The 72,089-nt window shown below is 45.9% G+C and overlaps 1 protein-coding gene across 1 annotated transcript; it reads left to right on the top strand.

Moving 5' to 3' along the window:
- Positions 1 to 947: 947 nt before the first annotated feature.
- Positions 948 to 19,173, top strand: LOC124656184 (putative aldehyde oxidase-like protein). The gene is made up of 10 exons (XM_047194976.1): positions 948 to 1,089; positions 11,797 to 13,452; positions 13,579 to 13,838; positions 14,546 to 14,755; positions 16,144 to 16,362; positions 16,811 to 17,776; positions 17,903 to 17,998; positions 18,122 to 18,220; positions 18,401 to 18,590; positions 18,683 to 19,173. The coding sequence occupies exons 1-10, from the start codon at positions 948 to 950 to the stop codon at positions 18,895 to 18,897; spliced, it is 4,053 nt and encodes a 1,350-aa protein (XP_047050932.1). The 3' UTR covers positions 18,898 to 19,173.
- Positions 19,174 to 72,089: the final 52,916 nt, after the last annotated feature.

The raw sequence follows: 72,089 nt of genomic DNA on the forward strand, positions 1-72,089 counted from the left end.
GGCTAGCATTGATCTATTTGAAATCCCTAAAACATGGCTGGTTTGAACGAACAAAATGTGTTAGACCGCAAACGGTTAATCGTAAACTAGCAATCATTTTTATGGTGACCAAAATAAGTGGAGCGGCAAATGCCTTTAGGACATATATATACAATGGTGATATCTTAGCACTGCCACGTACGTAGGATAAATGATGGGTGGAGAAAAGAGAAAAATGAAAAAGACTTCGAATTTTTTAGCTAAGAAATAACCTCTTAGCATATTCTTTCTACCACATATTTAGTATGTCTCGTTATTAAAGATAAGACTAAAAAATAACTTATTGTATACTACCTCAATCCCAAGGCTTAAGTCTTATATTTTTTTGGAAAGTCAAAGAAAATAATATTTGACCAAACTTTTAGAAGAATATATGAATAAATATGATATTTTGTAGATACCATGTGAAAATATATTTTATTATCTATCTAATGATATTAATTTTGTACTTTTTATGTTAATAATTTTTGATAAAAACTTTGTTAAAGTTAACATAGTTTGACTTTCTGAAAAAATTATTGGCCTTAACTTTTAGGATGGAGGTAGCATTATATGTTATTATTATATCTAGATCACGTGACATATGATTAAGATAAGATAACCTTACCAACCATGTCCATGCCCTTAACTATCCGAAGACCGCCTTTGGTGTGTGATAGAATTCCTTGTGTACTGGACACTGCACACGTGCATCTACCGGATCACGCCCACCGCTCTCTCCATCGTGCCGGCCCCTACTCGCTACTGACCATCCTGTACTAGTACTACAGTACACCACTACCGCTTCCAGCCTATTTAGGCTATTGATCAACTCATCCATCCATCAAGTCATCAGCCACATTAAATAGCGATCGAGAGCTTGGGCCGGGGCTGGATCCATCTGTCGCGAGGGATCGAGGTCGAGGGAGATGAAGCTGGAAAAGGTGGTGTTCGCGCTGAACGGCCGGCGGTATGAGGTTGCCGGCGGCGAAGTCGACCCATCCACCACGCTGCTCGAGTTCATCAGAACCAGGACGCCTTTCACGGGGACGAAGCTCGGCTGCGGCGAAGGTACGTACCTATGCACGCATGCTGCATACTCGTCGGTCCACAATTCGCTAGCCTAATTCTAGATCGAGTTGCAAATTGCACTCCGGGAAGCAACAGACTGAAGTGCCTCCTTGTTGGAAAAACAAATTAATATGCTATATACGACTTGGAAAGTGTACTCCCCATCTGTTCCAAATTCTTGTTATGATTTAAAATCATGACAACAATTATGAAACCGATAGAGTACATACTTGAATTTGTGTTTACGAGCATGATACAAAGACACGTCTGCTCAGTTTGTGTTTACGATCATGATCACCAATTCACATGTCATGAGCTCCCGACAGAATCAAATGCTTTCATGTGTTTGGGGAGACGGCAGTGTGGCTACGAAAGCGGCCCTCTCTTATAATTTGCTTGCCGATGCAAAATTATGCTCCATCTGTTTCAAATTAACCAAAGCTGTAGCTTTGTCACAAGTCAACATTTTAAGTTTAAGAAGTACATATCAAATAATGCTAATATCTATGACATGAAGCATACATAGCTCACCAATATATTTATAATTAAACTAATTTGGTGTAGTACGTGTTGATATATTCTTCTATCGATTTGGACAATTTAAATAATATTTAGCCTAAAGCGAAAGGATAAAAAGTTCAGTTAATTTGATATGGAGAGAGTAATAGGGACAGCTTCGAGAGGCAAACACATTTTTTTGGGAAACCGAAAGGAGTGCTTTTGCACACCAACTTTGGTGGACGAACTGAGTAGTAGATAGGGACATGACATGACATGAAATATTTGTAGGATTATTGGCTGTAGCTTGCCCTTTGCGTGTTGATACACTGCGTGGCGATCGTGATGCTCATGTCAACGATAGCTAAGCAGATCAGTTCCGATCAGATCGACCTGCTGTCACATGTTCCTTTCACGTTTCCATGTTTCACGCCACACATCTAATTCAATCAGCGTACGGTTTGAACCAGAAGTTAGTTTTTTTCTTTGAGAATAACCAAAAGGTAGCGAAAGCTACACGTAGCCCCCGTGTAGGCTTGACTTTATGATCTGCCATCGTCGGCAGCCATAAGAGCGAGAACAGTAGTGCATCCGTAGTGCCATTAGGGTGGTACGTTGTTGTAGAGGCTGGATGTAATTGGTATCTTCTTGATATTAATATATTTCCTTTATCGAAAAAAAAGAGCGAGAACAATAGTGCACTCGAGCAGCCGGCTATAATAATTTGTCACATCATTTATAGTCAATTTATAGCTAGCATGTATAATAGTAAGCTATAAAAGTGTAGTACATACATGATCCACTTTTAGTCTCACATAGTGTCTCGTAGCACGTGCTAGAGCTGACTATTAGATAAAAACCCATATCTCTTCTCTCTCCTAATCTCCCTCCTCCAACTAAGCAAATTTATAATATTTTATCTCTTATAGTTAGGTGATTGTACCTTTCTGTACTGCTCTAACGAAAACACTGCTTCACTTGTCTCAAGGGGCTATACTAGCTATTACTAGGTGGTTCGGACGATAGCACGTCTCTTTCTTAAACTAGTTGATGCCTTGTGATCGCAAGTTTTCCGAAAAACACACATACTACTACAGCGCCACCACATGCACATTTCCAGGCAAGATTTAAACACCGGACCCATGCAACGTATGCCTTGTTTGGGCAGGCTGCGTTTGACGTACATGTTTTACTGTGTAATTTTCTGGTCCATGCTAAAACAAAAAATGGACTGTTTAGTAGGTAGGTACGGGCCGAGCTCAATCAATCTACATGTACTCATTGGGCTACTAATATCCATCTGTATTCTATATTTCAAAATATATGTAAATATTAACTAATATCTCAACTTTTTCAAGGCATTGTCATGTATGTAAATCATGGTCACCTTCGTAGGCACCCTCACGGCGTTGTGGGGGCAAATTAATTCGCCACAACGGTCATGGAATTATGACTAATTAAAAAATATGTACCTTAGTGTATCATAATACATAAAGTTGATTTCGAGTAAGTTGGTCCATATTATGTGCTACGTATCAGCCTATTTTCAAAGAGAGATTCTACAAAATATTTATCCACAACCGAACAGTATTTGCACCATATTTGGTCTACAGGGTCAACACGCACCCTCTCCCAGCCCAAAATCCCAATTGGGTCCGGCCATTGGGGGAGTAGGTAGAGGGGGAGGAGAGGAAGCGGCCGACGGCTGCGATTTGGTTTTGGCGGACGGTGCTGCCGACAATCAGAGAAGGGGTGGCGGCGGCGGCAGGAGGAAGAGGCGGAAATGGATATGGTGTGCCGCGTTGAACCCCTCACTCCCGCTTATATACGTAGTTCACAGGCCACGATGGGTTATAACCACACCGGCTTTTGTGATGTGGGTAGGTTTGCAGCATCTGATCGGGCCACATTTTGGACCAAAACGAAAAAATGAGATGCGGTGTGGGATGGGGTATCTACTAGAGATGCTCTTACAAGGAATTTCCCCATGTTGCATCTCAGGATGTGAGGGCATCTCCGGTAGGAGGATCCAAACGTACATGAAAAATGTCTTTTTTTGTTCATTTGGGTCAAGTCCCGGACATAAAAATTTGTCCGTGTCTGTTTGGGTTGGGGAGTGCCCCTAAGGGCATCCTCATTTCGGCATGACATGTCCTGTTTAATGGGTCAAATCTCGGAGAAGAAATTTGTCCGTGTTGCCCAAGCGGCATCCCCTATTTCGGCCTGGCATGTCCCTTTTAATAAGCTCTTTTGTTTTGTTTTTTATCTCTATTGAAATTCAACACCTAGTAGTGCACTATAGCTGGAACAAGTAGTACTAGTACTAGAAGATTAACTAGTAATCTCTCCGTGCATAGATATCTAACGTTTAGATATATTTAGATACAAACCTTAAACACGTGCAAGCTGGTCAGCTTGCATGGATCGGAACTACTCCCTCCATCTATAAGTATTTATAGATGGAGGGAGTAGTTCCGATCTATGCAAGCTGGCCAGCCGACGAATAGAGAACAGCAGCAGTCTCCACATAACATGTGGATAGCTTTCGTGTGTGATTGAATTCCTTCCGCACTGGACATTGCACACGTGCATCTAGCTACCACGTCGCGCCCAGCCATCGTGATCTCCATCGTGCTAGACCATACCGTACTACAGTACACCACTACCGCTTCCAGCCTTTTAAGGCTGTTGATCAACTCATCCAGCCATCAACCACATTAAATAGCGATCGAGAGCTTGGGCCGGGGCTGGATCCATCTGTCGCGAGGGATCGAGGTCGAGGGAGATGAAGCTGGAGAAGGTGGTGTTCGCGCTGAACGGCCGGCGGTATGAGGTTGCCGGCGGCGAAGTCGACCCATCCACGACGCTGCTCGAGTTCATCCGGACCGGGACGCCTTTCACGGGGACGAAGCTCGGCTGTGGCGAAGGTACGTACCTTCGGTACCTATGCATGCAAGCTGCATACTCTTCGGTCCACAAGTCTAGATCCAGTTGCCAATTGCACTCCGGGAAGCAGCAGATTCAAGTGCCTCCTTGTTGGAAAAACAAATTACTCTATTATACACGGCTTAGAAAGTACTTCAATCTTCCATATTCTTGTTATGGTTTTAATTTAAATTCAAACTAAAATTGTGACAAAAATTATGAAACCGAGAGAGTTCATACTTGAATTTGTGTTTACGAGCATGATCACCAATGAGCTCCCGTTAGAATCAAATGCTTTCATGTGCTTGGGGAGACCACAGTCTGGCTACGAAGTGGCCCTCTCTTATGGTTTGCTTGCCTAAGCAAAATTATGCTCCATCCATTTCAAATTAACCAAAGCTGTAGCTTTGTCACAAGTCAACATTTTATGTTTAAGAAGTATATATCAAATAATGCTAATATCTATGACATGAAGCATACATTGCTCACCAATATATTTATAATTAAACTAATTTGGTATAGTAGGTGTTGATATATATTCTATATTTTTCTATTGATTTGGAAAATTTAATAAGTTTAGCCTAAAGCAAAAAAAAACTTCAATTAATTTGATATGGAGAGAGTAGTTGCAGGGACATCCGGACTGCTTCGAGAGGAAAGCACATTTTCTAAGCATTTTTTAAGCAAACTGAAAGGAGGGCTTTTGCACATCAACTTCGTTGGACAAACTGAGTAGCAGATTTTTTTTATAAGGAGAATATATTAATATCAACTTATCAAGAGATATCAATTGCATCCAGCTTCTGCAATAACGTAATATTCTAATTGCAGTACAGATACACACAGCTAAGAAAGAAAAGGAAACTAAAAAACAAGAAAGTCTTGCTACGGTATTCCAACCCTGACAGCAACAATACACCTGAACTGAGTAGCAGATAAGGACATAACGTGACATATTTGTAGGATTGTAGGCTGTAGCTTGCCCTTTGCGTGTTGATACGCTGCGTGGCGATCGTGATGCTCATGTCAACGATAGCTAAGCAGATCAGTTCCGATCAGATCGACCTGCTGTCATATCTTCCTTTCACGTTTCCATGTTTGACGCCACACATCTAATTCAATCAGCGTACGTTTGAACCAAAAGTTAGTTCTTCTCTTTTAGAATAACCAAAAGGTAGCGAAAGCTACAGGTAGCCCCCATGTAGGCTTGACTTTCTGATCTGCCATCGTCGGAAGCCATAACGAAAACACTGCTTCACTTGTCGCGAGGGGCTATTACTAGGTGGTTCGGAAGATAGAACGTCTCTTTCTTAAACTAGTTGATGCCCTGTCAACCTGTCATCGTAAGTTTTTCTGAAAACACACATACTTCCTCCGTCCTAGTTTGTATAAGTCACAATTTATTAATATCTTGGTCTAAGGTACTAGCTGATTAGTCTCATTTTCTCTCTTTCATTGATGCATGCAGCCCCTTTCTCTCTCTTATTGGTGCATGCATTCTCTTTCTCTCCCTCATTGGTGCATGCAATCCCTTTCTCTCCCATATTAAATAAAATTATGCTTACAAGAGGTTATGGGACAAATAGTTTTTCGAAATATGCTTTAAAAACTAGGACGGAGGGAGTACTACTACAGCGCTACCACATGCACATTTCCACGCAAGATTTAAACACCGGACCCGTGGAACACTCATGCCTTGTTTCGACAGGCCGGGTTTGACAGGTTTTTAATGTGTAATTTTACGGTCCACGCTAAAACAAAAAATGGACTGTTCGGTGGGTAGGTACGAGTCGAGCTCAATTAAACTACATGTACTCGTTGGGCTACTAATATCCATCTGCATTCAAAGATATACCATATTTTATACTCCCTCCGTCCCAGTTCGCACCTCCGTCCCAGTTCGCAAGACAAAGTTTCAAAAAATGTTTGTCCCAAAACGCAACCTCCTAGGCACATTTGCATTTAATGTTGGAGTAAAATTGATTCATTATTGCATGCAAAAGACTCCTCCTTTCGTATCCCACCAATTAAAGGGTAGAAAAAAAAGTTCTTTTTAATTTTCCAATTAATTGCAGCGCCTATGTTAAAGTTTTTACGTGGAAATTTAGAGCCAATAAGAATTCATCTTGGACCAAGATATTTGAAAATTTTGCCTTACGAACTGGGACGGAGGGAGTAGTTATATTCAGTCAATATCTTCCAAAATATCTGGTAAGTACTAACTAATACCTCAAACTTTTTGAAGGCAGTGTCATGTCTATAAATCATGGTCACCTTCATAGGCACCCTCACGGGAAGATTAAACAGCCATGATGGTCATGGGGTTATGAGTAATTAAACGCACCTTAGAGCATCTCCAGACGCGTCCCCCAAACCGTCACACAAACGGCGCTAGATTGAGCGTTTGATGAGTGTTTTGTTCGTGCCGCGTTTGGAGGACGTCGCTCCCCAGCCGCGTCCTCCAAACGCCGCCCCAAACACTAAAATATTTTTTTGTTTTTTGTATTTTTTTTCAATGAAGAGAAGAAATATTTCACAAACTAATACATAGTTTGAACCATGATTGACACAAATATAAAAGAACTAAACCTAACTAGGCCGGGGCATCGAAAGTTTAGTGTGTTCGCTGCCAAGAAAGAACACTTCAGGGCTCACCCAGTCACCCAAACTGGAAAATCCAGCTAGTGAGGGTGCCCCTATTGGTTCTTCCGAGGAAGAACAACCAGAAACCTTCGTGCATATCTTCGTTGCGAAGAAACAACACTTCAGTCGCCGTCCTCGTCGGTGATGTCGCCATGGTAGTTCCGGCGGCAACGCGTCTCGTCGAACACCTTGACGCTCATGTCGCTGTCACCAAAGTAGGAGAACAGGAGGACAAAGCCGGCTCCGAGGCGGTGGTAGCGCGCGAACTTCCCCCAGCTGATGTGGAGGTACATCTTGCCGCGCGCGTCGTAGATCACGTCGACGATCCACTGGCAGCAGCCGCAGCCATCCTCCCGCAGATGCAGCGAGCGCGGGCGCTCGTCGCCGGTGACGTAGTCGGCGAAGGAGTCCGGCAGCCTCTGGATGCCGTGCGGGTCACCCTTGAGGACGACGATGAACTCGAACAACGCGGCCCTCTCCTCGTCCTGCATGTGCGACGATGAGGACGACGCCGGCGTCGCAGGCGACGGCGAGCGTGTAGCTCTGCCGCGGCAACGACCACAACCACGGCCGCGAGCTCGGCCTGCGCCTCTACCAGCCATGGCGTCGACTCTTGATATGGTGGCGGCTAGGGTTGGGGAGAGAGACGCTAGGGTTTGTGTGTGAGAGGGACGATGAGAGGCGGCCCTTTTAATAGGAGGGAGGGAGGTGGGGGAGCGGTGGTGCTCATTAACACCAGCACGCAGAGCTAGACGCGACGAGACGCTTCGTTGTGTTCGGCGTCCCCGGTGCGTCCCCTATGGGGCGGGGATGGCCTCGGGGCGCCGCACACCGTATTGGGGCGCGCCGGACAAAAAGAGGCTTTGGGGGACGCGACTGGGAACGTTTTTTTGTCCGGCGCGCCCCAAATCGCTTTGGGGGACGGTTTGGGGGACGCGACTGGAGATGCTCTTAGTATATCATAATACATTAAGTTGATTTCGAGTAATTTGGTCCATATTCGGTCCTACAGGAGACAGAGCTCCCAGCAAATACCCAACCGCCACCTCCCTCTGCACCTAGCCGCCGCCTCCCTCCCTCCCCACCCGACCCTTCCTGCAGCGCCGCCCCTCCACCCTCCACCACCATCCCCTCCCTTCCCACCCGATCTTCGCCCCGGGTCGTCTCGCGCGAGGCGGCTCTGGGCGATGACCCAAACCCTAGAAAAGGCAGCTGATCTTCCTCTTCCCGGCCGCTACCTCCGTCGGGGTCGGTGGTGGCGGCCGCGCCCGGCTGCTAAAGGCAGGGGCGGCGGTGGCGCGCCCATGGACTCCCCTTCGCACGAACGCGGGGTCTTTCAGGGGCGGCGACGGTGGACGGCGGGTCTGGTGGTGGTGGCCTTCGGCTACATCACCTGGATCATGGTGGGGGACGCGGTGGTGTGGCGGAACTCGGCGGGGCGGAACGGCGGAAGCGGGACCGGGCGACGGTGGAGTAAGGTATATGGTCGCGAGGTGGCGGCAATGAGGCTTGACCAGGCTATCCTGGCGAGCAGCAGCCGACCGTCTCCGCGTCATGGGCGTGCGTAGCCGCTATCCCGACGACTACCGGCCTCCACCGGCCGAGTTGGAGGAGGAAGATGGACCGTGGTTCCCAGTCATGGCGTCGGTGTGGGGGCGTCCGTTCCGGCTTTCATGGTGGTGGTCCTAGGGTTCTTCTTTCGCGAAGATGAAGACATTCTGGATGCCGATCTTTCTTCATCTAGCTGGAGTGATGAGTTCCGGAAGGCTCTGATAGCGAATGTAACAATGCATCTTTTTCCTAGAGTTCATAGGTTCGGGTGGTATTCGGTCGTGCGCACCCATGCTTTTATTCCGACCGTTTGGTTTCGAAGGGAGCGTCGTGAAGCTCTGCTCTGAGTTGACATCAAGTGACTTTTGGTCTATGGTGAAGTCATAAGCAAAGAATATCATGAAGGCGGGATTGGTGGATTAGCTAAAGAAGGTCCAAGTCTTCGCGATGTTGAAGAACTGGCTTGGCGTTTCGGGATTCACAGCAGTGGTATGAAAGTGGGGATGGCAACACAGGTGAAGTTCAGAGTTCTACCTTTCAGGGTGAAAACCCAAGGTTTGGTCTTAACTGGTTGTGTCTGGCAGTGAGTTTGTTGGAGGCATTGTTTCGAGAGCGGGGACTATCTTCAGGGTGAAAACCTAAGATATTTGATCGGGCGACGATGCACTGTTTCCTTCTTGGAGGCGTCGCTTTTGGAGAGTCTGTATTTCAGGTGTTATCTTGGTGGTGGATATATTGTTGTTGCGGCGAGACTTTTATTTCTTAGTTTTGCTTTCTCTTTTTTAGCTATGTGCATCCGTAAATCCATTAGGGTGTTGCTTTGTTGCAGATGCTGGATGTAATTGATATCTTATATTAATATATTTTCTTTATCGAAAAATATCAACCTATTTTCAATGAGAGATTCTGCGAAATATTTATCCGCAACCGAACAATGTTCTTACTGTATTCGGTCCGTAGGGTCAACGTGCACCCTAGGCCTGCCCAAGCTGGTTTCACTTCTTTAGGTTACTGGTTTTTCTGGCTTCTTCTTCTGGTCACTTTTCAGTCTTATGTTTCTTGTTCGTTTTTTCCTCCTTCTTTCTTTTATAAAAATCATTATCATTTTTTATTTTTGTGAACAGTTTTATATTCGTGCACATATTTTCAAATCAATGAACTTTTTACATATTTTTTATTTATTTTGTAAAAATATTCAAAAAAAATTAAAAGAATCTGGTACATTTTCAAAATTCACGTACATTTTTCATATTCACGGACGTTTTTTTAATTCATACATTGTTTTCTAATTCACGAACATTTCTCAGTTTCACAAAATTTCTAAATTCATTATTTCACCATATTCATGATATTTTAATAAAAAACGACGTATTTTTTTTCTAATTCATGAACAATGATGAAATATGAATAAAGAAAAAGAAAACGAAAGAGAAAACAGGAGAAAAATCGAAAAATAGCAAAAGTAAAGATGGCAGCACTCAATTTGGGCCGGCCCACGACGCGTCAGTCTTCAGGGTTCGTCCCGTAACGGACGCTTAGGACTCGTTTTGGCCGCTCGAGATCTCGCTGCTCGGGTGGTGCAGCCAGCTCGGCGGCGGCGCCGCCTCTCCTTTGCCCTGGCTCTTTCCAGCTCCTTCCCGCCACCTTCCACAACTACCTTCTCCGCACTCCGGCGGTCTCACCACGCCAGTTCTTTCGCCTCACGCCTAGCCCTACTTCACGGGCCATCCCGTCCGCCTCACCGCTGAAAGTTTTCGAATTTCATTTGTGCCTGAACCGAAACGACCCAGGAGGAGCTGCGGTCGCCAGCAGATTTCTGTTTTATTTTTATTTTATGCGCCGCTTTGTCAGCACATTGCAATAAAAAAAATAGGGTTGCGCATTTGTGTGAGCATATTATTGGACTATCCGAAAGAATGGATCTGGTTCGTTTTATTCTAGTTTTTGGGTGTTGGGGTGAAGTCTTTCTTCTAGCCACCTTCCAGTTTAGCTAGCAAGCCTCTGTTCTTGATGAGGAACAATTCTGCTGGCTCTGTTCTTGTGGTATCTTGGTTAGAGAACATGTGCACAACTGATACTTGTGGTCGGTGGATGGCAATAAAATCATGAAGTTAATTGGCCATGAAGAGTGTTAGTTGAACACCAGGTTGTGAAGATGTATGTGCGACGTCCTCTAACTCCGTCAGGGTTTAGAAATGCATCAGTACCATGGACAATTCGTGTGGGGCTGCTGGTGAGGTTTCTAAATTTTATGTGTGACAAACTGACGAAAGCACATACTAGTCAGTCTGTAGGTTTTATACTAGCAATGTATGAATTTAAAATTGCATTCCAAATTTGTAGGAGTATGAACATGGTCCTGACAGTAGAATTTTTGACATGTATATTTATTCAGATCTGCATTCTGAATCCTACAAGTTTTTCAATGCAGTAATCCCTGTTTACCAAACAACATTTCTTAACAGAGGGTTTGTTGGAGATTAGGATGGAAGAGGTTTGGAGTGGATTGGACGATGGAATTGTTTTCACCCAAAACACTAGGGATAATACTCTGGAATACTCTCTAAACCATGCCTGCCAAGCAAAGCCTTAAGATTGTCGAGGTTGCTTTCGGCACATGTCGTGTGGGTATGTTGCGAACCCCAGACAATAAATATGGAGACAATCACAATTTTAGGAACACTGATAATTCTTATTTGGATAACAGACATGGCTACAAGAGAGTAGAGAAAAAGTAAAGTTCATCGCAGTAAGTAGGGATTAGTTGTGTAGAAACGAAAGTCTCAATGGTCTTAACATGGGGCTATTTGGTGAGATTATAGACTTAGGGAGTCATATATCTCAACAATGGTGGGTAATCTTGTAAAACTTAGGAATGAATATCCGTGTATGGTACTTCCTCTGTTCCCTTTTATAAGACGTTTGAAAGGCTTAATTTGATTGCCAAAATGTTTACTTATTGCATGTTTGTTCAGTTTTCACTTAAGGTTCAGTTCTTTCAGTTCAATGAGAACAGGAAACATGATGCGTTCTTCTTATAGGAAAGAGGCGGATATTATGACTGATCTTTATTATTGTGCTCTCCTGCAGGTGGATGTGGAGCTTGTGTAGTCCTTATAGCAAAATATAATCCAACAAAAGATGAAGTGACTGAATTTTCTGCAAGTTCATGCTTGACCCTCCTGTACAATATAAATTTCTATTCAATTATCACGACTGAAGGTCTGGGAAATACACAAGATGGTCTTCATGCTATTCAGAAAAGAATGTCCGGGTTCCATGCTTCTCAATGTGGTTTCTGCACTCCTGGCATGTGCATGTCCATTTTCACTTCTCTTGCCAATGCTGACAAATCCAAGAAGCCTGAACCACCAAATGGGTTCTCAAAGTTAACTGTATCCGAAGCAGAAAGGGCCTTCTCAGGCAACTTGTGTCGATGTACTGGTTACCGACCAATAGTTGATGCCTGCAAAAGTTTCGCTTCAGATGTTGACTTGGAGGATTTGGGTCTTAATATATTCTGGAAGAAAAGCGATAAACATGCTGATGTTAGCAAATTGCCTACTTATACTCTTGGTGGCGGAGTCTGCACTTTCCCGGACTTCCTAAAATCTGAGATCAAATCATCTCTTGATCAACTAAATGATTCATTTATGTTCTCCGGGGAGGGATGGTATCATCCAAAAAGTATTGAGCAATATTATGACTTATTAAACTCTGGCATATTTAGTGACTGCTGTGTCAAAGTAGTCGTTGGAAACACAGGTTCTGGTGTATACAAGGATCAAGACCTATATAACAAGTATATTGACATAGGTGGTATTCCAGAACTGTCAGCTATTTTAAGAAAAGATAACGGCATTGAAATTGGAGCAGCTACACCAATTTCTATGGCCATCAAGATACTTGAGCAAGGAAATGAATCTATATCAGCTCCAAAGGGAAGTTTAGTTTATAGAAAACTTGCCGAACACATGAGCAAAGTTGCTACACCGTTTGTCCGTAACACAGCAAGCCTTGGTGGAAACATAATTTTGGCACAGAAATACCCATTTGCTTCAGACATAGCAACCATACTTCTTGGTGCTGCTTCCACTGTCCGTCTTCAGGTTGCTTCACAAGCGCTAGAGGTTACTTTGGAAGAGTTTCTGGAGCATCCTCCTCTTGATCCTAGTACTTTACTTCTGAGCATATTTATTCCACATTGGACTTCAGATTCTCAGACAGAAACAAGTGTTGTCTTTGAAACTTATCGAGCAGCACCACGCCCTCTTGGCAATGCTGTTTCATATATTAATTCTGCTTTCCTGGGACTTGTCTCCTTGAATGAATCATCTGGTGATCCTGTATTGAGCAACCTACACTTGGCTTTTGGTGCTTACGGGACAGAACATGCTGTTAGAGCAAAAAAAGTTGAAGAGCACCTCACTGGAAAATTGGTGACTCCATCGGTTGTGCTTGAAGCAGTTCATTTACTCAGAGAAACAATTGTACCAATGGAAGGAACATCACATCCCGAATACAGAGTTAGTGTGGCTGTTGGGTTTCTCTTCAGTTTCCTATCTTCATTTTCTGAAGGCATCAAAGGGCCTGGAAAAACCCTGAACTTCAGCTCTGCTAGTTCTGTAGACACAGATGATCTCTGTAACCTGCCATTATCTTCCCGCAGAGAAACAGTTTCCGGTGATAAATATAAACCAGTTGGTGAACCAATTAAAAAGTATGGAGTTGAGCTTCAAGCTTCTGGTATGTGGTTACTGGTTAGCTTACATCATCAGAATGTCTAATGGATCTAGAAGCTATTTTCCTCCCCATATCATCCATCTTTTAGTATTATGTATAGATTGATAGACTTTCTTTTCTTTACTGCAGGGGAGGCGGTATATGTAGATGATATTCCTGCTCCAAATAATTGCCTCTATGGAGAGTTTATTTACAGCACAAAACCTCTTGCGCATGTCAAGAGTATTAAGTTCAAGCCTTCTTTAGCATCCGAGAAGATCCTGACAGTTATTTCTGCGAAGGATATTCCAAGTGGAGGGCAAAATATTGGATCATCATACTTGTTTGGGGATGAAATACTTTTTGGTGATCCAATTGCTGAGTACGCTGGCCAAGCTCTTGGTGTTGTGGTATTTATCTTCTCTTCTTAATATTCAAATGTTAATAAATTACAGCATACCAAATAGTGATTTGTAAATGTTTGCTTCATTATTCTTTTTTGTAAAACCAATTGTGGATGTTAATTATATAGTTTTGAATAACGAGGGGCCAGTATGTACAAATTAAATACCTTAATTTCACACAGATTTTCATCTTGGGTGGTCACACTTAGTGCACCCTCCAACCCTATTTAGTTCAAAGAAGTTCATTTAATTGCACTAAATAGAGTTGGTGGGTACCCTAATGGTCATTAATGTAAACCTCTAAGTTCATGCAGAATTATAAGCATATATCTGTATCCAGAGTCTTATGTGTACAATACCCTAAGGAAAGCCCAATCAGTTAAACACATGCGAAGATTTTCTGTGGTAGCACTACTATGCGCTTATTTCTGTTTCTTTCATGATATTTTTTTATGGAAATTAGGTACACAAAGAACAGCACAAGTGCCTATGCAAAAATATACTGAACTGATGGCACGTTTTAATATAAAAAGATTGTTTCAACTTTAAACAGAGTAATCTTGTGAAATTAAACTATTAATGGTTAGCGAAGAACTGAATATGTGCCCCTAATTACATTGCCTTTTTATTTAAAGATCATAAACTTATTACATAGTGTTGGAATTCTTTATTTCTTAAACATTACTGTTACTGAAATTTGGACATTACCTCAGGTTGCAGAAACTCAGAGATATGCCAACTTGGCACGAAAACAGGTTATTATTGAATATGACACAAAAGATTTGAAGCCACCAATCTTAACTGTAGAACAAGCAGTACAAAACAACAGCTATTTCAATGTTCCCCCAGAGAGGTATCCAAAACAAGTCGGTGATTTTTCCAAGGGCATGGCCGAAGCTGATCACAAGATCCTGTCGACAGAAGTATGCTCATTTCACTTTCTCTGGGATATTTTCGTAATGACATCTCACGTGCATTGCTGAAAATTTATACGAAGTATTTATACTTTTTTGAAGTAGGAACTTATAACAGTTTTTCCTTCGAGAAAACGCAAAAGCTCTGCGCCTTGAGTTTATGTACAAGCCAAAGAAAGGGTGACACACACGGTATTACAACTCGACGCCCCTACAAACTAGGCCCACAGGGAGCAGCTCCACCAACATCTTTACCTGTGAAAAGAACAATACTAGGCCCCGCAGGGAGCAGCTCCTATTAAACAACTCTTTTAATGGTATAGTATTGTAGCGACGGAGGTTGCTGGGTACCATGCGGTTTCTGGAGTTGGAGTCCGAGCTGCAGGATCTTGTTCGATTGGGAGATGGAAGATGAGGTCCGTGCGGGGTGTCAGGAGTACCATGATGCGATGGCTACAGGAACGAGGAGCTGCAGCAGCGGTGGTGTGATACAACATGGACAATGTTGCCCCATCCTGGTGGGTAGAGGGTCGGAGGTGTGCGACATTACGGCTCAAAATCCTGCCCGTCTTTGGTCGGTGCCGGTGGCGACGGCGCCTGCGGGTGTCGTTTCCCTCCTTGGAGGCGTCGCCATGGTGTGTCAGCATCTCCTTCGCTCTCATCGGTGGTTGGTAGTTGTCTCCGGGTGAAAGCCTAGATTTGGACTCAGATCAGCGCGATGGCGGCGTCCTTGACGTCGTTACTCTGTTGGGAACATCGTGTTTGGAGACACGCCTTGGAGGTTCTTTGTTGCACTCCTCTGGTCCTCTCCGGTGTCCGAGGTTGAGTGCAGGGGCACTATGCACTCCATAGCTGGCGAGTCCAAGACTATTCCTTCTCGGGACCGACCGAGTTCGGCCATCTTCTCTTTGATGGTGCGTCGATAAGGAGAGTCCTTTTGAAATTGTTGTTCTTCGGAGGCGTCTAGCATCGGTCAAGACGCGGTTTTGTTGCTTAGCTTAGGATAGACCCTTTCGTGTTGTTGTTGTTTTGTCGGGGTGGCTGTATTCGGACTAGCTGGTGTGGAGTTCATGCCACGTGTGGTAGCCTTCTTAACTCAAACCTCTGCCTTCTATAAAGATAAGGTGCGCTGTTGGCGTACTCTAAAAAAAAGGTATAGTATTGTGAATGTAGTCAATCCTACTCTTTCTACCAAAACGTCTTACAGTTTGAAACACAGGTAGTACCATTTAATTTGCACATGAACATAGCAGCTGTATGAAAGTTTGATTTTTTTTTTTTGTGACGAAAGTTTGCCGATGTTATATGTTAAGTTTTGCTCCCTGCATGTGACTTCATGGAACCCCACAGACAAGACAATATGGCACATGTTAATTAACTAACTCTTGTGATTGCAGGTAAAACTTGCCTCTCAGTATTACTTCTACATGGAAACACAGACAGCACTAGCAATTCCAGATGAAGATAACACCATGGTTGTCTACAGTTCATCACAGTACCCTGAGCTTGCGCAGAGTGTCATAGCTAAGTGCCTTGGCATTCCATTCAACAATGTGCGTGCCATTACAAGAAGGGTTGGAGGAGGCTTTGGTGGAAAGGCAACCAAATCATTCAATGTGAGTAAGAATTTACAAAATTTGAATAGGTGTCTAAGTGATTAGACACGTTACTTTCAAGTTGTGAGTTCACATGCATGACCTTTTGATTAGCTTTGAGACTAGCTGTTTCAGAATGTTTTTGTGGCCATTTGCCATTTTCCAAATTTTGAGGACCTGTTTTGATACAAATCCCATGTGGTACAATTGAATGTATTGTTACATCTATATGTAATACCTTCATATAGTTTTGTAATATAACACCGAACATACCTAAACCGAACATGAGAGCCTAACACAGAGGTGTACATTGGATGGATTCACAACTTAAGATCCAATGTTTAATTTTCTTAAGGGAGATTAAGATGAGTTTGGCCATTTGAGCTTTATGTACCATTCATTTCCACGGAAGCAAAGAGCATTGACAATAGCTGCCTCTGGGGATTGATCCAATATATGATCTTTGTAGGTAGCAACAGCAGCTGCTCTTTGTGCATATAAGTTAAGGCGTCCTGTGCGGATGTATCTCAATCGCAGTACTGACATGGTCATGGTTGGTGGTCGGCACCCAGTGAAAGCATATTACTCTGTTGGTTTCAAGTCTGATGGGAAAGTTACAGCCTTACATCTAGAAGTACTAATTAATGCTGGAATTTCTCCAGATGCGAGCCCCATAATACCAGACACTATTATATCAGGTCTGAAGAAATACAACTGGGGTGCTCTCTCATTTGACATCAAGGTCTGTAAAACAAACAATCCGTCCAAATCAGTAATGCGTGCTCCTGGAGATACACAAGGCTCTTTTATTGCTGAAGCTATCATTGAGCATGTTGCTTCAGTCCTCTCACTCGACGCTAACACCATCAGGCAAAAGAATTTTCACACCTATGATAGTCTGGTGTTGTTCTATCCAGAAAGCGCTGGCGAAGCTTCTGCATACACGCTACATTTTATTTTTGATAGATTACTATCGACATCGAGCTACCTGCATCGAGCCAAATCTGTCAAGCAGTTCAACAGTTGCAACAAGTGGCGGAAGCAGGGTATCTCTTGTGTGCCCCTCATTTTCAAGGTAGAACCAAGGCCAGCTCCTGGAAGAGTTTCTGTGCTCAATGATGGTTCCATTGTGGTTGAGGTTGGAGGTATTGAAATTGGGCAAGGACTGTGGACAAAAGTACAGCAGACCACTGCTTTCGCTTTGGGACAGCTGTGGCCTGATGGGTGTGAATGCCTTCTTGATAGAGTGCGTGTGCTTCAGGCTGATACTCTGAACTTAATCCAAGGTGGAGTTACTGCTGGCAGCACAACATCTGAATCTAGTTGTGCAGCAATCCTTCAGGCCTGCAACATGCTGATTCACAGATTGAAGCCAGTCATGGATAAGCTCAAACAGCAAGCAGGAGCTGTTTCATGGGACTCTTTGATTTCGCAGGTTATTTTTTCTTATTACCCTCTGATCTTTCTTCATACTAAAGAGAGTAGAATGTTTATCCGTGGAAATTGTTATCTTCTTATGTGCTAATACTTAATTTCCGTATGATTCAATTTTCCCAAATAGGCCTCTACGGATAACGTTAATTTGTCTTCAAGTTCGTACTGGGTTCCTGGCCAAGAGTCCAATCGCTATCTGAACTATGGAGCTTGTATAAGTGAGGTGAACAAAATTTATGCAAAATGTCGATCGCAAAAGTGTAGTATAATTACAGTTGGACTTTCTATGGATGATACTGCGATACGTCTCTCATTTCTTATTCAATTCTTGTTTTGAAAAACGTAGGTGGAAATTGATGTTCTTACAGGAGCAATAACTATACTAAGGGGTGATATTATCTATGATTGTGGGAAGAGCATGAACCCTGCAGTGGACTTGGGCCAGGTTTGCATAAATATTGTCCATTATGTTACACTCATCTATATTATTATGTATTAAACATGAGTACCGTTACCAAAAGTGTTATTGGGAATTTAGAGGAGTACATGACAGTCCTGACTAGAGCTGCTCAAAGCTGTAGTCTATATTGGCATCACATCGGATGTTGCTCCTCTTATCTTGCAGATTGAAGGTTCCTTTGTGCAAGGAATTGGTTTCTTCATATACGAAGAACACGAGACAAATGCTGATGGCCTTGTTGTGAGTGACAGCACATGGGACTATAAGATCCCAAGTGTCGATACCATCCCAAAGCACTTCAACGTTGAGGTGCTGAATACTGGATACCATAAGGACCGTGTGCTTTCTTCAAAAGGTAGAATGTGATTTTGTTAAGACAACGTTATGACTTCTTTGCTGGGTGGAAATTCTCATTGGTTCAAGTAACTTAGCTACTTCTTCTGCCAGCTTCCGGGGAACCTGCCGTAGTTCTTGCATCATCCATCCATTGTGCAGTGAGAGAAGCCATCCGAGCAGCAAGAGAGGAGTTCGGAAGCTCGCCCTTAGTATTCCAACTCGATGTCCCTGCACCAATGACAGTGGTGAAGGAACTGTGTGGTTTGGATATAGTGGAGAAGCATTTGGAAAATCAATCTGCACATCAATTTGCAGCTGGGGCATAATATGTAGGACGCTCTGATGTTGTCAGCCAGACGGAGTGGTGTGATCATATTGTGTAACGTTGGGTGGTGAAATATATACTCCCTCCGATCCATAACAAGTGTAACGAGTTCAGTTTAAATTCAATTTGAACTGCGCTCATGACCCTTTTTGGATCGGAGGAAGTACTTGAATGTTCGAAATATTTACAGTATTCGGTGCCTCACACCTCTCTAAAAAATGAGAAAAACCTCCTTTTTTTTTCAGATGGTCGATACATGTATTGACCTTATGTGTTCCTTGAGTTGTAACTTTTTATGAACAAACTTCAATAAGTAAATAAATAAATAAATAGAAGGTCATATGCATCGCCCGAGGCTTCCTCCTTTTCGATTTTATTTTAGCAAATGTTCATCAGAAATTTATAATATAAATGAGTCTTCTTCGCTAATATAGTTTATCACACAAGATCTTCTACTTGAGTTTAGAAGAAAGCCTTTTCTTTTAGAATACCGAGAAGTCTTACAAGTTGCATCGAATTTAGAATGACATGCGTTAGGCGCACACACAATTTTCATGTTAGAATTAAAATTACCTGATTGATTTTCTCACATTGTCAAAAAGAAAGGGCTGCAAGCATGAGCCACCATAAACCCGCATATCGATATTTTCAGTCAATTTAGTGTAATTTTTATTTAAGATTAACACACGTTTGATTTTTGATATACGAAATATCGGCATTGGAACCCTACTAAAAGATAACGATATGGCTAAATAGACCATGTGCTTCCAAAAAAACAACCCAGCAACAAATGTATATTGACAGTTTTCTTTTTGACAGCCATAGCATATAACCACGGAGAAAATAATCCCTGGAGCAATTTGAAATGAATTGTTCATTTAGACTCTCAAATCTGGCAACATCGCCGTTTACCGGTGTTTCCTTGTTAGTTCTGAAATCAAGCGCACACCTTTTGTCCCTACGAGCGACTTATATGTACAATATTGTTGCTGTCATTTCCTTCTCCCCTTTCTCTCTCTCTCTTATCCACTCCCTTGAGAGTCGCCGTTCCTTTCCCGGCTCCTCTCTCCCTCTCCTCCGGCGGCTCTGCCGGCCGGAGTGAGTTGGAGAGAGGAGGCCGGTCCCCTCTTGTCCATAGTAGTTGTAGGTTTTGCTTTTTGAAGTTTTCCCAAGTGGAGTATGGCGCTATGCCGAAGGGGAGGTGGTCGCCGGAGCAGTCGAGCAGCTCCTGGTGGCTGGTGGCGGTGTTCTGCCTGTCGATGGCGCTTCAGTGGCTGGAGCCAAAGATGGATTGGAAGGTTCCGGTGGCCTATCCTCTAAATAAGCTCGGTTTGGCCTCTGATCTGCTGAGTCTTGGTGATGTGGTCTTCTTCTTCCTTTGCCACCATGGTGGTGGAAAGGCAGAGGTTGCCAAGGCCTGGATTTGGCCAGATCTGCGGCTATGGGGGGTTGAAGCTTTTACTTTGGATTTCTTCCGGAGAGCATCCTCAGCAGATATTCTGCGACGGCGACCTGCCATCCTCCTGCTGACTCTAATGGTCGTGAGGTGGCCGCTCCGATTTGGTGCTAGCTTTGGGTTGGTGCCATCTATGTTTCTCCCTCCCGGCCGGCGTGCCAATGGGGAGGGTCTTCTGCAGCTTTGTCGCGGCGCTCAACACCTTCCTGTCTCCAAGTGGTCTCATCCCCGGAGGCGGTGCGGTGGCCGTGGTGTTCTGCTTGCCTTCATCGCCGGTGGAGAAGGACCCGATGACGTTCTATTTCCTCTTTTCAGGGTTCTTTTAGTAAAAGTCGAGGACTGCAATGTAATTTCCTTTTATTTCGAGTTCCTCTTTGTAATCTGTAAGCCCACCGCTCTGGAGTAATACAGCTTCTGGAACCTTCGGGGTCCTACCCGTGTTCAAAAAAAAAAGTACAATATTGCAGGAATATACGGTGTAGTAGGCATTTAGGTGCTCATTATCTCAGGGCCGGTGATGCAAGACCGTCGCGACATGCATGCCGAACAGTAAACGAGTACATAGTATTGCAGTTGGCTGCTTTTTCTAGTAAGGCTGCTGCCAATGCATCATCCTACTCTCACCCGCCACGTCAGCTTTTTCCCTCACTCTCACCCCACTCTCACTCCACGGTGCCAGTGCACGGGCTATAGTGCCAGCTCTCACTTCTCTCTCCTCCACATCAGCTTTTCTCTCTCCTCGACATGAGCATTTCTTTTTCAGATTACAACATTCAAAATAATGCAAGAAAATTATTTTATTCAACTAAAATTGTTACCGATTACATTATAAAAAAAAATTACATAAAAATTTGAAAAAATTACATAAAAGTTTGAAAAAATTACATAATCTAGGCATTAGCCCACACATGCTCAATCAAATCATGTTGGAGCTGTGTATACATCGGTGAGTCCCTTATTTCGTTGTCCATCTGAATCCTGGCTGCTAGGCTTGGTGGTGCATTGTTGTGTATCGCAGGGCCGACATTGGAATCAACTGTCTCATAGATATTCTCCAAATTTGTATCACGCTCATCGTCGATGATCATGTTGCGCAGAATGACACATGCACGCATGATCAACCCAAGAGTACGCCTCGAGTAGGAGCGTCCCGGAACTGCTAGAATGTTGAACCTAGCCTTCAGCACTCCAAAGGTACACTCGACATCTTTGCGCCAAGCTGATTGAGCATGGCGTTGAGAGGAGTGGAAATGGAGAGTGGAGGAGATGAAGTGAGGTGTGGAATGAGTGAAACCATATGGGGGTATTTATAGGGGTTGGGGATGAAATTTTGGGCTTTTTGGCTTTTTTTCGAATTTTTTGAGCCAGCAACGGCTAGCTAACGTGGACGAATCAGATCGCGCCACCTCAGCTAGCCGTTACCCCCTCCCTCTCGCCCCGCCTCTCGCCCCGACCTGCCAACGCTGCCACCCCCCTCTCGCCCCCAGCGCGGGCGGCAGCCGGGCGGTAGCGGGCCGCGCTGCCGTCTCGCCCGCCTCTCGCCTCCCTCTCGCCCCGACGCGGGCGGTACCGCCCCGCCTCCAGCCCGCGTTGGCACCAGCCTAAGGTTGCTGTCGCAAAGGATGCGTTGGTTGTCAGCAACTATTCTGTAGCTGCTGCCGGTGAATTGCTTGCCTCAGTCGATCATTCATGCGAAAGCAAGATTTCAGCACGCACAGATACAAATGTAAAGCCTCGTCGAGTCCCATCAGGCTATTTAAAAAAAAATACAGTCCGTACTTTCAATCAATGCCAGAATTGATACGCATTTGTGGGAAAAAATCAAAAATAATATGACCTCTGCGCCGGTCTAAGCGACTGGACCCTATCGACTATCCTGAAACCAATCGACCCTCTGTATAGATAAAGGTATAAGGGCATCTCCAGCGGCGTGACGCAAACGGTCGCTGAGCGTCCGTTTTCGTCCGTCGTGACCGAAAATGCGTCTGGGGTCTGTTCCAGCAGGGCGACGTAAAGTGATCGGGCCGTCTGCGGAGACGCAAACCTGGCCCAAATATGCGTCAGGTTTGCGTCTCCGCGGACGCTCGGCGGTCGCGGAAAATGTCCGCTCGGTCCTCGCACGGGCCCTCCTGCCAGCGGCACAACTGCTTCGTCTTCCGCGGCATTACTTCCGGGCGGCGCGCTGCAGCCTTTGCAGGGCCGCGTTAATGGCGTGCCTCAGTTTTCGCGAGCGTGCGCAGCGTCGATGCGTCTTCTCCGCCAGTACTGACACCGAGGCGTCGCTTCGGCAGTCTGCGGCCGCGTTAATGGCGATGCCTCGCGTGGCGCGCGGCCGTCGCCTACCTCAGCGCACGTAGTAAATGGCGATGCCACGCGTGGCGCGGCCGCCGCCCTGCCTCCGCGCTATATATGCAGGGGCGCGAGCATCTCATCTCCTCCCCCACAAACCCTAGCCGCCGCCGCCGTAGCGCCGCTTCCTCTCAAGCAGCATCCACCATGAGCAGCGCCGGACGCGGCCAGGCTGCCGCGCCTCCACCTCCACCTTCACCTCCCACTCCACCTCCCCGGCCTCGAGCTCTAACGACGGGTTCGACTCCGACGACAAGACCGACCTCCTCCACCGGTCGGGACGCCGCGGACCCGACCGAAGCGGAGAAGGAAGCGAGAGGAGGAGCGGGCGGCCCATGCGGCTGTCGACGCCGAGCTGGAACAGCCGCAGGCTGGCGGCCGCCGCTGCAGCCGAGGACTCTGACTCGGAGATTTCTTGGTCATCCGATGACCCTGATGCGCCGACACCGGAGGAGAAGGCGGCGGAGCAGCGGGCCCTCGTCGAGTCTTTCGAGACGTTCAAGGACGAGGCCGCCAACGCGAGGCTGGAGCAGTGCCTGCAAGAGGATGCGGCGGCGCACCGAGCCATTGCGGCCGCGCGGGAGGCGGCGGAGAAGCAGGCGACGGAGCGACGCAACGACGGTGCCGGCCCGTCAGGAAGCAAGTAGTCTAGGCCTATAGATCTACTTTGTATAGTTTTTATGCATTTTTATGTACTACTTTCAATGTTTCTACTATGTACCAATTCAAAAAAATGGGCCGCCCCGGTGGGAGCACACTCAGACGCAAACGGACGAGCGGACAAAATATGTCCGCGGGACGACGTAAACGGACGCTCGCGACCACTTTTGGGCGTCCGAAATGCGTCGCGCCGCTGGAGATGCCCTAAGACGTGTTTCCTAGTCTGGGTTGGATTCCTGCATAACTGCGCGAGAGAATCTTTAGCATGCAAGAAAATAAGGCAACACTTACTCATAAGAGGTTAAACTTATGACACATAGATATCTTCTTATATGAGATACTTGGTACCCCATACTTATTATTATTATTGTTGACATGAATTGCATATCTCAAAACCTTGTTTTATTCTCTCTATTTTTTTATTTTGTATTCAAGAGTCAAAAGAAATGTTCAACAAAAGAGAGGACAAATAGTCTTCCAACAATTCTATATGATTCTTCTAAGCATGTTTTATGATTCATATTACTTATCATTCATGTTTTTTATGATGCTATTTACTATTATGCATGCTTTGTAGAATGTAAGAGTTATCACTTGATAAGTTCATATTACTTATTGTTATTCTTTATTGACTAAACCCTGTGATAGTTTGCATGATTATTTAGAAGCTATACATAATAAACTCTAAAATTCATGTTAGTTTTATCACCTTTATGCTCGGGAGGAGCATAGGTTAAGCTTGGGGATGTTGATGCATGTAAAAGCATACATGAACTTTATCCTTTATCATATTGAATTCTCACATATTTGTAACATATATGATGTTAATAACATGTTCTACATTGATTTATGTGGATTTACCAATGATCCCCTTTATTTGGTTTATAACTCTGCAGAACAGGAAAACCATGTTTTGTGTATGTTTTACTTTCAGAGACCTATACAGAGTCAAATTGACCTGAGATTTTTGGAGCGTCACTTTTTCATCGGGAGAAGCACCCTGGAGCTTTGGAGGAGGCCTGGATGGGCCTGAGGCCCAAAAGAGTGCAGGTGGCGCGCCCAAACATGTAGGGCGCGCCACCATGCTCTTTTGACCGTCGATCGTCCAATTGACCTGATTCTTTCGTCCACCGATGTATTTTAACCTAAAAAATCACTATATATAAGGCCCATAAGAGTTCTCGGGAGGAGAGCGTCGCAGAAGACAGAAACACCAAAACAGAGGTCTGCAACAAGAAGATTGGGAGGGGAACTCCACCGGGATCACCGCCAGAGGGATCTCCACCTTCTCCAACGTCTTCATCACCATCACCATGATCAAGGGACAGTAGTCCACCTCTAGACTACGGGTTTGTGGCAGTAGCTTGATCTATTTCTCTCATGTTCTTCATAGTTTTTAGTGTCATATGAGCTGCCTCACATGATTATGGCCATATTTGTAATAACTATGTGGTGGATCTTTATTCTATGATATTATGCTATGCGAATCGTATTATGTGTAAGATGTATTGATAGATGCATATTTTGTACCTCGTTCTTAAGTATTTATTCTGATCCAACATCTATGCAAGAGCGTGTGGGGGGTGATGTGTGTATAACATGGAGTAGCATGGTTTTAGTGATTGAATAGTAACAATAAATTCATGATCTATTATGGTTTTGCCTTTTCTTTTGCTACCTCACTAGGGATAAAGTGAATGCACATGCTATGTTCGTCGCATGACAAAAGTGATGATCTTGTTTGTTCAAGGTAGCATATTTGATATTCAAACATCATGTCAAAATACTTATGGATATTGAAAGAGAAAATCCGTATCCCGTGTTTTGTGTGTTTGATGACAACACTTGAATGAATTTAACCGTGCACAAAGATTGTCTTTGATAGATTTGCAAGTGTACGGTGCCCTCGCTGAACACGTTATGATCGGAAGACTGAAGCGTAGCTCTTAGGTTTTCTGGTTTTGTGTGTGTGTCGCGAGGTGACATGGTAGGAGAGGAAAAGAGGAAAAAGCAGTTTCAGCCAAGGCGGTACTACCGGTACCAGGAGCGGTAGTACCGCTACCCTACTGGTACCGCCCAGCAGTACCGCTCTTGAGATTTGCACTGGAAAAGCCTCACAGAACAAGGTGCGGTACCTTTGCGGTACCTTGAGCGGTAGTACCGCTTGAGAGCGGTAGTACCGCCTTGGTACCGCTTAAGTACCGTAAATTGAGTTACGGCAGTACCGCTGTAGTACCGCTTGGTGTCCAGTAAGCTCTGGAGACCATTGCGGTACCTCGAGCGGTACCGCAAGCGGTAGTACCGCCTTCTGTCCACGTGGACCAGATCTGTGGGGATTTCGAATCCAGGGCGGTAGTACCGCTTCCCAAAGCGGTAGTACCGCTTAGGCAGAAACTGCACATAACGGTTGGATTTGAGGAGCCCTATAAAAAGGCCCCTTCTTCCCCAGCTCGTTTTTAGCTCTTCTATCTCTCTCCTCCATTGTTGTTGAGCTCAAACTTAGTTGATCTCCCTACCTACCCAATCAATCTTGCTCATACTTTGAGGAGTGGTGGAGGAGACCCCGATCTATCGTTCTATCGAGAGAAATTTCACCAATTCGTGCTAGTCCTTAGTGGATCTTGTTGGTAGGGTTCCTATGGTGGGATCTTGGAAGAAGTGCTCCTATGTAGGCTAGCTTGGAGTTGTGATAGCCCCATAGGATGTTGGGAGCCTCCTAGTGTTGTGGAGCTCGCCCCAACCTTGTGAAGGAACCACCGCCTCGACCGGTGCCTTAGTGGAGAAAAGGGAGCCCCTTTGTGGAGCTCTCTTGAGGAAGAAGGTGAGGCCTTCCTTCGTGGTGTGGCCGTCTAGTCTCTTGTGTGAGACTAGCACCTCCTCAACGCAGACTTACTCCCTCTTGTGGGAGAAACTGCGGGAAACAAACCCTCGCCTCGACTCCGCGCCCTCCGGTTGTCCCTTTCCTTATCCTTGTTATTTGTGAGGTTCCCTTTACTTGTTGCACTAGCCTAGGATCATACTAGGAACATCACCACCACTAAAGCTATCACCTTTACCTTCCGCTTTGCTAAAAACTGAAAAAGATATAAAAATTGAGTAGCGCCCATTCACCCCCCCTCTTGTTCGCTACGATCCATTCAATTGGTATCAGAGCAAGATTTTCTTGCTCGGGCTTTACCGCCTAAGAAATGGCCGAACAAGAGATGGTGGCGAACGGGTCCCTTCCCGGTGAGCAATCACCTCCACCATCAACGGTCGATAGCACTCCGGCTACTTTGGATGACCTCAAGAAATTGGAGTCATCCATTGTATCTCAAATGAAGGCTATGATAATGGAGTTGATTGCTCCCAAACCCACCCCCATTATAGATCCTAAGGCAAGTGTTGATGTTCCTCCACAACGAGTCAACACCCTTCCTCTTGTTGATTTTGTCGCGCAATCGACAAAACCACCTCGAGAAGGGGATCTTGAGGACATTGGCACTTCATCAAAAGGGAAGGATGATCCACCGTTTGCGGGACAATTAGGGGGTTATCATACGGTGCCTCCACCAAGTGATTACGCCATAAATGTCCCAATACCCATGCCTCATATTTTGTCTCATGGCTCACCACCTTTACTTGAATCAAATAGCTTTGAGAATTGGCAATTCTTGATGAAATCTCATGTGCGCAGCGCTTCTACCGAGCTTTGGCGCATCATTAAGGAAGGTTATTCACCAAGAGATCCAAAGAACTTGACAAGGAGAGAAGTGGTGGATGACCAACTCAACGCCACCGCCATCAACATGATCCACATGGCCGTCACACCCAAGGACCATGCTCATATCCGCTCACTCAAGACCGCCAAAGAAGCATGGGACATGCTCGACAAGCTCTTCCTCGGAAATGAGAGCATTCAAAGCTCTCGTTTCGATGAAGTGAATAACATGGCCGACAACTTCGTCATGAATGAAGGAGAGACCCCCGAAGAAATGTATCGGCGCCTCATTGCTCTCGCCGTGCAAATGCAAGATCTTGGAGCGACGTTTGTGGATGACCATTGGATCAAGCACAAGTTCTACAACGCTCTCCTCCCTTATGAGGAAGTGAAGTTGACGGCCATCCGCCAAAATGCCTCCTTCCGTGCTATGACATCCGATGAATTCCTTAGCGAAGTCATCGCTTTGGACATCTCCAAGAAGAATGCGGAGGATCTTGTTGCTCGCGCCCACAACACTCGCAAGCCCAACCTTGCGTTGAAGATGAAGGAGCATGGAGCTAGTGAGAGCGATGAGGATCCCATTGAGTGGGGTCCGGATGATCTCAAGGCCAACTATCATGAACACATGGCCCTTGCCGCCAAGAGCTTTTGGAGTGGGAACAAGACACGAGGCTCAAGGTCAAGAAGATATTCGTCGCATGACTCATCAATATACACCTCCAAGAGCCCAAAGGAAGAGCAAAGGGGGAGAGCTTGCTACAATTGCGGTGACACAAGTCATTTTGTTGCGGATTGTATCTATGAGAGAAGGGAAGACAATGGTGGAAGGCTCGTCCGAAAGGACAAGTTCAAATCTCTCTCAAGAGGATTCTCCAAGTTCTCCTCCAACTCCGGTGACACCAAGGTCTCCTTCACCAAGAAGCCTAGAGCGTTCATTATCCGTGAAGAATACTCCTCTGATGAAGGTGAAGAACACAAAGACAAGGGATCGAACAAGGAGGAAGGGGAGGTGGCCGCCATCGCCGTCTCCACTCCCTCCATCTCCCTCTTCAACTCTCCAAATGAGAACCTCATCGCCAACAACTTCCATTGTCTTGTGGCAAAGGTATCATCGGAGGTTGTATCCCTTTCCGAGTCTACTTCTTCCTCTAATACTATCTCTATTGCGAGTTTGGGTGCTCCTACCACTAACATGCTAGGAGATATCAAGACTCATGTTGAGGAAATCTTGATTCAACTCGATGCGGCTCAAGTCCATATTGAGGAAAGAAGGAGGCTTGAGAAGAAAGCGGACATGGAGATTGTCTCCCTCACTCAAGCTTATGAGGAAGAATTGTGCATGCGTATGTCACTTGAAGCTAGTGCTATTATTCTCGAAGATTCCAACAATTCCTTCATCTCCCAACTCATCAAAGATCGAGACCATGCGCTTGTTTGGGTGGAAGAACTCAAGGGGAAGAAGCATCCTCATGAAGAAGCATGCAAGAAGGAAGAAGATGAAGGTCCCAATTCGTGTTGTGACAAGCTTCGTGATGAAGTTTGGTTCTTGAGAAGACGTAACACAAGGCTCGTGGAAACCAATTCACGCCAAGAGGAAGCTTTGGAAGAGTACCACCGCGCAAGCAAGGACTACATTTTTCGCAACCATGAAGATGACATTGCCACCCTGGAAAGACACAATCGTGTGCTCCTAAGAAGGAATTCTCTTCTAGAGGAAGCTTTGGAAGAATACCGCCGCGCAAGCAAGGATTACATATGTCGCAACCATGAAGACTACATTGCCACCTTAGAAAGACACAATGGTGTGCTCATAAGAAGGAATTCTCTTCTAGAAGAAGCCTTGCTAGAACAATTCCGGGTGAATAAGGAGAAAGAGGTTCAAAGATTTGATATCACTCACCCTCATCCGGATCATGAAGATGAAGTCAACCGTTTGAAGTCCAAAATTGAAAATCTCCAAATCCAAACTCAATATTTGGAGGGAGTCATTGAAGCTAGAGATGAAGCTATTGAAGCCCCATGCAATGAAGAAGAAGTGGCTACTAAGCCAAAGAAGAAGAGGAGAAGAAGGATCAAGATCAAGCGGAACATCATGGTAGGACCCATTGAAAAATGGGTTCCTATTTTCAAGGCTTGATCAATGATGGGCTTTGCTTCCGGTGGTGCTATATTGGTGGTTGTTGAAGCCACAAGTCTCTTGACCGGAAGCAAAGAAGTTGTTGTCGTCCCCAAGCTATCTCATTCTATCTTCGCACATGGCGACAACACAAGCAAGCTTGAAGGTATTGGGCCTTGACAAGATGGTGGTAACACTCAATCTTGTCAAGACCCTTGATTACAATGTTCTTTCCATTCATTGCTTCTCATGATAAGGTCTTTGTACCATTTACAATGTACATGTCGTGGTCCTCTTGTGGAGCTTCATACTCCGAGAGGCCACATTCTTGGACTAATAGAAAATGCTTCCTTGTGTAGAGATCGTGTTTGTAGGGTTTGTGTTGATGGAAAATGCATGGAGGTCCTTACACGGTCAAGACAAATATAATGATATTGCTAATCAAGTCCAACGCAAACTCTACACTATGATTCTCACAACAAGGAGTTACAATGGAATGGAGCTCGAGTTACACACCTTGGGTATCTTCCTCGGCAAGGAAGAAACTCAACATCATGCTCCTCGCCATATACTTTCCCCAATTTTTGGGGTCGCCAAAAGATAAAGTCGAACCTTAGTGGAAGCCACTCAAACATGATGATGAAGTACAAGTCCTTTGGATGGGTTGTGGAAGTTTCGTGATGAGACTTTTTGATGAAGATGTTAGTTCCTTGGAGAGGCGAAGTGCTTCTTGTGAGAAAGGAGATGTAATTCCTTCGGTTGCCGTAGGAAGGATGGGTGTTGGCTCTTGCCAATCTCCAATGCTACCTTCTATGTGTACCGAGGAAGGACGAGGTTCCACCTATGTGGAGCCATCTACACCACAAGGCCAAGTTTCTTCCTTTGAACAACCAAGTGAAAGATCACCTCTTCCACAATCTCAAGTTCGGCATCAACAACAATGAGGGTCAAGGCGAGAACCTAAACAATGATGAAGATCAAGGGACCTCACAAGAATCTATACATTTGGTCCATTCTCGCCGGGGTGCTAAAGCGTGAAGACTCTTTCATGACTCGAGCAAAGTACAATACACATTCAAGAGCAAGATATGAAGGGGTCCAACGGTATAGCAACCCCAAGCACCTAAAGTATCAATACTTCCTTAATGAGTCCGACAAGACAATGGACTCATTCTCTACCGGTCAACGTCAAGGTTTGCTTCTCTACCTTTGTGCTTCTCATCCGGACATTGTGTCAAGAGTGGGTACTTATACCATTCTTGTGCTATATGTCTAGATGTAAAGCACGCATGAACGTAGGGGGAGTGTGGTTTAAACTTATTGAGCTATCCCTCCCCCCATAATGCATAAAGAAACCCAAAGCATATGCTATTCGTCAATTAAAGTGACTAATGAACTTCATGTTGAGTTGTAGCCGTGAGTCCTAGGTAAATCTACGCGACCTCACACTACTAAACTCTTACACGGTGGCTTCGGCCACCAACCTCCTCCTTGAGGAGCTTTTGTTTCTTTTGATTTCTTTTCTTCATTTGCTTTTGGTTTTCTTTTCTTCATGTTCTTCATGGGAGATTCGCCCAAGCTTGGCTTTTTATGTTTGATTCTTGCAAGCTTGGCTGAGTAGTACCTTAACAGTGCCTTCATCTAATCCTAAGCCAATATCTACTTCTTGAGCCAATTCAGTCTAAAAGCACAAGTCTACACCAAAATCTGAGTGTCTTTGAACTTTGGAGGCCGGTACTACCGGACCTCAGGTCGGTACTACCGCTTAGGGGCATTAATCTGACGAAATTCAGAAGATTGGCCCCAGAGCGGTACTACCGCCCGAGGTACCGGGCAAGTACCGGTAAGCGGTACTACCGCTCCTACGAGCGGTACTACCGCTTGCACCTATGACTTAAGGTACCGGGTGGGACGGGTTCTTCCCAAAATCACCACATACCCCCACCCACCACGAGTCAAAGGCGTCCCCAAGCTCCAAGACCTCGAGGAGATCGGCCCCGATCTCCTTTTCCATCTGCCCCCGGCAAAATCTCCTCCGTGGAGAAGCTTCCCCATCCTCTTCTCCACCATGTCCTCCGGTATGAACCCTAATCTCTCTCTCTAGGGTGTGTTGAACTCCCTAGATGCATAGACTAGGGTTTGATGGGGTTTGTTGGTGGAGAAACACTCTTGGAAGCTCTACATGTACGGGGATACTAGCTAGCAACAATGTGTGATACTATGAACTCCTTTGCCATGTCCTCAATCCAGATCTAGATGTGCTGAGCTTGAGCGGTAGTACCGCTTATTTACAGGCGGTACTACCGGTCCAAGCGGTACTACCAGGTCAGATTGCGGTACTATCGCTTTGACTAGTTTCACCAATGTTGCTTGTTAGTGTCCTCCTTGATCCTTAATTCCATGGCTTGTGCACTTATCTCATGTTCCCTCCCAAACCTATGCTGTTCACAGGTTCATCCAGGCCTCGTGGTGGTGCCAAGGTCAAGCCTCCATCTCGTCGTCCCCGAGAAGAAGAGGAGCAAGAAGAAGTTGTACCGACAAGAACCACCAAGCGCCAAAGGGAGGCGGCCGCGGCCAAAAAGGCTGCCCAAGGTCCTCCAAAGTCTATGGCTTCTCTCAAAAAGGACCAATTCTTGCAGATAAGAGGGACCAATCCATACTTGTTGCCAAGAAATGCTCGCCAATGTCCCAATGAATTCTTCCATCACATTGATCAATGGAGAATCTACAATGATATCTATGCCGCAAAGGAGTTCAAGTGCTGCCCCCAATACTCCATCAACATGGAGAAGTGATACGTCTCAAACGTATCTATAATTTCTTATGTTCCATGCTTGTTATATGACAATACTCACATGTTTTATATACACTTTACATCGTTTTGATGCATTTTCCGGCACTAACCTATTAACAAGATGTCGAAGCGCCAGTTCCTATTTTCTGCTGTTTTTGGTTTCAGAAATCCTACACAGGAAATATTCTCGGAATTGGACGAAACAAAAGCCCACGGTCTTATTTTCCACGGAGCCTTCCAGAACACCGAAGAGAAGACGAAGAGGGGACGCGAGGCGGCCACCCTACAAGGCGGTGCGGCCCCACCCCTGGGCGCGCCGGCCTATGGGGTGGGCCCCTCGGGTGCCCCCCGACTCTACCCCTTCCCCTATATTTTCTCTTCGTCGCGAAAACTCTATCACCGAGAGCCACGATACGAGAAAAGTTCCAGAGAGGCCACCACCGCCAACCCCATCTCGGGGGATTCAGGAGATCGCCTCCGGCACCCTACCGGAGAGGGGAATCATCACCGGAGGGCTCTACATCACCATGCCCGCCTCCGGACTGATGCGTGAGTAGTTCATCCTTGGACTATGGGTTCATAGCAGTAGCTAGATGGTTGTCTTCTCCTCTTGTGCTATCATGTTTAGATCTTGTGAGCTGCCTATCATGATCAAGATCATCTATTTGTAATGCTACATGTTGTGTTTGTTGGGATCCGATGAATATTGAATACTATGTCAAGTTGATTATCGATCTATCATATATGTGTTGTTTATGTTCTTGCATGCTCTCCGTTGCTAGTAGAGGCTCTGGCCAAGTTGATACTTGTGACTCCAAGAGGGAGTATTTATGCTCGATAGTGGGTTCATGCCTCCATTGAATCTGGGACAGTGATGTGAAAGTTCTAAGGTTGTGGATGTGCTTGTTGCCACTAGGGATAAAACATCAATGCTTTGTCTAAGGATATTTGTGTTGATTACATTACGCACAGTACTTAATGCAATTGTCTGATGTTTGCAACTTAATACTGGAAGGGGTGCGGATGCTAACCTGAAGGTGGACTTTTAGGCATAGATGCATGCTGGATAGCGGTCTATGTTCTTTGTCGTAATGCCCTAATTAAATCTCATAGTAGTCATCATGATATGTATATGCATCTCTATTTGTCAATTGCCCAACTGTAATTTGTTCACCCAACATGCTATTTATCTTATTGGAGAGACACCACTAGTGAACTGTGGACCCCGGTCCATTCTTTACATCTGAAATACAACCTAATGCAATCATTGTTCTCTGTTGTTCTTTGCAAACAAACATCATTCTCCACACCATACGTTTAATCCTTTGTTTACAGCAAGCCGGTGAGATTGACAACCTCACTGTTAAGTTGGGGCAAAGTATTTTAATTGTGTTGTGCAGGTTCCACGTTGGCGCCGGATTCCTGGTGTTGCGCCACAGTACACTCCTTCACCAACAACCTTCACGTGGCCTTCATCTCCTACTGGTTCGATAACCTTGGTTTCGTACTGAGGGAAAACTTACTGTTGTACGCATCATACCTTTCTCTTGGGGTTCCCAACGGATGTGTGCTTTACCGTCACAAGCAGCTCTTTTTTTAGCGCCGTTGCCGGGGAGATCAAGACACACTGCAAGGGGAGTCTCCCACATCCAATCTCTTTACTTTGTTTATTGTCTTGCTTTACTTTATTTTATTTTCTGTTTTGTTTGCTTTCTTTATATCGAAAACATAAAAAAATTAGTTACTTGCTTTACTTTATTTAATTCGGTTTGCTTAGTTTATTTTTATTATTGTTAAAATGAATACTCCTGAGAACACTAAGTTGTGTGATTTCACTAGCACCAATAATAACGATTTCATATGCACTCCTATTGCTCCACCTGCTACTACAACAGAATTTTATGAAATTAAACCTGCTTTACTAAATCTTGTTATGAGAGAGCAATTTTCTGGTGTTAGTACTGATGATGCTGCTGCCCATCTTAATAATTTTGTTGAACTTTGTGAAATGCAAAAGTATAAGGATGTAGATGGGGATATTATAAAACTGAAATTGTTTCCTTTCTCCTTAAGAGGAAGGGCTAAAGATTGCACTACAAGAAAAGTTGCCATGGCCGACGAAGTTGAAGTCGCGCCGTGGTTGCTGGTGTACCATGGCCGACGATTTTTGGTCCCTCCGTGGTGCATGTCAAAACTTTTTTTTCTCGTTTTTGAGGCCACCTAGCCCGACGAAAGCGGCCAAAACGTCGCGTATGGTGGCCCGGGACGTGATGCATCTCGAAATCTCGGGTTCGCCGGCCGAGTCAACGCAAATCCGCACCGCCGAGGGATGTAGGGCCCGGATGGCAGCCTCTACGGCATTGTTTTTTTCTCGATCGCGCCATCTCGTTCAACGTTCTCCGATCGAGCCGTTTACGATGCAGGATCATGGGTCCCGCATGTCATCCTCTATGAACCAAAATTCTTTCTATTCTTGGATTTTTTTTGACCCCCTGATTTATGGCTACTTCCTTTTTCTTTTGATCCCTTGCCGCCTTGGAAACGTTGAGACCGCTGCTGCTAAATGGGACCCGCATGTCATCCTCTATGTGCAATCAACTTTCTTTTCTTGGAGTTTTTTGGCACCTCAAATTTGGTCACTTGCCTTTTTCTTTCGATCCCCTGCCGCCTCTCAAACGGTGATACCGCTGTCGCTAACTCGGGACCCGCATATCATCCTCTAGGTAGCTCGAAAATTACGCCAATTTACTTGATGCATGATCCTCGATATGTACGCAACTTTCATTCAATTTGAGCATTTTCGTTTGAGCAAGTCTGGTGGCCTAATAAAATCCATCTTTACGGACTGTTCTGTTTTGACAGATTCTGTCTTTTATTTCGCATTGCCTCTTTTGCTATGTTGGATGAATTTCTTTGATCCACTAATGTCCAAGTAGCTTTATGCAATGTCCAGAAGTGTTAAGAATGATTGTGTCACCTCTGAACATGTGAATTTTTATTATGCACTAACCCTCTAATGAGTTGTTTCGAGTTTGGTGTGGAGGAAGTTTTCAAGGATCAAGAGAGGAGTATGATGCAATATGATCAAGGAGAGTGAAAGCTCTAAGCTTGGGGATGCCCCGTGGTTCACCCCTGCATATATCTAAGAAGACTCAAGCTGTTTAAGCTTGGGGATGCCCAAGGCATCCCCTTCTTCATCGACAACATTATCGTGTTCCTCCCCGAAACTATATTTTTATTCTGCCACATCTTATGCACTTTGCTTGGAGCGTCTGGTTTGTTTTTGTTTTTTGTTTTGTTTGAATAAAATGGATCCTAGCATTCACTTTATGGGAGAGAGACACGCTCCGCTGTTGCATATGGACAAATATGTCCTTAGGCTCTACTCATAGTATTCATGGCGAAGTTTCTTCTTCGTTAAATTGTTATATGGTTGGAATTGGAAAATGATACATGTAGTAAATTGCTATAATGTCTTGGATAATTTGATACTTGGCAATTGTTGTGCTCATGTTTAAGCTCTTGCATCATATACTTTGCACCCATTAATGAAGAAATACTTAGAGCTTGCTAATTTGGTTTGCATATTTGGTTTCTCTAGAGTCTAGATAACATCTAGTATTGAGTTTTGAACAACAAGGAAGACGGTATGGAGTCTTATAATGTTTACCATATGTCTTTTATGTGAGTTTTGCTGTACCGTTCATCCTTGTGTTTGTTTCAAATAACCTTGCTAGCCTAAACCTTGTATCGAGAGGGAATACTTCTCATGCATCCAAAATCCTTGAGCCAACCACTATGCCATTTGTGTCCACCATACCTACCTACTACATGGTATTTATCCGCCATTCCAAAGTAAATTGCTTGAGTGCTACCTTTAAAATTCCATCATTCACCTTTGCAATATATAGCTCATGGGACAAATAGCTTAAAAACTATTGTGGTATTGAATATGTACTTATGCACTTTATCTCTTATTAAGTTGCTTGTTGAGCGATAACCATGTTTCTGGGGACGCCATCAACTATTCTTTGTTGGATATCATGTGAGTTGCTATGCATGTCCGTCTTGTCTGAAGCAAGAGAGATCTACCACCTTCATGGTTGGAGCATGCATATTGTTAGAGAAGAACTTTGGGCCGCTAACTAAAGCCATGATTCATGGTGGAAGTTTCAGCTTTGGACATATATCCTCAATCTCATATGAGAATAATAATTGTTGCCACATGCTTATGCATTAAAGAGGAGTCCATTATCTCGTTGTCCATGTTGTCCCTGTATGGATGTCTAAGTTGAGAATAATCAAAAGCGAGAAATCCAAAATGCGAGCTTTCTCCTTAGACCTTTGTACAAAGCGGCATGGAGGTACCCCATTGTGACACTTGGTCAAAACATGTGCATTGCAAAGATCCTAGTAGTCCAAGTTAATTAGGACAAGGTGCGGGCACTATTAGTATACTATGCATGAGACTTGCAACTTGTAAGATATAATGTACATAACTCATATGCTTTATTACTACCGTTGACAAAATTGTTTCATGTTTTCAAAATAAAAGCTCTAGCACAAATATAGCAATCGATGCTTTCCTCTTTGAAGGACCATTCTCTTTACTTTTATGTTGAGTCAGCTCACCTATTTCTCTCCACCTCAAGAAGCAAACACTTGTGTGAACTGTGCATTGATTCCTACATACTTGCATATTGTACTTGTTATATTACTCTATGTTGACAATTATCCATGAGATATACATGTTACAAGTTGAAAGCAACCGCTGAAACTTAATCTTCCTTTGTGTTGCTTCAATACCTTTACTTTGATTTATTGCTTTATGAGTTAACTCTTATGCAAGACTTATTAATACTTGTCTTGAAGTACTATTCATGAAAAGTCTTTGCTTTATGATTCACTTGTTTACTCATGTCATCACCATTGTTTTGATCGCTGCATCCACTACATATGTTTACAAATAGTATGATCAAGGTTATGATGGCATATCACTTCAGAAATTATCTTTGTTATCGTTTTACCTGCTCGGGACGAGCAGTAACTAAGCTTGGGGATGCTTGATACGTCTCCGACGTATCGATAATTTCTTATGTTCTATGCCATATTATTGATGATACCTACATGTTTTATGCACACTTTATGTCATATTCGTGCATTTTCTGGAACTAACCTATTAACAAGATGCCGAAGTGCCGTTCCTGTTTTCTCGCTGTTTTGGTTTCGTAAATCCTAGTAACGAAATATTCTCGAATTGGACGAAACGAAGACCCAGGGGCCTATTTTTCCACGGAGCTTCCGTAAGACCGAAGAACATACGAAGTGGGGCCACGAGGTGGCCAAACCATAGGCGGCGCGCCCGAGGCCTCGGCCGCGCCGACCTGTGGTGTGGGCCCCTCGTCCGCCCCCGACTCTGCCCTTCCGCCTACTTAAAGCCTCCGTCGCGAAACCCCGAGGCGAAAAACCACGATACGGAAAACCTTACCGAGACGCCGCGCCGCCGATCCCATCTCGGGGATCTCGGAGATCTCCTCCGCACTCCCGCCGAGAGGGGATTCATCTCCCTGAGGACTCTACACCGCCATGGTCGCCTCCGGAGTGATGAGTGAGTAGTTCACCCTCGGACTATGGGTCCATAGCAGTGAGCTAGATGGTTGTCTTCTCCTCATTGTGCTTCATTGTTGGATCTTGTGAGCTGCCTAACATGATCAAGATCATCTATCTGTAATTCTATATGTTGTGTTTGTCGGGATCCGATGGATAGAGAATACCATGTCATGTTAATTATCAAGTTATTATACATGTGTTGTTTATGATCTTGCATGCTCTCCGTTTCTAGTAGAGGCTCGGCCAAGTTTTTACTTTTAACTCCAAGAGGGAGTATTTATGCTCGATAGTGGGTTCATGCCTCGCATTGACACCTGGGACAAAGGATGTAAAGTTCTAAGGTTGTGTTGTGCCGTTGCCACTAGGGATAAAACATTGGCGCTATGTCCGAGGATGTAGTTGTTGATTACATTACGCACCATACTTAATGCAATTGTCTCGTTGCTTTGCAACTTAATACCGGAGGGGTTCGGATGATAACCCGAAGGTGGACTTTTAGGCATAGATGCAGCTTGGATGGCGGTCTATGTACTTTGTCGTAATGCCCAATTAAATCTCACTATACTTATCATGTCATGTATGTGCATTGTTATGCCCTCTCTATTTGTCAATTGCCCTGACCGTAATTTGTTCACCCAACATGCTTTTATCTTATGGGAGAGACACCTCTAGTGAACCGTGGACCCCGGTCCATTCTTTTATACCGAAATACAAATCTGCCGCAATACTTGTTTTTACTCGTTTTCTCTCGCAAACAATCATCTTCCACACAATACGGTTAATCCTTTGTTACGAAGCAAGCCGGTGAGATTGACAACCTCACCGTTTCGTTGGGGCAAAGTACTTTGGTTGTGTTGTGCAGGTTCCACGTTGGCGCCGGAATCTCTCGGTGTTGCGCCGCACTACATCCCGCCGCCATCAACCTTCAACGTGCTTCTTGACTCCTACTGGTTCGATTAAACCTTGGTTTCTAACTGAGGGAAACTTGCCGCTGTGCGCATCACACCTTCCTCTTGTGGTTCCCAACGGACGTGTCAACTACACGCATCAGCCGTCCGTTTGCGGGTGCGAGGATGATGAGAATAAGAGCTTCACTCCAAACTTGGCCATGAGCGACTTCCAAAGATAACTCATGAACTTGACGTCTCGATCCGACACAATGCTTTGCGGTACTCCGTGTAGGCGAACAATTTCCCTGAAAAACAACGAAGCAATGTGTGAAGCATCATCGCTCTTATGACAAGGTATGAAATGAGCCATCTTAGAGAACCTATCCACTACCACAAAGATTGAATCATGACCATGCTTAGTGCGAGGCAATCCTAGAACAAAATCCATGCTAATGTCCGTCCATGGTGCATGAGGTATAGGCAAAGGCGTGTAAAGACCATAGGGATTGGAAGTAGACTTAGCTTGAAGGCATGTCGTGCAACGGTTGCAAAGGCGCCTCGACGTCCCTCTTCATCTTCGGCCAATAATATTGAGTGGCTAACATCGCAAGTGTCTTATCTCGACCAAAATGTCCCATAAGGCCACCACCATGTGACTCTTGCAAGAGTAACTTTCGAAGAGAAGACTCGGGAATGCAAATTTTGTTGGCTTTGAACAAGTAGACTTTGTGCAAATAGAAGTCATCAAATCCTCGGTCAACGGAACACTTCTCAAATATCGGAGCAAAGAAAGAATCGGAAGTATAGAGTTCTTTGATCTCTTCGAGTCCCAGAACGTGGAAATCCAAGCGAGTCAACAAAAGGGTGTTTTTGCGGGAAAGAGCATCCGCCACTACATTGTCCTTGCCCTTCTTGTATTTGATGACATACGGGAAGGACTCAATGAACTCAACCCATTTTGCATGACGTTTGTTCAAATTGTGTTGGCTTTTCAAGTACTTCAAAGACTCATGGTCGGAATGAATGATAAACTCTTTTGGCCAAAGATAGTGTTGCAAACTTCAAGAACACGAACCAAAGCGTAGAGCTCCTTGTCATATATAGGATAGTTGAGGCGTGCGCCATCTAACTTCTCACTATAGTATGCCACGGGTTTGCCCTCTTGCATAAGAACACCACCAATACCAAGCCCACTTGCATCACACTCAATCTCAAAAGTTTTGGAAAAATTTGGAAGAACAAGAAGGGGGGCTTCGGTAAGGCGTTTCTTCAACTCATCAAAAGCATTTTGTTGGGCTTTTCCCCAAACAAACGGAACATTCTTCTTGGTAAGCTCATTCAAAGGGCAAGCAATGGTGCTAAAATCTTTCACAAAGCGGCGGTAAAACCCGGCAAGTCCATGGAAGCTTCTGGACTTGTCCAAAATTTGTAGGAGTAGGCCAATTATGGATGGCCTCTACCTTGGAAGAATCAACTTCAATCCCATTAGCGGAAACCACAAAGCCAAGGAAAACCAATTTGTTTTGAGCAAAAGTGCATTTGGGGAGGTTAGCATAAAGCTTTTCATGACGCAAGATGCACAAGACTTCTCTCACATGTTGCACATGGTCCTCGAGATTTTTGCTATAAATGAGAATATCATCGAAATAGACAACCACACTCTTGCCAATGAGAGGACGCAAGATGTGATTCATAGAGGCGCATGAAAGTTGATGGAGCATTGGATAGCCCAAATGGCATAACAAGCCACTCATATAGACCAAGTTTGGTCTTGAATGCCGTTTTCCATCTCATCACCAATAGCCATGCGGATTTGGTGGTAGCCACTACGCAAATCAATTTTAGAGAAAATGGTGGCACCACTAAGTTCATCAAGCATGTCATCTAAATGCGGAATGGGATGGCGGTAACGGACGGTAATGGCATTGATGGGCGACAATCCATACACATCCGTTGCGTCTCATCCTGGTTTAGGCACAAGAATCACGGGAACCGCACAAGGGGAAAGGCTTTCGAACGCACTCTTTAGCTAGGAGATCTTGTATTTGGCGTTGGATCTCCTTTGTTTCTTCGGGTTGGTGCGGTAGGCGGCACGGTTTGGAAGCGGAGCGCCGGGTATGAGGTCGATGCGGTGCTCGATGCCCCGAAGCGGTGGAAGTCCATGAGGAAGCTCGTCGGGGAAGACATCTTGGAACTCCTTCAAAATAGACAACAAAGACGAAAGAATTGTGGTTAAGTCGTTAGTCTCCGATGACGGTCCCTTGCATATGAGGACGTAGTGCAATATGGTGGATGGGTGTGCTTGCACTTCTCTCCACTCGCTTTTGGTGGCTAGGAGGACGCTCTTTCGCTCACTCATGTATGGCTTGTGGCGCTCACTCTCCATTTGGTGGGTCGCTCCCTCACCTCTCAACACACTATGGTGGGAGTGGTGTTGTGCCCTCGCTAGAGCCTTCGCATTGTCGGCGATGATTTGGCTAGGAGTCATGGGGCGTAGCTCGAACTTCTTGTCGTTGACCTTGAAGGTGTATGTGTTGGAGAGTCCATCATGTATAGCCTTCTTGTCATTATTGCCAAGGGCGGCTAAGCAACATGTGGCACACCGTCATGGGTACCACGTCACACTCAATAGTATCCTCATAAGGTCCAATCTTGAAATTGACGGTGACAAGATGTTGTATCTTGACGTTGCCCTTGTCACTCAACCATTGGATATGGTAAGGGTGAGGATGCTTGCGGAGAGGGAGGTTGAGCTTCTCACACAACTCGGTGCTTGCAAGGTTATGGCAACTTCCACCGTCTATGATGACCTTGATCGACTTGCCACCAATTCCGGCACGGGTTTGGAAGATGTTGTACCGTTGTTCTTCTCTAGCTTGAGGTTGAGTTGTTAGCACCCTTGTGACCACAAGTGAGGGACTTGGGTCATGCTCACATAGGAGAGGATCTTCTCCACATTCTTGCTCATAAGCTTCTTCACTTTCCACGGCGGCTTGCACAAGGGCTTCATATTCATCCTCATCAAGCGTCTCGATATCACCATTCTCCATAGTGATCATGACCTTGGTGTTCTTGCACTCAAACGATTTGTGACCTTGGGTGCCACACTTGAAGCAAGTGACACTAGAGGGTCCCGTGGATGCCTTAGAGGAGGTGGTGGAGGAGACCGTTTTGCTTCATGCGACTTTGGATAGTCGGCTTCTTGGATGTTGTAGAGGACACGTCGGCCTTGGCACTTGTAGCATGAGGAGTTGATGTAGTAGAAGGAGTCGATGTAGCGAGCTTGGAGGTGAAGTAGGTCTTGGCCTTGGAGTACTTGATGTCCTCAATCACTTGGCGCTCGGCCTTGGTTGCTTGGTGGACCAATTCAACCATGTTGGAGTAAGGTTGGAACTCCACAATTCGCTTGATGGGATAGTTGAGGCCATTGAAGAAGCGAGCAATGGTTTGGTCATCGGACTCTTGGATGTTGGCTCGCATCATAGTGAGCTCCATCTCCTTGTAGAATTCCTCGATCGGTCTTGGTACCTTGCTTCAACTTTTGGAGCTTGTTGAAGAGGTCTGGTCATGTAGTGCGTGGGGACAAAGCGAGCATGCATCTCTTTCTTCATGTCTTCCCAAGTGGCAATTGGAGGTTCACCCTTCTCTTCGCGAAGAGTGAGGACTTGCTCCCACCAAGTGTTTGCGTAGTCCTCGAACTCAAGCGACGCCATAGCCACCTTCTTGGCACCGGAGTAGTTGTGGATGCGGAAAATCTTGTCCACCTTGAGTGCCCATGAGAGGTAGGCCTCGGCATCTTCTTCTCCCTTGAACTTTGGCATGGTGAACTTGAGTCTTCCAAACATGTTCTCTTCATCCTCCAAGTTTCTTCGACGAGGAGGGCACCTTCATCTCTTGCGGCTTGAGGAGGAATAGGAGGTCTTCGACGGCCAACCATAGCATTGGGTTGGTGTTGGAGGTGCACACTTGCTTCACTTGGTTCACGGTGAGGATGTGGTTGAAGATCTTGACGAGGTGGTTGAAGATCTTGACGAGGTGGTTGACGACGCCCAAAGATGGCCCTCTCATCTTGCTCATGTGGTGGTTCTCCTCTTCCACGTTGGTCATGGCGAGGATGATTGCGAAGATCACGCCTCGGTTGGTCTTGATGTGCATGGCCTTGAGCATCACCATGTGGTTCCATGTTGTGGAAGACGTTGTCATGTGGGTGGCCGTCACGCCCATGGTGGGCATGGCCATCCGGTTGAGGACGATCTTGTGGAGGACGTTCTTGAGGACGAGCATGGCGATGGATTTCTCCTCGCCTAGAGTTGGAGCGAGAGTCTTCATGACGAGCATGTGAGCGATGCGGTCGATGATGGTCTTCATGCCTTGAGGAGGAGCTTGAGGACGAACGGTGACCATGAGAGTAGTAGTCTTGTGATGACCTTGAGGATGATGAAGTAGAGCGGTGTCGGCGATGACGACCCAAGTTGGTGATGGCGCGCTCGAGGCTATCCATGCGCCGCTCCATGTTCGCATCATTGGCCGCCATTTGGCCATTCAAGTTGTCCGTAGCTTCGCGAAGGAGAGCCAAGTCTTGGTTCACAACGGAGAAGTTGTGTGCCACTTCATCGTATTGCTCATCGATGCGCGTCTCGAAGAGTTGGAGTTGCTCCTTGAACTCTTGGCGTTGCGTCCATAGGTTGTGTTGAGTAGCCAACCTCTCGGTGTTGCGGAGGACTTCTCCCTCCCTTGCATCATCTCCGCTCCTATCCATGATGCAAAGACAAGCACTAGGTTGTGTATGTTAGTGGAAGGAGACTACCTCGCACTCTTACCAAGGTAAGATAGTATTGAGGCAATCCACCAAGCCGAAAGCAAGATCAAGTGTATCGGGAACACACGCAAAACCACACGCAAAAGCTAGCAAATATGGTGTTAGGCGAGTGTTGTGGAAAGCCAAAAGACAAATCCAAGATCGAGTATGTTGTTAAAAGTGGGTAAGGTCCAAAAATCCAAATGTCAATGTGAAGATCACTATAAACACGGAAAAGGTTGTGGAACACACACACGAGATAAGCGGGGTTAGTGCAACCAAAAGTGAGCGAAAAAGTGTATGTACGGATGCTCGGTGTCACACTAACACAAGGAGAGGCAAAGCTTTGGTTGCAAAGGAAGAGACAACTAGATTTGCACGCGGCCTCTCTTCTCGTATCTCTCTTTGCTTAAAAGCTTTTTCTCTTTTGTATATGGCGGCACTTGCACTCGTTTGTATCTTTGGTGGCACTTGGACACTTTTGTATGTATGGGCGTATGGATGTATGGATGTATGGATGTATGGTGCTACTCGCACTCTTTTTGTGTTTTTGGGGCTTTTTGACGCACTATGTTAGCGTTAGCCTCGCTTTTGCTATCTTGCCACACGAGTGTTTGCTTGGGTGCCTTACTCAACACGACACACACACCTCACAATGCGGGGCCACGTGCAATGTCTCGCAACACTAGACAAGCAATGCTCAATGGGATAGATCGCAAAAGGAAGAGGGGTTACAAGGTGACAGCTGCAAGTTATACCTGCGATGGTGGTGGTGGTGGTGGTGGTGGTGGTGGTGGTGGTGGAGATCGTCGGATGTCGAGGTCGAAGGGGGCGCGAAGATGCGCCCGGTCTGGGGCCCGGTTGTACCGGAGCCTGGACCGGCGGGTCCGGTTTGTCGGCCGGTCGGACCGGGTTCTGCGCCGGGTCGTCCGGTCTGTGGTCCGGTGGACCGGGCTGGAAACCGGGTTTCACGATTTGAAGCTTTCTCTCTCCTGTTCTTCCCCAAACCAAAACCAAATCGACCAAATCGAAGGGAAACGATGGAATTGGAGGCTCAAAGTTGGGGAAATAGTAGATCAAGCACAACAACACCAAATCCACGGACCAAAACCACTCAAAACGCAACCAAATCACAGATCGGTCAAGAGGCAATTTGGGGCTATTTTTGGGGATTTTTTGGAAAATTTTCTAGGGACGAAATCGGGTGGGTGGAGGGTCAAATCCGCGGAAACCAAAGGCTGCTGATACCATATGATGAGGTCCAAGACCCCGTTTGTGGCCCGATCTTGCGGATTGACCTTGAAACCAAAGGGGGAGATGGGAAAACGCGAGGAACACGAAGAACACGACGGGCACGAGGAACTCCGAGACTCACGCACGCACACCAACCCGATACACCCGATGCTTACCTCCGTGGCTCGATGGACCACGCCAATAGAATCTCCGTGGAAGAGACACGCGGTAGAATTCCCCGGAGAGAGATTGGGATTGGAGAGGAAGAGCTTGGGGAAGGAGAGAGAGTAACAAGTACTAGAATCTCCTTCAACAAGATCTAAGTCAACAACCAAGGTGCCTTGATTACAGAGGGATGATACCCAAAGGAGACTAAGCTCAAAGGTAGGTTTGAGTTCAAAACAAGTCTAAAGAGCTAATGAGGGGTTCCAGCTACTTATATAGGCACACATGGCCAGCAAGGGCGAACAGGTACGCAAAAGGATAAGTTAAGGCAGCTTTGGTGGGGCACTCTCGTCAGGTCCGGTTTGGGATCCGGGCTCGATCGGGCCCGTGACCGGGCTGTCCGGTCATGGGTCCGGTCTCGACCGGCCTCGTGACCGGCCGTCCGGCCATGCGTCCGGCCGACCGGTCGGAAACCGGATTCTCGCGAGGTTTCCGGTCCCGGGTCCGGTCGTCGTCCGGTACGAGGGAGCTGGTCCGGCTTCCGACCGGTCGACCGGGCCCGTGACCGGGCGCCCGGTTGTGGGTCCGGTCCGACCGGGTCCTGGACCGGCCAGCGTCCGTCTCTTCCTTGGAGCGCTTCGAGCGACGTCGGCTTCGGCTCCATGATCATCTCCATGCCCAGCTGCTTCTCTCCCTCCCTTGATCTTGGCGCCTCCTCCTCTCCGAGGCCTTGATGCGCCTTGTACCTAATGACACATAGCACGTCAGCATGAGGTAGCAATCCATCCAAATGGGTACTAAGATCAAGGGTAGTGAGGAGCGAGTTCACCTCATCATGTAGAGCCTTGGCTCGGGCTCGTGTCATCGGTCCACTTGGGGGACTAGTTGGTCTTGATGGAGTGTCGTCGGTGAGCGGGGCTACATCATCTCCCCCTCCTTGGGAAAGAGTCGTCCTCGACTCGTGGCCTTCCTCATCTCCATGATAGGGTGACAAGTCGGATACATTGAACGTGTTGCTCACCAAGTACTTGGAGGTGGGGATGTCTATGACGTAAGCGTTGTTGTTGATGCGTTTGAGGACCTTGAAGGGACCATCTCCTCTTGGCTTGAGCTTCGAGTTGCGTTCATGAGAGAATCTTTCCTTCCGGAGGTGGATCCAAACGAGGTCGCCCTCTTGAAATATGCGTTCCTTCTTCTTGGCGTTGAGGCGGGTAGCTTGACGAAGCACATGTTCTTGAATGGTAGCTCTTGTCTCTTCATGAAGTTTCTTGACGGCGGCGGTGCGTTTGTCGAAGTCCATGTTGATCCGCTCATGAAGGGGAAGCGGAAGTATGTCGAGTGCCGTGAGCGGCTCAAACCCGTAGACGACCATGAAGGGACTCCTTGATGTAGTCGAGTGCTTGGCGCGGTTGTAGGCGAACTCCGCGTGTGGAATGCATTCCTCCCATGACTTCAAGTTTTTCTTCACGAGGATGCGTAGAAGGGTGGAGAGGCTTCGATTGACCACTTCCGTTTGGCCGTTGATACGTCTCCGACGTATCGATAATTTCTTATGTTCTATGCCATATTATTGATGATACCTACATGTTTTATGCACACTTTATGTCATATACCTACATGTTTTATGCACACTTTATGTCATATTCGTGTAATTCTTTCAATGTTGCTGATTTGACACCATATGACGGAGAAGACCTTGGAGCGTCGAGGTCGACGCCTTTTGAAGGGGGGGTGGAGATGATGAGGACATCCCTACTACACCACTACCTCCGTCATTGATAAATGAAGATGAACCTGCTGTGAAGCTCAAGTCCGATGAAGTTCGGATTGGACCAATTACAAGAGCTCGTGCGAAGCTACTTAAACAACAGGTGAACTTGTTTCTAAACAATACTTTGATTGATGAGAACTTTATACTACCTAAGTCCTATTACTTATGTATCATCGGGTATCAAGAGCAGACGAGCATAGCACGAGGAGAGGAGCAGCTGGACATGAAGACGGACGTCAAGATGGACGTGAAGCTGGACAAGGAGCTGGACATGAAGATATCTTATGGACGCGCGAGGGAGGAGCGGGAGGAATGCGCGAGAGGAGAAGAAGAAGTCCAGAGCCGGTCCAGCCGCCCGGTCGACCGGCCCCCACGCCGGGCCGCCCGGTCCCTCGGCTCGGCCGACCGGCCGCCAACCGGCCGTGAACCGGAGGGAGTGCATCGTACCGGACAGAAACCGGAAACTTCGCAGTTTCCCGGTTTCCGACCGGTTGACCGGACCACAGACCGGACCGCCCGGTCCACAGCCCGGTTGACCGGATTCCAGACCGGACCATTCCGAGTCTGTCTCGACCAGATCTATTCTGGGTCGGTTTTACTTGTATTTTTCGACCAGAACTCGTCCCGGACGCCTATATAAGTGCCTTGGACGACCCCTAGCTGCTTTAGACAAAGTTTAAGATAAACCCTAGTTCATAGTTGTTTGCTAAGCAAAACTATTGTTCCCCAACTCTCCAATTCGTTGCGATCTGGAGTTTTATGCTACTGAAAGTTTTTGTGATCTGCTGTTCCATTGGGGATTAGAAGATTGCAATCTACCGCTTCGTGGTCGGCGGCTACGTGCGCAAGTGTGTGGAGTTGCGAATATCTTGCAGGGTTGAGAGTCTGTTGCATTGGCATCGGGAATCAATCGAGAGACTTCGTCGGCGTCATACAAGTTATCCTCCTCATCATCATCGATTTCATCCGCTCGCTACCATCGTGTGTTCATCACCACCCGTCGCTTATCGAGAAGATCGGGCCACCCCTTATCATCTTGGTATCAGATTTCCAGCTTTCCTCGGTAAGCCATCCACAATCCACCCCATAGTTGAGTTGTGAGTGTTTTCCTATCCAGAAAAAGCCATAAAAAAATTAGGGTTAGGGTTTGCCATAGACTTAGATTGCACTAATTTCAAGTTTTAGTTGCTTTTCGTAGTTGTTTTTGCGTCTCTTTTTCTATCATCTAGTATTTTAGGGTTTGAGTTTACTCTTTCATCTTGTGTTACTTTATCTAGTGGTGTCAGTTTTGTTACTCCGAGTCCATATAGCTTACAGTGTGCTTGTTCCCAACCATAGACACAGCCTTTCGATATAAAGTGACTAGGAACTTACCCAGAAGAGACTAGTTTTACCGCTCGACAGGCTGCTCGTTAGGTTTTTGGTGCTTTGCATTTTCTGTTGGCCGTGTTATCAAGGAGTTGTGTCAGAAAATCAAAAAAAAATAGAGAAAATTGAAAAGAAGCAAAAAGAGCTACATAGCTGCGTGTGTTACAAAAAGCAAAATCCAAAAAGAAAAGTGAAGTGCTAGTTGAATCAAGTGAAGGCCTAAGTTTACTTTACTGCACCCGTAGTTGAGCAATCTTGTGCCTGTTTCGTTGAGCTTTGCTAGCGTCTCTCTAGTGCATTGCAACCTTTTCTACATATAGTTGCATTGCCCCATTATATCGCCTTGTGTGAGTATCATTGGTTGTCTACGGTCAGCGCTAGAGCTTGTTATTGGTGCAAATAGGTAGCCCACCTACAGCCCCACATATATCCTGCTTTGTCGTGTGATTTGTTCTTATACCCTTGCTATTCGCTTCGCTACATCCGTGCACTAGTCCGTCAATCCAAGTTGGTAAGCAATACTAATTCACTTTGGAGCGGTAAGATTTACCTTTCTTATCAGTTTTGAGTGAGTTGTGCGAGTACCACCAAAGATATTTGTTTAGTGCACTAACCTACTAATCATGTCATCTACCGAGAATGTTGATGTGATGCGAGAAAAGGATCCAAAGCAACGGCGAGTTACTTGGCTGGATTATGAGGCACTACGTGATCACCTACAACGTGAAATCCGTGTTGCCAATGAAGCGTTGGACAAGGATATTCAGAGTGTTCACTTGAAGGTCGATGAGACTACTAAAGCGGTTAACACCGTTCAAACATCAGTGACGACTCTTCAAGCATCTATACAAGCTTTGACAACCGCCGTTGGTGAGATACGTACAATGGTGCAACAACAACCACCACTTGATGAAGATGGCAATGTGCAAGGTGACAATGCCGAAGCTGCTAATGCTCAAGGGCGTGGTGTTGGTCGTGGTCTTGGACGTGGTGTTGGTGATGCGTTCCGTGGTCGTGGTTTTGTCCCCGTCGGAGCCCAACGTGTTCCTCAACAACAAGACGATGGTTTGGGTAAGCCCAAGTTCTCAATTCCCAGATTTGAAGGAGGTACTGGATGTTGAAGAATATCTTACATGGGAGCTGAAGATTGAGAGATTATGGCATTTACATCCCGACTATACCGAAGATAGGAAGATCAAGCTTGCTTCCTTCGAATTTGATGGCTATGCATTGCGTTGGTGGGATGGACTTGTGAGTGCTCGAGAAGAAGATGGTGAGCTGCCTATTATCACATGGCGTGCTATGAAGGCGGCAATGAGAGCTCGTTTTGTGCCTACCAATTACTTGCGTTCCGTCTTTGACAAGTTGACCCAATTGAAGCAAGGTGTGTTGACGGTTGATGCTTACTACATGGAGATGGAGATGCTTATGCAGCGTGCCCGTGTCCGTGAGTCTCTTGAGATGACACTACAGCGTTTCTCGAATGGTCTCATGGTTTAATATCAAGGGCATTGTGCGTCATCACAGCTATGCTACTATGAATGAGCTACTACATCATGCAAGAGAAGCTGATTCACAGCTTGGCTGAAGAACCGCAAATGAAGGGCCGTGCCGCTGTGCGCCGGGCGCTACACACCCCGCGCGCCGCCCTCCATGGCGCCATCTTCGCGCCTCGCGGATGTTCCTACTTCGTCTAGCAAGCCGGTCTCTACGGTGTCTAACACAAAGAAGCCTCGTCCCTGCAGCAAGTGGAACTAGTTCTAATATGTCGACAGCGCGCAACCGTGATATGGTTTGTCATACATGTGGTGGCAAGGGTCACTTCAAGAAGGATTGTCCTAATCGCAAAGTTATGATCATTAATGAGGACAATGAATATGAAACTCGGAGATGATGTTGATCCAAATGCTCCGGATGAGGATGATTATGACAATGATGGGTTTGATGCTTTCCCTTCGAAGCTCAAACTATTGTTGTCTCGCAGCCGTGTTCTTAATGTGCAATCAAGTGCATCTACACAAGTCGCTGTAATTTGTTCCAAACAAAGGCACTAGTTGGTCCCGATAAGGCTTGCAAGGTCATTATTGATGGCGGGAGTTGTCGCAATCTAGCAAGCAAAGAGTTATGTGCCAAGCTGAAACTCGAAGTATCTACCGCACCCGCATCCATATTATATTCAAGTGGTTGAGCAATAATGGTGAGATGAAGGTGAGCCACATGCTGCGAGTTGATTTTGAGATTGAACCGTATAAGGATTCCATTGATTTTGATGTGGTTCCTATGACGGTTTGTCACTCGCTGTTGGGCCGGCCATGGCTCTATGACCGTTTCGTGCAACACAATGGCCGCGCCAATACATATCACTTGGAGTTCAAGGGCAAGAAAATTAACTTACAGCCTATGTCACCACAACAAATTGTCAATGAGTCTCGTCGTAAGATTGAAGTAAACTTGGAGGATGCATCCATAGATAGGCGAGAGAATTGTAATGCCGTGAGTGATATAACGAAAAGTGAGAGAGTGAATTCCTTAGTCTCATTAGCCACCAAACAAGACATGAGAGAATTTTGTGAGGATCCTACAGCCATGCCTATTGTGCTCATGTACAAGGGTACGGTTTTGGTTTGTAACGATATGACCCCTCTTCCTCTTGGTGTTTCTAATGTTTTGCAGGAATTCAGCGACGTGTTTCGGAAGAGGTACCCGCAGGACTTCCACCATTGCGAGGTATTGAGCATCAAATTGACTTGATCCCCGGAGCATTGCTGCCCAATAGGGCGCCATATAGAACGAATCCCGAAGAAACGAAGGAGATACAGAAGCAAGTACAAGCGCTACTCGACAAAGGTTATATCCGCATAAGCCTTAGTCCTTGTGCTCGTTCCCGTTATTCTTGTTCCTAAGAAAGATGGTACATGGCGTATGTGCGTAGATTGTAGAGCGATAAACAACATTACTATTCGATATCGTCATCCTATTCCCCGTTTAGAGGATATGCTAGATGAATTGAGTGGTGCTGCTGTTTTCACTAACATTGATCTGCGTAGTGGTATCATCAAATTAGGATGAAAGAAGGGGATGAGTGGAAAACCGCCTTTAAAACAAAATTTGGTTTATATGAGTGGTTAGTAATGCCTTTTGGTTTGACTAATGCACCTAGCACTTTCATGAGACTGATGAACCATGTTTTGCGTGATTTTATTAGCAAGTTTGTGGTTGTGTATTTTGATGACATATTAATTTACAGCCGCAATGAATCTGATCATATTATACATATTCGACATGTTTTGCAAGTGTTGCGTGATAGTAAACTCTATGGTAATCTTGAGAAGTGCACATTTTGCAAAGATAAGGTCATATTTCTGGGTTATGTTGTCTCTAAGCAAGGAGTAGAAGTAGATGTGTCTAAAATTGAAGCTATTCAAAATTGGCCTACTCCCATGAATGTGAGTCAAGTAAGAAGTTTTCATGGTCTAGCTGGGTTTTATCGCCGTTTTGTGCCCAATTTTTCTACTATTGCTGCACCTTTGAATGAATTGACTAAAAAGGGTGTTGTCTTTGAGTGGGGCGTTGCCCAAGATCATGCTTTTGATGAACTGAAACGATTGTTAACTTCTGCACCGTTGCTTGCACTTTCTGATTTCACTAAGAAATTTGAGATTGAATGTGATGCTAGTGGTATTGGAATTGGTGGTGTGTTGATGCAAGAGGGTCGCCCAATTGCATATTTTTCTGAGAAACTTTCTGGTGCTAAGTGAACTATCCAATATATGATAAAGAATTGTATGCTTTAATTAGAGTTCTTGAGGTTTGGCAACATTACTTGTGGCCAAAAGAATTTATCATACATTCTGATCATGAAGCTTTGAAATATCTGAAAGCCCAATCTACTTTGCATAGGCGTCTTGCTAAGTGGGTTGAGTTTATTGAGTCTTTTCCGTACATTATTAAGCATAAGAAGGGAAAAGATAATATTGTTGCTGATGCTCTATCTAGGAAGACTATGCTGTTAACTCATCTTGATGTTAAAATTCCTGGATTAGAGGTGCTATGTGATTTGTATGCGACTGATCATGATTTTGCTGAACCATACCGCTTATGTGTTATTGGTAAAGCATGGGAAAAATATCACATACACGATGGGTTCTTGTTTAGAGCTAACAAACTATGTGTTCCAGAATCGTCTGTGCGTTTGCTCTTATTGCAGGAATCTCATGCTGGAGGTTTGATGGGTCACTTTGGGCGTGAGAAGACGCTACTCATGCTCGCTGATCACTTTTATTGGCCAAAGATGAGGCGGGATGTGGACAGGTATGTGAAGAGATGCATTACTTGCAACAAGTCCAAGTCCAATCTGAAGCCTCACGGTTTGTATACTCCTTTACCGGCACCTACTACACCTTGGGAAGATATTAGTATGGATTTTGTGTTGGGTTTGCCGCGTACTAAAAGAGGCCATGATTCTATATTTGTGGTAGTGGACAGATTTTCTAAAATGTCACACTTTATTGCTCGCTACAAAAGCGACGCCGCGTCGCATATTGCTAACCTGTTTTTCGGGGAGATTGTTCGACTACATGGAGTCCCGAAGACTATTGTTTCGATCGTGATGTGAAGTTCATGAGCTACTTCGGAAGACACTTTGGGGAAAGCTGGGGACAAAGCTACTATTCAGGTACTACTTGTCATCCCCAAACCGATGGTCAAACCGAAGTGGTGAATCGAACCTTGTCACAACTCGTTGAGATCCATGATCAAGAAGAACCCGAAGGAGTGGGAAGAGTGTTTGCCGCATGTGGAGTTTGCTTACAACAGGGCGGTACATTCTACCACGGAGCTGTGTCCTTTTGAGGTGGTGTATGGTTTCAAACCCATTACTCCACTTGACTTGTTGCATTTGCCCATACATGAGAGAGTTAATATGGAGGCATCCAAGAGGGCAGATTTTGTGCGTAAAATCCATGTGAAGACTAAAGAGTTGATAGAGAAGAAAGGCAAGAGCTATGCTGCAAGGATGAACAAGAAGCGCAAAGAGATGTTGTTCAAGCCTGGTGATATGGTGCGGGTACATTTTCGCAAGGATAGGTTCCCGAAGCTGCGGAAGTCTAAGTTGAAGCCTCGTGGTGCTGGTCCTTACAAAGTGCTTGCCAAGATCAATGATAATGCATACTCGATAGATCTTCCAGTTGATGAGTTTGGTATCAGTAATTCTTTCAATGTTGCTGATTTGACACCATATGACGGAGAAGACCTTGGAGCGTCGAGGTCGACGCCTTTTGAAGGGGGGGGGAGATGATGAGGACATCCCTACTACACCACTACCTCCGTCATTGATAAATGAAGATGAACCTGCTGTGAAGCTCAAGTCCGATGAAGTTCGGATTGGACCAATTACAAGAGCTCGTGCGAAGCTACTTAAACAATAGGTGAACTTGTTTCTAAACGATACTTTGATTGATGAGAACTTAATACTACCTAAGTCCTATTACTTATGTATCATCAGGTATCAAGAGGAGACGAGCATAGCACGAGGAGAGGAGCAGCTGGACATGAAGACGGACGTCAAGATGGACGTGAAGCTGGACATGGAGCTGGACATGAAGATATCTTATGGACGCGCGAGGGAGGAGCGGGAGGAATGCGCGAGAGGAGAAGAAGAAGTCCAGGCCGGTCCAGCGCCCGGTCAGACCGGCCCCCACGCCGGGCCGCCCGGTCCCTGGCCCGGTCGACCGGCCGCCAACCGGCCGTCAACCGGAGGGAGTGCATCGTACCGGACAGAAACCGGAAACTTCGCAGTTTTCCGGTTTCCGACCGGTTGACCGGACCACAGACCGGACCGCCCGGTCCACAGCCCGGTTGACCGGATTCCAGACCGGACCAGTCCGAGTCTGTCTCGACCAGATCTATTCTGGGTCGGTTTTACTTGTATTTTTCGACCGTAACTCGTCCCGACGCCTATATAAGTGCCTTGGACGACCCCCTAGCTGCTTTAGACCAAGTTTAAGATAAACCCTAGTTCATAGTTGTTTGCTAAGCAAAACTATTGTTCCCCAACTCTCCAATTCGTTGCGATCTGGAGTTTTATGCTACTGAATGTTTGTGTGATCTGTTGTTCCATTGGGGATTAGAAGATTGCAATCTACCGCTTCGTGGTCGGCGGCTACGTGCGCAAGTGTGTGGAGTTGCGAATATCTTGCAGGGTTGAGAGCTGTTGCATTGGCATCAGGAATCAATCGAGAGACTTCGTCGGCGTCATACAAGTTATCCTCCTCATCATCATCGATTTCATCCGCTGCTACCATCGTGTGTTCATCACCACCCGTCGCTTACTGAGAAGATCGGGCCACCCCTTATCAACTCACATATGGGGTGGAAGTCACTCAACTCACTATCACTCTCACTCAAGTGGGCTGATACGGGCATGGAGGCCTATGTGGAGCCTAGATTCAGGACTCCACCAGCTTAATTATCTTAGTTTTTGTAATTGTCATATATTGGCAAATTAGGGATTTTTAATAAATCGAGTCAGTCTTGGTTTGGGCCTGTCCAACCAAGTTAGGTAGGCCCATAGAGGGGCGCCCCAGCCTAGCAAGGGCTGGCCGGCCACCTCCCCCTCATATAAGGAGGTGGGGCGGCTAGGGTTTAGGATAGTTCAAGTTTAGTCTAAAAGTTAGGTTATACCTAGTTGCGTGTGTTCACGTGTATCATCCCTCCGGGGGTACGGCGTTGCCGTTTATCTATACTATTATCCGCTGCGAAGGTTCTTGTGTTCATCAAGGATTGTCTAGCTCTTGGTTTGAGGCGTATCGTTCATCGATCCGTTGCTTGCTGGATTCGTTCCCTCTTCTCCAGGCTGCGTTCATCGCGTTGTTGGGAGGATTATCTACCCCAGGTTCTCGCTGTGAAAGATCGGGCATAAACTTAGGTGGATTGGCTTGGATTCACCGTATCATGTGGTATCAGATTTCTGGGTTGCTCACGGCGAGGTTTTGTTGATCGATCTCTTGGGATCGGTTTGCTGCGGAGAAGATTAGCTCTAAGATCGGAGGAGTTTGGCTCTCGGTTGAAGGAGTTTGGTTGGAGGAAGTTTGGCATTGTTTGGTGGAGTTTGGAGGTCATCCATGGCTGTTTCGGAGGTCAAAATCGCGAAAAATCGCGACCAGAATCGGGAAGAAGACGAAAATTCGCGACCAGGAAAATCCGGTCGTAAATCCGGTCAACCGGGCCGTGACGGGCAGCCTCGGCGTAAACTCCGGTCCAACCGGGCCGGTGACCGGGCAGCTCGGCGTAAACTCCGGTCCAACCGGCCGGTGACCGGCAGCCTGGCGTAACATCCGGTCCAACCGGGCCAGTGACCGGGCAGCCTGGCGTAAAATCCGGTCAACCGGGCTGCAAACCGGGAAGTTCGCAAAATTTCGTCCGGTACGATGCAACCGGTTGGCGGCCGGTCAACCGGGCCACAGACCGGACAGGCCGGTCCAACCGGGCCCTGGGCCGGGCCGGCGCCTGTTCCTGCGGTTGTTTCTTGGGCACATCGGCTACTACCGTCGTTGTTTCTTCTGTTTCATCTCCGGCGGTGCTAGCTGATGCTATCGCCGTTGTTGCTTCTTGGTCAGACGATGTGATTGGCGTACGGTGTTTGCGTGGCACGAAGTCCGGTTATGTCTTCAATGATTACCTTGACATCCGGAAGGGAGTACCGCGTCCCGTGTCAGAACTGAAGTGGTATTTACGTCATGATGCGACAATTGAGCAGTATGAGGATTGGGAGAAGTACATGGAATTGGGTTTCCAACGATGTCGCCGATACAAAGGGCGGTTCACCGGTTATGATACATACGTCCTCGCTCACCGGCGTGTGGATGAAGAGTTGGACATATATTGGTGTTCTGCAGCTTGATAGAGGCGAGTATGCTTATACTTGGGAGGACTTCAAAAAATTTCTTCGTGGTGGTTTCGGGTTTCCATTGGAGGATCATGAGCAGTCGTCCGGAGTTGTGCATGCAATGAAGGAAGTGGACAAGTGCGTAGTTCCTCTTCAGGAGATGGTTCCACTACCAACAGTCACTAAGGTCGAGGTGAAATCTTCAGAGGAGAGGAAACCTGGCTCTGATACCAAGAGCGCTACTGTGACTGTTGAGGAGGATGTACCATTGAGCGGGTTGAATATGCAACTCAAGAAGGTACAAGGTGATGCTTGCAAGACAGCTTGACAAGGTTCAGCGGTGGAGTTTGTTTCGGACTCGGTGCTTTATCAAGGGCAAGGCTTGCAAGTTGATGGTTGATGGTGGTAGCTGTACTAATGGCATTAGCAAGGCGATGGTGGCAGCATTGGGGTTGTCTACATGGCGTCTTCCTGAACCTAAACATCTTGAGTGGTTGAATAGCTGTGGTATGCTGAAGATTACTCATAAGGTGCGTGTGCCATTTACAGTTGATGATTATGTTGATGAGATCGATTGCGATGTGTTGCCATTAGAGGTGTGCGGATTGCTACTTGGCCGTCCTTGGCAGTATGATCGCAATGTGACACATGCTGGCGAGAAAATACATATTCTTTTATGCATGGTGGCAAACAGCGGACTTTGAAGCCTTTGGGTGATGATCATATCAAGTCCGATGTGGAGTTAGTGGTGCGTAAAGAGAAGTTGCACAAGCCTAAAGTGCAGCAAGAGGTGCATGATGTTCCGACAATTGATGTTGGTGTTGTTTCAGCCATGCCTGTAGATGACAAGACAGTTCTTGTTGGTGACAAGCCGGATGAAGCTACACTGGTTGTTGATGTGGATGTTGCAAGCATGTGCTACAGCTCCAGCTTGTGTTGATGCCGAGTATACGTACCGATGATATTTGTGCCGATGATACTTCAGTACATGTGGCGCGGATGCGCGTGGGAGGAGTGGGAGGCGAGCGCGTCGGTGGAGACAAGTGGGCAGCGGCACTACCGTACTAGGTGTACAGCTATGTCCAGCTTTTCCGCGACACCGCGGATGCATCGAGGCAAGGATGGACGTGTGAGACATCTATGTGGCCCAGGAATTACACATCTTGTGCAGTGGTCATGTGCAGCGACACAAGGGTCCATCAAAACCTCGCAAGAAGAAGGAATTGGCACCGAAGTCCAAGCTCATGTGGAGAAGAAAGGAGGCGCCAAGTGCTGTATCAAGTCGAGAAGGCCGCGAGGGAGGATGTGGTGTGGAAGGCAAGCAAGACTTGAAGACGGTTCTCGCTGTGAAAGATCGGGCATCAATCTAGGTGGATCACGTTGGATCTCCTTTATCACGTTGGATCGGGCACCAACCTAGGTGGTACGCCATCAAGGATTCAGGAGTGACACGCTAGGACGACCTACGCCATGTGATAATTAAGATGGTGGAGTCCTGAATCTAGGCTCCACATAGGCCTCCATGCCCGTATCATTGAGGAACCTGCTGGCTCATGGGACCCGCATGTCATCCTCTATGTGCTATAAAAGTTTCTTTTCTTGGATTTTTTTCACCCTCTGAATTTTGGCTATTTCCTTTTTCGTTTGATCCCCTGCCGCCTTGGAAACGTTGAGTAAGCTGCTGACTCATGGGACCCGCATGTCATCCTCTATGTATAATCAACTTTCTTTTTCTTTTGATCTCAAGCCGCATTTGAAACGTTGAGACCGCTACTGCTAAATGGGACCCGCATGTCATCCTCTATGTACAATAAAGTTTCTTTTCTTGGATTATCTTTGGCTCCTGATATTTTGTCACTTGCCTTCTTCTTTCGATCTCATGCCGCCTTTGAAATGTTGAGTAAGCTTCTGGCTCATGGGTCCCGCATGTCATCCTCTACGAACAATAAAAGTTTCCTTTCTTGGAGTTATTTTTGACCCCTAATTTCTGGCTAATTTCCTTTTTCTTTTGATCTCCTGCCCCCTTTGAAACGATGAGGACACTCGTTGGCAGGTCGGTCCCACATGTCATCCTCTGTGAACAATAAAAGTTTCCTTTGATGGATTTATTTTGAACCCCTAATTAATTTCTGGATATTTCCTTTTTTTCCTTTGATCCCCTGCCGCCTTGGAATCATTGAGGATGTGATGACCCACAAGTATAGGGGATCGCAACAGTCTTCGCGGGAAGTAAAACCCAATTTATTGATTCGACACAAGGGGAGACAAAGAATACTTGAAAGCCTTAACAGCGGAGTTGTCAATTCAGCTGCACTCGGAAACAGACTTGCTCGCATGAGTTTATCAAGTAGTAACAGCTTTATAGCAAGTAGCAGTAGTAAAATAACAGACAGCAGAGTAACAAAGGCAGCAGTAGTGATTATAATAAACAAGCAGGATTAAAATATCGTAGGCACATGGGATGGATGAACGGGCGTTGCATGGATGAGAGAAACTCATGTAACAATCAAAGCGTGGCATTTGCGCTTAATAATAAAACGGTATCCAAGTACTAATCAATCAATAGGCATGTGTTCCATATATAGTCGTACGTGCTCGCAATGAGAAACTTGCACAACATCTTTTGTCCTACCAACAGTGGCAGCAGGGCCTCTAGGGAATCTACTCGGAAATTAAGGTGCTCCTTTTAATAGAGCACCGGAGCAAAGCATTAACACTCCGTGAACACATGTGATCCTCATGTCACCGCCATCCTCTTCGGTTGTCCCAATTTCGTCACTTTGGGGCCTCGGGTTCCGGACAAGCAACACGTGTATACAACTTGCGGGTAAGATCATAAAGCAATGAATATCATAATGAATCGATAACATGTTCAGATCCGAGATCATGGCACTCGGGCCCTAGTGACAAGCATTAAGCATAACAAGTTGCAACAATATCATAAAAGTACCAATTACGGACACTAGGCACTATGCCCTAACAATCTTATGCTATTACATGACCAATCTCATCCAATCCCTACCATCCCCTTCAGCCTACAAATGGGGAATTACTCACACATGGATGGGGGAAACATGGTTGGTCGATGGAGAGGCGTCGGTGATGATGATGGCGATGATCTCCTCCAATTCCCCGTCCCGACGGAGTGCCAGAACGGAGCTTCTGGTCCCGAGACGGAGTTTCGCGACGGTGGCGGCGTACTGGATGGCTTCTGTCGAGTTTCGACTTCCTCCCGTGCGTTTTTAGGTCGAAGGCAATAAGTAGTCCGAAGGAGGGTGTCGGGGGCCGGCCGAGGCCGCCACACACTAGGGCCGCGCGGGCCCCTCCCGGGCCGCGCCGGCCTAGTGTGTGGGGCCCTCGGCCCCCACCCGGCTCGCCCTTCCGGCTCCGCAAATATTCCGGGAAAATAGGACCTTCGCATAAATTCCGAAGATTTTCCCGAAAGTTGGATTTCGCACAAAAACGAGACACCGTGAGCAGCTTCGCCGACAACAGCGTTAGTCCGTGTTAGTTGCATCCAAAATACACAAATTAGAGGCAAAACAATAGCAAAAGTGTTCGGGAAAGTAGATACGTTTTGGACGTATCAACTCCCCCAAGCTTAGCTTATTGCTTGTCCTCAAGCAATTCGATTGACAATCGAGTGCGATGAAAGAACTTTCACGAACACATTTGTTCATATGATGTAAATATTCTCATGATATGCAAGTACTTAAGCAAGCTCATAATAAGATACATGCAAATAAAATCATCTAATAGCTATGTCAATCATGGAAAAGGTACCAACAAATTAATAATGAGCATCATGAATCATTTCTATCAGCCAGGATTGCAATGTTCATAGAATGATATGATAAAGTGGTATCTCGCTTGCCCGTAATTGTACAAGCAAAACATAAATGCTTGCGCACCTTTGAGGTTCATGAGAAGACTGGAAATAGAGATTATCAAAGATAAAAGCATCAAAGTTATACCACAATTAATCACATTTTGGGACAAGCATATTATACTAAGAATGACAGTTGTGCTCTCAAGAAAGTGCTCAAAGAAAGGATGGAGACTCAATGTAAAAGTAAAAGATTGACCATTCGCAGAGGGAAGCAGGGATTAACATGTGCTAGAGCTTTTCATTTGTAAAACAGGAGTAAAATTATTTTGAGAGGTGTTTGTTGTTGTCAACGAATGATAGTGGGTACTCTAACTACCTCGTCAACCAGACTTTCAAGAACGGCTCCCATGAAGGATGTTATCTCTACCAGCAAGGTAAATCATCCCTCTTCTCTTTTGTTTACACACGTACTTTAGTTTTATTATGAATGACACTCCCCCCAACCTTTGCTTACACAAGCCATGTCTAACCGAATCCTCGGGTGCCTTCCATCAATCACATACCATGGAGGAGTGTCTATTTGCAATTTAAGTTGCTTACTGATGAATCAGGGCAAAACATGTGAAGAGAATTATTAATGAAAGTTGATTAATTGGGGCTGGGAACCCCGTTGCCGACTCTTTTTGCAAAATTATTGGATAAGCGGATGTGCCACTAGTCCATTATGAAAGTCCGTCAAGAGTAAATGACAAGATTGAAAGATAAACACCACATACTTCCTCATGAGCTATGAAACATTAACACAAATTGAGAAGCATTTTGAAGGTTTAAAGGTAGCACATGAGAATTTACTTGGAATGGTTTGAAATGCCATGCATAGGTATTTATGGTGGACACTCGGAATAACTTGGTTTTAATGTGTTTGGAAGCACGAGCAGCGTTCCCGCTCAGTACAAGTGAAGGCTAGCAATAGACTGGGAAGCGACAATCAAGAGAGCAATAACTGTCATAATCATGCTTGCGACAAAAATAAATTAACGGAGGCATAAAAGTGATACAAGAACTCTAGGTAAAGTAAATCATCGAGGCTTAATTGACATTTTGTTCAGTCATATGCATGCGCGAGCATGTGCCAAGTTGATTCAAAAAAATTATTCAGAGGAGGATACCACAATGTCATACCTATCTATGAATAAAGCAATGCAAGCAAATATTTATGACATGCTACTCATATTAATAAATTGGAGCTAATCATGAGAGAACATGAACTACTAGACTTTCTTAAATGACATATACCTCACATGAACCAACTAAGCACGCTCACATGGATGAGTATATGTACAAAAATTAAAACAAATAGAGTTCATACCAGCCTCTCACCACAATCGGATCGTCGTATATCGTCATTATTGCTTTTTCACTTGTGTAGCTTGAATAATATGGAATGAAAACCACGCTCCAGCCACCGAAGACCATTGAACTCATCATGAACTTTACAAAACCAAAGAAGAACAGCAAATATTTTTGGTGTTTTCGAATTTGGAAATAAGAACAAAAGGAAACAAGCAAACAAAGCAAAATCTTTTTGGATTTTCTTATAGCAAACCAACGATAGCAAATAAAGCAAGATAAAAGCAAGAAACTAAAATAAACAAGTGGTGAAGAGAAACAACAGAAATATTTTTGGTCTTTTTGTGTTTTAGGAAAGAAACAAAGTAAGAATAAGAAAATGAAAACTAAAAGAAACACAGAAAAGCAAGATGGCGTAAATCTGCCAAAACTTGACAATGAGTACAAGTAATCGATTTTAAAGAAATTCTTAAGCTGCTCAGCTCGAAAAGTGTTCAACTAATGAAAGTTAGATAACAACTTGGGGAACATGCATAAAAATTGGCAGCTCAAAATAACGTTCTGGCTGTGCGCAGGAAATTTTTTAGTAACAGTCCAGAATCTGTTTTCAGGCAGCACTTCCCCAAATATCATCTTCCTCTCATTAGAAAACCACTCAAAGAAACTAAACAAGTATGTACAAGTATCCAAAGAGCCATAATATGCAAAGAATGAGTGATGCCGGTATACCTCCCCCCAAGCTTAGGCTTTTGGCCTAAGTGGAGATCAATCCCATGGTGCCCATGAAGTAGCACCTCCGTAGTACGACGAAGATGGATCATATTCCGGGTATGTGCTGGAAGAAACACCCGGATACGTGACGGTGTAGTCGTAGGAGGGCTCGGCGTCCTCGGAGTCATGCTGCTGGTGGAAGCCTTGTATCTTCAATTGCTCGTCCACCTCCTCCTTAGTGCGCGACCATGGTTTCCTGCCAATACTGAACAAATCCGGCTGCGGCAAAAGGATTTCCCTCTCTTCCCCGTCAGCAAACAATATTCTATAGACAATATTATCTAAACTAGATTCGGTTGTAACAAATTGATGACTCTTCATAGCAACAATATCGAGCCTCATAGGAGTTATTTTTACATCAGTAGGGTCAATAGGAAGCTCTAAATATGCTAAAACGCGTGAAGCAATAATTCCTCCAAATATAGGCCCCTTGTTAGACAAGCGGCGAGCAACAAGAGCACCAAGATGATAAGGCTTGTCCCCAGTGAGTGCAACAATTAAGAAACCAAGGTGATAGCTAGATATGTTACTAGTGTTATCCCTACCAAGAATGCTAGTACCAATGTAATAAGCAAAATACTTAATGGCGGGGAGTTGAATGTTTCTTATCTTGCCACGCTGAATGGTGCGACAATCATCATTGGTGATCCCTCGATAGAGCTCCAGCAATTCCTTGGGGTTGTCCTCGATCTTCCTTGCTGTACCTACAGGGGCAATACCCAATGCAGCACAAAAAATTTCTAACTTCATAGTAATAGGCTTACCATAGATCTTGAATTCTACGATCGGGCGAAAGTGCTTATTGTTGAATTTGAAGCTCTCCACAAAGATTTTAGTGAGCGTATAGTATTGCTCACTCTCATCTCCCACATAGGTGGTTAAACCTGCCTTACCGACGAGGGTCAAGAAATCATCCAACAACCCTGCATTACTCAAAAAGTCATAACATGGGAAGGATGCAGCATTAGGGTCTCCATTGTCCTCTTCGGGTGCGAAGCTTGGTGCCATGAGGTCCTCATTATAGGATGGCCTGAATCGGGTGGATGACCTAGAGGGCCTCCCCGTGCTTGTTGTCTCTATTTCAAACACTTCTCCAAAGTTACAATTATCCATCTTCCTTTTCTGAAATTTTTCAACAAACAATATAAAATTTGATTTGGTGACATATAATTGAGGGAAACTACCATAGGAACTTGCTAGAGTACTAATCATGCATCAAAACTAGTTTCTACCACTTTGAACAAGCATTCAAGCTCACTAAACATGTTACCTACAGCAGCAAAATATTCAATATATACTCCACCAAACAAAATTCTACTTGGATAATCGAAGGAGTCACATTGTAACAACCCAACTTTTTCACTTTCGTTTAAAATTTTGGAATGCAAAATTTAGGGCCAACAAAAACTTTTTCTGTTCTAAAATTGTGCATGCATGAAGTGACCCTGCTTTGATTGTAGAGTATGTGTGTTTGTGGCATGTGAAAATCTCCAAATGAGTGTCTATCCCTAAAACCCACTTCACATGTGACAACCCCTTTTTATTTCTAGTTTTATTTAAGTAAACCATGCCAAAACCCTTGGGGCAACTCTTTTCTTTTTCTATTGACTCGTGAGACTAAAATCTCTTTTCTCACTAAAATCCTAGGAGCATTCTCACTTCCCTCTTTGTTGGATTGTGATTATATTCTCCCCTCCCTAAACCCTCGAAATTGGATCATCCCTAGTGATGGTTGGATCTTCTAAGATCAACTTTTACTCACTTTTGCTTGTGACTTTTCTCTCCCTTCTCTCAACCAAATTCATTTTCGAAAAATTCTATGGCCTTGTGCTAATGACATAAAACCATTTCTATCCTTGTTTTGACCTACCTCACATGGGGTTGACCATGGCATAAACCCAAAAATATGGCTTAAGCAAGAAATGGTCACTTAGACCATGTACTAGAATATTTGCCCTCCCTCTTGTTCCTCCTTTTCTTTTTAGCATGTTAATCTCTCTCTCTCTCTCTCTCTTTCTCTTCACCTCCGAAACCACATGCATGGTGGACAGAAATTTGACCCCATCTCACCTCCCTTCTCTCTCTCTCTCTCACTCCCCATACACTACTCACATGTGGGTGCATGCATTGATCATCATGTGAGTGAGAGAGAAATTGGCCGGGGCTAGTTGGTGTTTTTGCCTCGCATGTGCTCTTTCCAACCAGGTGCAAACAAAAACCTGAAGCATGCATGCCTGCACTCCCCTACCCCTCCTAGCTCCTCTCTTGTTCCCTCCTCTTCTTGGAACCATTCGGGCAGCCTACACCTCCCTCTTTTCTGCTGCGAGTGCATGCGGTACCAGGCGGTTTTGACACACACCGCACCACCCTCTCCCTCCTTGACACCTCCCCAGCTCGTGCCTGATAGCAGAGCGCACCCATGCGCCCGTGCACCCCAGCTGCCCGTGGTGACCACGTCACCCGGAGCATGTCCAAAACACGCACCCCACGCCCTACCCCGGTGCCCTGTGAACGACGCGCGGTGGACGAGCAGACCTCCACCAGCTCTCCCACGCTCGTCCTGCTGCCTCCCTTCCCTCTCCCTGTGCACACGCGTCCGAGCTCGCCGCAGACGTTTCATCGAACAGCTGGCAGGCCCGACGCGACGCGACCGTGCACGCCAGGCCCGCACGCCCCCGACGCCCGCGCCCCTCCAAAACCACTGCAGGTTGACAGACGCGCAGCGGCACCGCCCCTGTAAGCCATTCACGGGACGCCGCCTCTCCTCTCTTCCTCGCATGCACCCGGAGCACGGTGGCCGCCTCGTCTCGCCGTTAAAACGCCCGGACCCTCTCCGCAGTCCGCACCCTTCTTCATTTTCACCTCGCACGCTTCCTACTCCCTCACATCCCTCTCTGAACCTCACAAAGAACACAGGAGGCGAGGCCCCGTTTCGTTTCTATCTTCGCCGGAAGAACCAGGCCAAGCCAAGCTCGTCAATGCACGCGTCGCCACGCGCGTCGCTGCCGTCGCCGCTTCCCGTCTCTCCTCTCTGATGATCCCTCTTCTCTCCTTTTCTCTCTTACCCTGCCGATCCTAACCGCGCCTCCGTTTTCCCGAGCGAGGAGCCGTGAGGTCGGCGCCGTCGTCTCGCTTGCCCGTGTCGAGTCCGTACCCGACCACGGAGCTCGTCCGCAACCCCGCCGTCATCCGAGCAGCCTGCATGTGCACCTCGCCCTGTCGAGGAGTGCCGCCGGCTACTGCTGCACCATCCCGAGCCTCGTGCCCGGCGTCCTCGAGCCCACGGTGGTCCGCCCGTCACCGTCGACCGTCGCCCAACCGCTGCTGTTTCCGGCGCCTCGACCTCCATCCGAGAGCGGCTCCTCCGCCGCGTCGAACGCGCCCGCTCCCGCCGGAATCTGCGCCCCGAGGTGAGCACGCCAGGCTCCAGACGCTGCCAGGGTTTCCTCGTCCTCCCGCGTCGCGAGGAAGGAGATGCTCCTTCGCATGCATGCGGTCGACGCGGGCCCCGCAGGCCAACGTGGCCCGCCACGTCCCCGCATTCAAGCGGGATGGCCTTCCCGCGCAGCCGCAGCCGCCGCTCGGGCCGAATCCGGCCGAGCCCGACGAGCCCCGGCCCTCCTTTCCTTTTCCTTCCTTTTTCGTTCATATATTCCGATGAATACTCGCGCTAGATTTTGAAATTCTGTAAATTCGTAGAGTACCCAAATTTGGTGATTCAAATTCCTGTGTGCTCGAAACAAAATCCTAACCATAAAAAAATGCATGCATGTGGTGTAGTGCTCGTAGGTCCGTGCTTGGTGAAACAAAAACTAGAAAGTTACAGTATGTGCATTTTATTCAGTGTGTCCTTTCTGTAGAACCTTTTTGCATGAGGTTAACCTTGTGGTGAAGTGGAAGTGAATATCTTTGTTTTGGCACTAGTCTCACATGCAGAAGCCTCCTGTATTTTGTTTGGTTAGCAAATTGAAATTGGACCAGAGAGCTCTTCACTGATTTTTAATTTGAAAACTATAAATGTTTTTGACACAAAACCAAGTGCTACTGGTAGATATATCTATAGGTTAATTTTGTGACAAAGGAAATATTTTTCAGAGTTGTAGTTTAATTATAAGAATTTTATTACTGAAACAGTATACCTTTTCAGTATTTGATTTTTGTAAATTATTTTACAAATCAGAAAATTGCCAAACCAGTGGGGTTGGATCACATTTAACATTATCTATCCAGAGGTGTGATTGGTTTTTGTTGGTGATGCTCTGATACTGATATGGCTAGCTAATTGTGTGGTCTGGTTTCTGTCTCTTTTAAATTGTCTAAATTATTTAAAACATTATTTGTGAGTGATTCTTGTGCAAGTGTGTTATACATTTTGTTAGCTTTCAGTAGGTATGCTGCATGTATTTTTGTGACTTACGTAAAGATTTAGGGCATTTAAATGGTTCCTAAGTAATTCCTGGTTTTATAAAAATCATAACTTTTGTTTTAAAAACCATAAATTAGTGAATCCACTTCCAGTAGCTTGTTATTGTGAACCTTTACATAATGTGATTTTACCAAATTTTTGTGTGAACTATTCTGGAATGGTTTGTTAATTTGGTGTGTTGCTTGTTTCTTTTTATTTTGCGACGCTAGATTCGAACGCTCGCCGGAATAAAGGAGGAGGTGAATTTGGAGGATTTGAGGAAGAAGGCCAGGGATACTTTGCTGATCAAGGCAAGCCACCTCTTGATGCATGTCTCATCCTAATTATCTTACTCTTGCATTATCACAGGTTTTGATAAATTGCATTTTTTTTTATGTGAGTGGTTCCGCCACTCGAAGTTTTATTATTCCACCCTTACGGGTGCATCCCTCGTGTTACCTACTGATCACACACTTACTAGTGATATGGTGCTTAGCACCTTATCATCCTTGTCGCCGCTTTTCAAAGAAAAGTCGGACTATCGGTCGGGAGCCCTCTTTAAAAAGGTTTGTGAAAATGTTTTCAATAAAGAGGTGTTTCGAAAACCTTGGAATGGGGTAGCCATGCCCAAGTGTGAGTTTATGAAAAGGAAAATGTTTTCGGGAAGAAGAGTTGCTGGAGGCAAGTGGAGAAAATTACTTTCGAAAAACTTTGGTGACTGAGTACCTAACCGGACCTAGCCAGTACAACCACATTACCCTTTAGTGGGACGGGGCGCAGCGTAGTAGTTTGTCTCGCCTTAGTTTGGGTCCTGCAAGTGTAAGGGGTAGTCCGAACATGGACACCTATCGACCGTGGCCTTCCCGACGAACTGGGACGCCTTTCCATTGCGTATCGATGGCAGGGGTACAACCTATGAGCTCCCATTGAAATATGCCCCGCAGCTTGGTCGTGGCATTCCGGAGGGTCGAGTTAGCCGGGGACTTTGCTACTCCTGGACAGCCCTCGGACTCTGGTGTTGGGAGGTACAACTCTAGGCGGCATGTCTTAGGCTAAGGCGAGCAAGCGAAAAACTGCGATCGGGTACTTGTCGTGGCATATGTTGTTATGCAGGGATGATGCCCACACGATGAGTATTCGGATCTTGTGGGGAAAGTGTACAACCTCTGCAGAGTGTAAAACTATTCGAATAGCCGTGTCCGCGGTTATGGACGTGGGAATGGAAGCTGCTTGGCATTAAAGGAAAGTTTTGTTTTACAAAAGTGTTTTCCAAAAAGGTTTTGGAAATGTACATGGGAGGTACGGAAAATATACCAGTGGGACTGGTGGAGATGTACCTGATAGGTACGGTGGAAAGATGAAAGTGTTTTGGTCACTCCGATGACCGGGAATGAAAATGGGTCCTCCTTACCTATTAGTCTTCAGAAGAAAACTTATTTTTTTTTTAAAAAAGGTTTTTCAACAAAGATATAGAGATGTCATACTCTCGAGAGAAATTACCTCTCGCTCCTTGTCGCCCTAGTGTAGTGCCTGTTCATTGCTACTGCCATATTGCATATCCTTTATTTCTCTCTAAGGTGGTTTGCGAGTACATTCAAACGTACTCATTGGCATTGTTGTCCCGGCTATTTACTTGGCCAGACTTTGAAGAGGAGTACTACGAAGAAGAAAAATACGACGCCGAAGACGCGAACTAGGACGCTCTCCCGCTCGGTCGCCCGTAGGGTAAAGGCTCGACGTGGGTTCCACCGCTGTTTGAAGTCAAATAAATTCCGTTGCTTGTTTGTTGAACTTCGGCCTTGATGGCCTATGATGTAAGACTTCCGTATTAATATTATTTCGGTACTCGTAATGGATGATGTAATCTGGTATCGGTTCGGTTATGTATTCACGATGGAATGATCTTGGGATCGTGAAATTGTATGCATAACGAGAATTCTGGACTCGGTAAGTCCCGGGCCCCACGTAGCTGGTATCGAGCCATCCCGACCGTAGGAGACCTTAGTTAGCATGGGCGTTAGTTAGGAAAATACTACTTTGGTAAAATTATTTACTAAACCTATTTTTCTAAATATTAGAAGTTTAGCTTCTATCTTTCTTACCCTTTTAAAACTTCTAATTCTCACCTCTCTGATTTCTAGAGACTTTTAAAGTTCTTATTCTACTATCTCATCCTCTTCCAAACCTATATATTTGGCGAGGTTCCTCAACTCAGACACCCGGACTTGAGGTATTGAAGACATGACAAGCTCAGTCGATCCGAATAGGATACCCCCAATTATTAGGTGTCCCTTGAAACTATTCCTATGCGCGATTCACACAGTTCATGTAGTTCCCGAAGTGTGAGCTTGATTGTTTGGATATGATTGTTGTGTGATGCTATCTTGTGCCTTTGGCACCCCTGCTATGTTATGCTATCGTTTGCCTACTTTGCATTTGCCTGTTTCCGTTTTCAAAATTATGCAATTTTTTTAACAAGCCCTCCCCTTTTAAGTGGCTGCCCATCTCTTGATTCCCCATTAATATCCGAATCCACCCTTCTTCAGGATGGTTGACACCCGTAGAGGAAGCGCCAGCGGGTCTGACCAAAACCCCCCTCCACCTCCTGACCCAACCATGGCGCAACTTCTGCGCCTTATGATGGAAGACCGTGAGGCAGCCCGTGCAGAGCGCCAAGCTAATCTTGCTACCCTTCAGCACCTCGCTCAGCTTGCTACCGGAAACGCCAACCACAATAATGGCGGGAACGAGAATGGAGACCCCCGCTCTAAGCTGAAGGATTTCCAAAGCACCAACCCTCCTATTTTCGCCAAGTGCACTGAACCCCTCGACGCCGATGATTGGCTTCGCACCATTGAGAACAACCTGGAGGTCGCCGGAGTCGGCAATGATGAGAAGGTGTTGTTCGCCACTCACTTTCTCACTGGACCTGCACGTGCTTGGTGGGAAAATGTCGTGGCTATTCAAGCTGAAGGACACGCCATCAACTGGGAAGAATTCAAGGCCAAGTTCCGCAAGACCCACATTCCCTCTGGACTTATCAAGCTCATGAAGGACAAGTTCATGAACTTGCGGCAAGGAAGTATGTCTGTGGTGGATTATTTGGACAAGTTCACCACTCTATCCAGGTATGCTCCAGAAGATACCGACACCAAAGAGAAGAAGAAGGACCGTTTTCTGAACGGTCTGCACGATGAGCTGCAAAGTATCTTGGTAGCTGTCCCATATCCTGACCTAGAGTCTCTGGTGGATGCTTCCATCATGGTTGAGAGCAAGCGCAAGAATGCGTTTGAGAATCGCAAGCGCAAGGCAATGATGCTGCAGGGCAGCTCCATCACTCAGCAACCCCGCAGTCTGCCCCCACCTAGGCTGGCGCCCCAGCAACGGTGGACCCCTCCCCCTGCACCACGCCCCAACAAACTCGACCAAAATCCCAACTACAACCGCCAGAACAACACTGTCCGCAAACCCCCCAATGGATGCTACACCTGCGGACAACCGGACCATTACTCCAAGGAGTGCCCCAACAGAGTGACTACTAGACAGCGCCCCAATGCGCCTAAGCAAAATCAGGGACAAGCTCGCACTGCCACCGGGAGGAACCAGAACCATAAGAAGTCGGCTGGACCCTCCAGAGGTCACTTGAACCATGTCAATGCTGAAGAAGCTCAGGAAGCTCCAGATATCGTCCTGGGTACATTTCCCGTCAACTCTGTACCCTCAACGGTCTTGTTTGATTCTGGAGCATCGCACTCATTTGTTACCAAGCCATTCGCCAGGAAGAGTGGTTTAAGACCTACCATCATGCAACGACCTATGCTAGTTCAAATCCCGGGAGCCTCCACCAAAACAGATCTGTCCTGCAGAGAGGTCCCCATCGATATTCAAGGAAAGCGTTTTTACGCGGATCTAATAGTGTTAGGAGAGCAAGGCTTAGAAGTTATCCTCGGGATGAATTGGATGGTGAAGTATAAAGGACACATCGATTGTGTTCGCCGAGCCATAACCCTGACTGCTGAGGACGGTGAAGTAGTTGAGCATGTGGCGACCATGTCATCATCGAAGGCCCTATGCAAGAAGGGTGTCGCCAGTACAGCCTTGCATGAAGTACCCATAGCATGTGAGTACCCTGAGGTTTTCCCCGATGAGTTACCCGGTATGCCCCCTGATCGGGATATCGAGTTTATCATTGAGTTAGTCCCCGGAACTGCCCCCATCGCTCAGCGACCTTACCGAATGAACCCCCAAGAATTAGTTGAGTTGAAGAAGCAATTGGATGACATGTTGAGGAAAGGATTGATTCGCCCGAGCGCATCACCCTGGGGATCTCCCGTCATCTTTGTGGATAAGCGGGACGGTACTATCCGCCTGTGTGTGGATTACCGGAAACTAAATGATGTCACCATCAAGAACAAATACCCTCTCCCAAAGATTGAAGACCTGTTTGACCAGATGAATGGAGCCCGAGTTTTCTCCAAGATCGATCTCCGAACTGGTTATCATCAACTCAAGGTTAGAGAGTCAGACATTCCCAAGACTGCCTTCACCACACGGTATGGACTTTTTGAATATACCGTGATGTCTTTTGGACTGACCAATGCCCCTGCATACTTCATGAACCTCATGAACAAGGTGTTCATGAAGTACCTCGACAAGTTCGTCGTGGTTTTCATCGATGATATTCTGATCTACTCCAAGAATGAAGAAGAGCATGCTGAACATCTGCGGATTGTTTTAGGAACTCTCAGAGACCATCAGCTTTACGCCAAGTTTAGTAAATGTGAATTTTGGCTAAAAGAGGTAGGATTCCTAGGGCATGTCATTTCTGCCGGAGGAGTATCTGTCGACCCATCCAAAATTCAGTCCATCATGGAGAAGAAAGCCCCTACCAATCAGACCGAAGTCCGCGCCTTTCTAGGACTAGCAGGTTACTACCGTAAGTTCGTTGAAGGATTCTCCAGCATTGCGAGACCTTTGACGCAGCTGTTAAAGAAGGACAAGAAGTTTGAGTGGACCGACAAATGTGAGGCCAGTTTCCAGGAGCTCAAGAAGAGATTAGTTACAGCCCCCGTCTTGACCATGCCTGATATCACCAAGGATTTTGATGTGTACTGCGATGCATCGAAGCTTGGTCTGGGAAGTGTGCTGATGCAAGAAGGCAAAGTAATAGCCTATTTGTCAAGACAACTTCGACCGCACGAGATGAACTACCCCACGCATGACTTAGAGCTTGCTGCTGTAGTTCACGCCCTGAAGACCTGGCGCCACTATCTAGTGGGAAATCGCTCGTGAAATCTACACCGATCACAAGAGTCCGAAGTACATCTTTACTCAGCGGGAGCCGAACATGAGGCAGAGCAGATGGATGGAACTTATCAAGGATTACGACCTCGGCATTCATTATCATCCCGGTAAAGCCAATGTCGTAGCTGATGCCCTTAGTCGAGAGCCCTGTTCGTTGAACGCCTTTATCAAAATTGCTCAACCCAAGCTGTATGAAGAACTTGAGGAGTTCGGCCTCGAGCTCGTTAGCCATGGTTTTCTGGCCAATCTTGAGCTGAAGCCTACTTTGTTTGATCAAATCAAGGAAGCTCAGGTGGGACATGAGAGTATTGAAGGAATCAAACGTAGGATGGATAGGGAAGAAGTCCCTGGTTTCGCGATTGATGCCAAGGGAGTTTTGTGGTACAATGAACGCCTCTGTGTACCCAGTATTGAAGACCTGAAGCAACTCATCATGAAGGAAGCTCACGACACCCCCTACTCAATCCACCCCGGAGGAACCAAGATGTATCAAGACCTGAAGAAACAATTCCGGTGGCACGGTATGAAGCGCGAAATAGCCTTTTTCATTGCCCGATGTGATGTGTGCCGGAAAGTGAAGGCTGAACATCGGCGACCAGTCGGACTACTCCAACCCCTCAAGGTCCCCGAATGGAAATGGGAAGAAGTTGGAATGGATTTCATTACTGGACTTCCTAAATCTCAGCGTGGTCATGACTCCATCTGGGTTATTGTCGATCGACTCACCAAGGTCGCC

The sequence above is a fragment of the Lolium rigidum genome, chromosome 5, assembly GCF_022539505.1.
Source record: "Lolium rigidum isolate FL_2022 chromosome 5, APGP_CSIRO_Lrig_0.1, whole genome shotgun sequence".
NCBI lineage: Eukaryota > Viridiplantae > Streptophyta > Magnoliopsida > Poales > Poaceae > Lolium > Lolium rigidum.

What these genes read in the sequence shown, in the direction of transcription:
- LOC124656184 (XM_047194976.1), top strand. Translation starts at nt 948, where the DNA reads ATGAAGCTGGAAAAGGTGGTGTTCGCGCTGAACGGCCGGCGGTATGAG. An exon ending in ACAAGATCCTGTCGACAGAA is followed by an intron (nt 14,756 to 16,143) that starts GTATGCTCATTT and finishes TTGTGATTGCAG; the next exon opens with GTAAAACTTGCCTCTCAGTA. An exon ending in ATGGAGCTTGTATAAGTGAG is followed by an intron (nt 17,999 to 18,121) that starts GTGAACAAAATT and finishes TGAAAAACGTAG; the next exon opens with GTGGAAATTGATGTTCTTAC.